Raw genomic sequence first — 71,151 nt, 5'->3', positions numbered from 1 at the left:
CTTCTGTCTTCCAGTCTTTTATGCACGATATTTTCCGTGAATATCTGGATAAATTTATTATCGTGTATTTGGATGATGTTTTGTTTTTTTTCTGATAACTTGGAGTCTCATGTTCAGCAGGTCAGGAAGGTGTTTCAGGTCCTGCGGGCCAATTCTTTGTTTGTAAAAGGTTCTAAATGTCTCTTTGGAGTCCAGAAGATTTCTTTTTTGGGGTATATTTTTTCCCCTTCTACTATTGAGATGGATCCCGTCAAGGTTCAGGCTATTTGTGACTGGACGCAGCCTACATCTCTTAAGAGTCTACAGAAGTTCTTGGGCTTTGCTAATTTTTATCGTCGCTTCATAACTAATTTTTCTAGTGTTGTTAAGCCTTTGACGGATTTGACTAAGAAGGGTGCTGATGTTGCTGATTGGTCTCCTGCGGCTGTGGAGGCCTTTCAGGAACTTAAGCGCCGGTTTTCTTCTGCTCCTGTGTTGCGTCAGCCAGATACGTCGCTTCCTTTTCAGGTTGAGGTTGATGCTTCCGAGATCGGAGCGGGGGCGGTTTTGTCACAGAGAAGCTCCGATGGCTCAGTGATGAAGCCATGTGCGTTCTTTTCTAGAAAATTTTCGCCCGCTGAACGGAATTATGATGTTGGTAATCGGGAGCTTTTGGCCATTAAGTGGGCATTTGAGGAGTGGCGTCATTGGCTTGAGGGTGCTAGACATCGTGTGGTGGTCTTGACTGATCACAAAAATCTGATGTACCTTGAGTCTGCCAAGCGTCTGAATCCTAGACAGGCTCGTTGGTCACTGTTTTTCTCCCGTTTCAATTTTGTGGTTTCATACCTGCCAGGTTCAAAGAATGTGAAGGCGGATGCTCTTTCTAGGAGTTTTGTGCCTGACTCCCCTGGAAATTCTGAGCCCACTGGTATCCTTAGGGATGGGGTGATTTTGTCGGCTGTCTCCCCAGACTTGCGACGTGCTTTGCAGGAGTTTCAGGCGGATAAACCTGATCGTTGTCCGCCGGAAAGACTGTTTGTTCCGGATAATTGGACCAGTAGAGTCATCTCCGAGGTCCATTCTTCTGTGTTGGCAGGTCATCCTGGAATATTTGGTACTAGAGACTTGGTGGCCAGGTCTTTTTGGTGGCCTTCCTTGTCGAGGGATGTGCGTTCTTTTGTGCAGTCTTGTGAGGTTTGTGCTCGGGCTAAGCCTTGCTGTTCTCGGGCCAGTGGATTGTTGTCACCTTTGCCTATCCCGAAGAGGCCTTGGACGCACATTTCCATGGACTTTATTTCGGATCTCCCCGTCTCTCAAAAAATGTCCGTCATCTGGGTTGTGTGTGACCGCTTTTCTAAGATGGTTCATCTGGTACCCTTGCCTAAGTTACCTTCCTCCTCTGAGTTGGTCCCTCTGTTTTTTTCAAAACGTGGTTCGTTTGCATGGGATTCCGGAGAACATCGTTTCTGACAGGGGATCCCAGTTTGTGTCTAGATTTTGGCGGACGTTCTGTGCTAAGATGGGCATTGATTTGTCCTTTTCGTCTGCATTCCATCCCCAGACGAATGGCCAGACGGAACGAACTAATCAGACTTTAGAAACTTATTTAAGGTGTTTTGTTTATTTATTTGAGATACGGTGGTGAAGACGAAACGACAGGTGATAATAAAGCAATTTAACGTTTCGGCCACCCAGTGGCCTTCATCACAAAAAATGATGTAACAGATAGAAAAAAATACAATGTATCAACACATGGTTATATACAGTGCTACAATAATATATACAAAATATACAATTTGATTTACAATTACAAGAAAGAATCCTACGTACAATCTTAGAAAACATGTCGGGGTCCATAGATAACAAGGGAATAGAAACAAACGGTTCACAAATAGTGATTAGGGCTGACTTGGGTACCACCTCCTCCCAGGACACTGACCAGACACAGAAGGACGGGCACATTCCCATGCCTGAACTGTATGAGCTGCTCGAATATCATTAAGGGCAGTGAAGTAGTACACCCCCACACTGAGAAATCTGTCATGATCCCAATGGCAGGGGATCACAAAAGGACAAGCGCAAAAACAAAACAAGCTCTAGGGTGATGGAACCTGAGCTGACCGCGATCCTGAACCTAAACACACAACTAGCAGTAGCCGGGGAACGTGCCTACGATAATTCCTAGATGTCTCGCGCCAGCCGAAGGATTAACTTCCCCTATTAGAAGAAACACAGACCTCACTTGCCTCCAGAGAAACACCCCACAGAAATAGCAGCCCCCCACATGTAATAACGGTGAAATGAGAGGAAAGCACATACGTAGTTATGAAAACAGAATCAGCAAAAATGAGGCCCGCTAAAGCTAGATAGCAGAGGATACAAAAGTGAACTGCGCGGTCAGCGAAAAACCCTTCAAAAAAACCATCCTGAAATTACTTGAACTCATGTGCCAACTCATGGAACATGAGGAGTAATTTCAGCCCACTAGAGCAACCAGCAGCAAAGAATCACATATCTGCAAGCTGGACTAAGACAAAAATTAAGCAAAACGTGGAACAGGAAAATCAAAACTTAGCTTGTCCTGAAGATTACAGACGCAGGTAGCAGAGGTAAAAAGACACACTGATAACCTTGATAGCCGGCGGGGAAATGACAAGAAAGCCCGGTTAAATAGGAAACTCCCATAACCTGATGGAACAGGTGGACACCAGAGACAGCAGAACACAAATCACCCAGTACCATCAGTAACCACCAGAGGGAGCCCAAAAACAGAACTCACAACAGTACCCCCCCCTTGAGGAGGGGTCACCGAACCCTCACGAGAACCACCAGGGCGACCAGGATGAGCCCTATGAAAAGCGCGGACCAAATCATCAGCATGAACATCAGAGGCAACCACCCAAGAATTATCCTCCTGACCATAACCCTTCCACTTGACCAAATATTGGAGTTTCCGTCTGGAAACACGAGAATCCAAGATCTTCTCCACAACATACTCCAATTCTCCCTCCACCAGCACCGGAGCAGGAGGCTCAAGCGAAGGAACAACAGGTACCTCATACCTCCGCAACAACGACCGATGGAACACATTATGAATAGCAAACGATGTCGGGAGATCCAAACGAAACGACACAGGGTTAAGAATTTCCAAGATCCTATAAGGACCGATGAACTGAGGCTTGAACTTAGGAGAAGAGACCTTCATAGGAACAAAACGAGAAGACAACCACACCAAGTCCCCAACACGAAGTCGAGGACCCACGCGGCGACGGCGATTAGCAAACTGCTGAGCCTTCTCCTGGGACAACTTCAAATTGTCCACCACATGACTCCAAATCCGATGCAACCCATCCACCACCATGTCCACTCCAGGATAATCAGAAGGCTCCACCTGACCAGAGGAAAAACGAGGATGAAACCCCGAATTACAAAAGAAAGGAGAAACCAAGGTAGCAGAACTAGCCCGATTATTAAGGGCAAACTCGGCAAGCGGCAAAAAGGTAACCCAGTCATCCTGATCAGCAGAAACAAAACACCTCAAATAAGTTTCCAAGGTCTGATTAGTTCGCTCCGTCTGGCCATTCGTCTGAGGATGGAATGCAGACGAAAAGGACAAATCAATGCCCATCTTAGCACAGAACGTCCGCCAAAATCTAGACACAAACTGGGATCCCCTGTCAGAAACGATGTTCTCCGGAATCCCATGCAAACGAACCACGTTCTGGAAAAACAGAGGGACCAACTCAGAGGAGGAAGGCAACTTAGGCAAGGGTACAAGATGAACCATTTTAGAAAAGCGGTCACACACAACCCAGATGACAGACATTTTTTGAGAGACAGGAAGATCCGAAATAAAGTCCATGGAAATGTGCGTCCAAGGCCTCTTCGGGATAGGCAAAGGTGACAACAATCCACTGGCTCGAGAACAGCAAGGCTTAGCCCGAGCACAAACCTCACAAGACTGCACAAAAGAACGCACATCCCTCGACAAGGAAGGCCACCAAAAAGACCTGGCCACCAAGTCTCTAGTACCAAATATTCCAGGATGACCTGCCAACGCAGAAGAATGGACCTCGGAGATGACTCTACTGGTCCAACTATCCGGAACAAACAGTCTCTCAGGCGGACAACGATCAGGTTTACCCGCCTGAAACTCCTGCAAAGCACGTCGCAAGTCTGGGAAGATGGCCGACAAAATCACCCCATCCCTAAGGATACCAGTGGGCTCAGAATTTCCAGGGGAGTCAGGCACAAAACTCCTAGAAAGAGCATCCGCCTTCACATTCTTTGAACCTGGCAGGTATGAAACCACAAAATTGAAACGAGAGAAAAACAGTGACCAACGAGCCTGTCTAGGATTCAGACGCCTGGCAGACTCAAGGTAAATCAGATTTTTGTGATCAGTCAAGACCACCACACGATGTCTAGCACCCTCCAGCCAATGACGCCACTCCTCAAATGCCCACTTCATGGCCAAAAGTTCCCGATTACCCACATCATAATTCCGCTCAGCGGGCGAAAATTTTCTAGAAAAGAACGCACATGGCTTCATCACCGAGCAATCGGAGCTTCTCTGTGACAAAACCGCCCCCGCTCCAATCTCGGAAGCATCAACCTCAACTTGGAAAGGAAGCGAAACATCAGGCTGACGCAACACAGGAGCAGAAGAAAACCGGCGTTTAAGTTCCTGAAAGGCCTCCACAGCCGCAGGAGACCAATCAGCAACATCAGCACCCTTCTTAGTCAAATCCGTCAAAGGCTTAACAACACTAGAAAAATTAGTTATAAAACGACGATAGAAATTAGCAAAGCCTAAGAACTTCTGCAGACTCTTAAGAGATGCAGGCTGCGTCCAGTCACAAATAGCCCGAACCTTGACGGGATCCATCTCAATAGTAGAAGGGGAAAAAATATACCCCAAGAAAGAAATCTTCTGGACTCCAAAGAGACACTTTGAGCCCTTTACAAACAAGGAATTAGCCCGCAGGACCTGAAACACCTTCCTGACCTGCTGAACATGAGACTCCCAGTCATCAGAAAAAAACAAAATATCATCCAAATACACAATCATAAATTTATCCAGATATTCACGGAAAATATCGTGCATAAAGGACTGGAAGACTGAAGGAGCATTAGAAAGTCCGAAAGGCATTACCAAATACTCAAAATGGCCCTCAGGCGTATTAAATGCGGTTTTCCACTCATCACCTTGCTTTATTCGTATAAGATTATACGCACCCCGAAGATCAATCTTAGTGAACCATTTAGCCCCCTTAATGCGAGCAAACAAATCAGTCAACAAAGGCAAAGGATACTGATATTTTACGGTAATCTTATTCAAAAGACGATAATCTATACAAGGCCTCAAGGATCCATCTTTTTTGGCCACGAAAAAAAAACCTGCTCCCAAAGGGGACGAAGATGGACGGATATGTCCCTTTTCCAAGGACTCCTTAACATAATCCCGCATAGCAGTATGCTCTGGCACTGACAGATTGAACAAACGACCTTTAGGAAATTTACTACCAGGAATTAAATCTATAGCACAATCGCAATCCCTGTGAGGAGGAAGCGAACTGAGCTTAGGCTCCTCAAAAACATCCCGATAATCAGACAAAAATACAGGAACCTCAGAAGGAGTAGATGAAGCGATAGAAATCGGAGGTGCATCATCATGAACCCCCTGACATCCCCAGCTTAACACAGACATTGTTTTCCAGTCAAGGACTGGATTATGAGTTTGTAACCATGGCAGACCAAGTACTAGAACATCATGTAAATTATACAATACCAGGAAGCGAATCACCTCCTGATGAACGGGAGTCATACGCATGGTCACTTGTGTCCAGTACTGAGGTTTATTCATAGCTAAAGGTGTAGAGTCAATTCCCTTCAAAGGAATAGGGACTTCCAGAGGCTCAAGACTAAACCCACATCGCTTGGCAAATGACCAATCCATAAGACTCAGGGCAGCGCCTGAATCTACATAGGCATCGACGGAAATGGATGATAATGAGCAAATCAGAGTCACAGACAGAATGAACTTAGACTGTAACGTACTAATGGCAACAGACTTATCAACCTTTTTTGTGCGTTTAGAGCATGCTGATATAACATGAGCTGAATCACCACAATAAAAGCACAACCCATTTTTCCGCCTATAGTTTTGCCGTTCACTTCTAGACTGAACTCTATCACATTGCATTGTCTCAAGTGCCTGTTCAGAAGACACCGCCAAATGGTGCACAGGTTTGCGCTCCCGTAAACGCCGATCAATCTGAATAGCCATAGTCATAGACTCATTCAGACCCGTAGGCGCAGGGAACCCCACCATAACATCTTTAATGGCCTCAGAAAGGCCATCTCTGAACTTTGCAGCCAGGGCGCACTCATTCCACTGAGTAAGCACTGACCATTTCCGAAATTTTTGACAATATATTTCTGCTTCATCTTGCCCCTGAGAGAGAGCTAATAAAGCTTTTTCAGCCTGAATCTCCTGGTTAGGTTCCTCATAGAGCAAACCCAATGCCAGAAAAAACGCATCCACATTAAGCAACGCAGGATCCCCTGGTGCCAATGCAAATGCCCAATTTTGAGGGTCACCCCGCAGGAAAGATATAATAATCTTAACCTGCTGAGCAGGGTCTCCAGAAGAGCGAGATTTCAAAGAAAGGAACAGCTTGCAATTGTTCCTAAAATTCAGAAAACTAGATCTATCTCCAGCAAAGAACTCTGGAATAGGAATTCTAGGTTCAGACATAGGAGCATGTACCACAAAATCTTGTATATTTTGAACCTTAGCAGCAAGATTATTCAAGCTGGAAGCTAAACTCTGGACGTCCATGATAAACAGCTAAGGTCAGAGCCATTCAAGGATTAAGAGGAGGAAAAAAAAAAAAATCAGCCAGGCTGCAATAAAGGCTAGGCAGCAACCTCAGAGGAGAGAAGAAAAAAAAAAAAAAAAACTTCCTCAGACTACTTTTCCTCCTACTTCAGCCCAAACATTTTGGCCGGCTATACTGTCATGATTCTAATGGCAGGGAATCACAAAAGGACAAGCACCAACGAGCTCTAGGGTGATGGAACCTGAGCTGACCGCGACCCTAAACCTGAACACACAAATAACAATAGCCGGGGAACGTGCCTACGTTGATCCTAGACGTCTCGCACCAGCCGAAGATCTAACTTCCCCTATTAGAAGAAACACAGACCTCTCTTGCCTCCAGAGAAATACCCCACAGAAATAGCAGCCCCCCACATATAATGACGGTGAAATGAGAGGAAGGCACATACACAGTATGAAAACAGATTCAGCAAAATGAGGCCCGCTAAAACTAGATAGCAGAGGATACAAAAGTAAACTGCGCGGTCAGCAAAAAACCCTTCAAAAAACCATCCTGTAATTACTTGAACTCATGTTCCAACTCATGGAACATGAGGAGCAATTACAGCCCACTAAAGCAACCAGCAGCAAAGAAACAATTATATGCAAGCTGGACAAGACAAAAGTAAAGCAAAACGTGGAACAAGAAAATCAAAACTTAGCTTGTCCTGAAGATTACTGAAGCCAGAAGCTGAGGTAACAAAACACTCTGATAACCTTGATAGCCGGCGGGGAAATGACAAGAAAGCCCGGTTAAATAGGAAACTCCCAAATCCTAATAGAACAGGTGGACACCAGAGACAGCAGAACACAAATCACCCAGTACCATCAGTAACCACCAGAGGGAGCCCAAAAACAGAACTCACAACATCCTTCCCTGACACAACCCACATGGATGCAGCAGTTATATGCCAGTCTTATGCTGCCATCCGAGCATCACTAGGACTATTAAGGTGGGCAGCTCACCCCAACCACTGCTGCTCACCCAGCTTGCTACCACCAGACCTCACACTCCAGTGTAGGGGGCCCGATACTATAGAGCCCCAGGAAAGTGTGTGGTGTCCCTGGAATCCTAGGGTAAGGGGTAACCATTCTCCCTGTGGAGAGTGACATGCCGGCTCTTGCATGCCAAGGTGAGGAGGCAATGTGCAGATTACATTTCCCAGAGGATCATGCATGGCTATAAGCCTCCTCGCCTTGGCATGCCAGAGCTGGCATGTCACTCTCCACAGGAAGACTTGTCCCCCGCAGCTGCTGACCCAGACAAATCAGCTCTCATCCTTTACACTGACGAGGGGCAACAGCCCGAAACACGTGTCTGCAACCTGAGCATGTGAGCTGCTTCTCTCCGAGGTCACATGCAGGGCAGTATTTGCCACTAGGCACGTCAGGGCATGTGCCTAGGGTACCAAGATGCGGGGGCGGCACCAGAGCAAGGTTTTTTTTTGTTTTAAGTATGTGGTGACATCACTTAGGGGCTGAAACCTCCCCTTTACTTACAATCTGAAAACTATTTTTTACACATATCTCACTGTAGGAACCTCGTATCCGGATTACACCAGGTTCCCGAGGTGCACCACGTCAGGACAATTCTTTTAATGTAAGCATGGCGTACTTACATGATCCACTTAAGGAGAAATCCGCACTTTGCGCTCGTTGCATTTAGCTGCTACGCTTAGTGATTGACAGATCTACCGATCTATTCATAATATGTACTCCTTATATTTCTAGCCCAAATCGGTGGCCCAATATATCACTATAATAGAACAAAGAATCCCTGCCGTGTGGAAGGGACTTATACCAGTTTTAGCTGATACTAGATGAGAGATTTGTCTGCTGCAGCTACAAGGACCATAAAAATTCTTGTGAGAGGGGGAAAGGAGGGGTTTAGGATTCACACACACACAAGCCGCAGGCAGAGAAAGAAGAGAGGGGTCGGAATGGCCCGCAGCGTGTGTTTTGAAAAGTTAGGTAGATACTCAAACATGACATATTCACATTATTGTGACACCCGGCTTATACTCGAGTCAATAAGCTTACCTAGTTTTCCGTGACAAAATTAGGTGCCTCGGCTTATACTCGGGTCGGCTTATACTCGAGTATATACAGTATGTAACATATACACATGTACTGTATGTGTGTGTGGCTAAATACATATATATAGCTTTGTTGCCATAAAAGGAGGAGGTCCAGACACATTTCTTGCACAGGGGCCCCAAGCTGCCAGTGTCCGCCCCTGCCCAGGGATCAATTGTACTCGCATCTTACAGAAGTGAGTACAATTGAGGCTCTGACTGCCAGGTCAGAGCGACGTGAGCAGCGTGATCAGATCATGTGATCATACTTCTGATGTCACTCACTCGCGCTGCAGAGGCGAACACTGGTGGTAAGTGCTCCAGTGCAGAAGACACCGAAGATTAAGTGCAGGGGGGACAATTGGAGTGGGGATGGGGGGATTTATTATCTGTGCGGAGAATTGGAGTGGGGATGGGGGGATTTATTATCTGTGCGGAGAATTGGAGTGGGGATGGGGGGATTTATTGTGTGTAGGGAGAATTGGAGTGGGATGGGGGGATTTATTGTGTGCGGAGAATTGGAGTGGGGATGGGGGGATTTATTGTGTGCGGAGAATTGGAGTGGGGATGGGGGGATTTATTGTGTGCGGAGAATTGGAGTGGGGATGGGGGGTTTTATTATCTGTGCGGAGAATTGGAGTGGGGATGGGGGGATTTATTGTGTGTAGGGAGAATTGGAGTGGGGATGGGGGGATTTATTGTGTGCGGAGAATTGGAGTGGGGATGGGGGGATTTATTGTGTGCGGAGAATTGGAGTGGGGATGGGGGGTTTTATTATCTGTGCGGAGAATTGGAGTGGAGATGGGGGGATTTATTGTGTGTAGGGAGAATTGGAGTGGGATGGGGGGATTTATTGTGTGCGGAGAATTGGAGTGGGGATTTATTGTGTGCGGAGAATTGGAGTGGGGATGGGGGGATTTATTATCTGTGCGGAGAATTGGAGTGAGGATAGGGGGATTTATTGTGTGTAGGGAGAATTGGAGTGGGGATGGGGGGTTTAATGTGTGGGGGAGATTTGAGGACATAAAATGAAGAGCAAAGGGGGAGATGGGGAAACAAAACAATATGCGGGATAGGGGCATGTATGAGGAAACAGTATTGGAGATGGGTACAGACAGTATGAGGAGCGAATGGGGGAATGTATGTGGACACAGTATGAGTAGTGATGTGAAAAATGTATGTGGACAGAGTACGGGGAGTGAGGGTGATGGGATGTGTGCAGACACAGTATGGGGAGTCAGGTGAGCAGGCAGTATAGAAAGTGAGGGGGTAAATATATGAGGAGACAGTATGGTGAACAGGAGGGATGTGAGAGGAGGCCATATGAGGAGGGAGGGGAATAGTGTGAGGAGACAATATGGGGGAGAAAAGTGAGTGGGCACAGAATAGAAACTGAGTAGTGGGGGCGTAGCATGGAGGGACAGTGTAAGGGCACAGCCAGGAGGGGACAGTATACCAAGGAGGGGGAGTGTGATGAGAGAGTACAGTATAAATACTGAGTCCTATAGGGGGGACACAGTGTGAAGAGGGGGCCGGTATGGAAAGGAGAGGTCAGTGTGAAGAGCATGTACCATAAGAGGGACAGTGTGGGGGTCATATTTTGTGCAGACAATATAGTGAGGGGCAGTTTTTTATTCCGGAGCATTATAATGACACTTGTATCTTTAAGAGCGTCTTGTGGAGATTTTCTGCAAAAGAGCGGAGAAGATGGAGGTCTGCAGCGACGGCTGTGGATGAGAAAACTGATCATGGGGTCTGGACAAGATGAAGAAAAGAAGAACGGCTCCAGAGTCAACGCCATCTATAAGGTACCTGGATATAAATGTTATTGGTGATACTGACTCATGTTTTTATTTATGTTCGGAGCATTAAAGGGGATGTCCAGGTTTGTGATGAGTCTGCAGTCATTCTTTGTGACTGCAGACTTCTGACTTCTCACACTGCACGCTGTCAGGATTCTCTCATGCTGGCGATTTACATACATGCGGTCACGTGCTGACTAGACATGTGTGGCCTCCGTCATTGAAAATGAACTGAGCGAGGCCGGGCACGTCTAGGCGGAATGTGGTCAGAAGTATCCAAATCACATGCTTGTGCTGACATCACCGTCCTCCGGCCAGGGAGAATCCTAGTAGTGTGCAGTGCATGCGTTGTGAGAATCCAGAAGCTGCGATGTCAGGATTCAGCTCTGCAGGTTCCAGTAGTCGTCACATGGACACGTCACTCACATGCGACTTTCAGACTTGTGGTCCTGTGACATCGAGCTTCTCTCAGTTTATTATTGAGAGCATCAGGGAGAGGAGCTCGCGGGCACATGACTGTGTGCAGATCGCGGATGTGTGCGGCCGGGACTGAGGGTGTAAGAGGACGGAGCCCCGGACACTGCCCGTCTACGCCGCACCCCCGGACACTGCCCGTCTACGCCGCACCCTGGAGCCTCATTAGCGGAGGAATATGGCCGCTAATACATTGTTTTCCTAAAGCTTATCGTGCAGTTTTAGGTCAGGGGTGGATGAGCTAGGAAGGTGCAGGGACGGCAGTGATGGCGGATGGCGGACTTGTGCTCAGACACAATCACCGCTAGCAGCGTTTTTTTCCATTGCCGCATTTACCGGATCGCGGCAGACCTGCAGGTGCCGTCCGCCCGTCCCATAGGGATGAATGAGGCCAAAGAGCTGCCGTAAGCGATGCGGGAAAACTGCTGCAAAAGGCCAAAGTCACCGGCGCTAGCGCCACCAATGGGGGAGGAGGCAGGAACTACACGGCCCGGGGGCCACGACTCGGGGGATCTCTGGGAACGCCCACTTGGCTGCACATACATGGACCCCTAATGTCTCAGCAATGGAAAGGCGAAAATACAGAGAAGCGGCCGTGCAGCCGCCCCGCCACAAAGACTAAGAGAACGGATGAAAGGGCAGCAACAAACACCGGACACGACACAAACGGAAAAGCCCCAGCCGCGTCAATCCCAACGGGGGCGAGCAAAATGGCGCCAAAGGGGTGAGGACGCTGTCCCGGCCGCGGCCACAAGGGGGCGCTGAGGGAGTTCACCCAGAGGAGGCGAGCACTCGGGCCGGACTGTGCCTCACACTCACCAGCAGGGGGAGAGCGCGCAACACGCGTCCCACAGGATTCGACTGCAGCCAATCGGAGGCCACAACTTTGATCACGTGAGCGTGAGAATGGATCAGTCAGCGAGTGACAGCGCGTGCGATGGGCGGGGCCACAGGACTGTGATTGACACATGCTGTGGCCAATAGTAGCCAGACTGACGGCTGTCGCAGGTTTCATACATTCCTCTGATTGGTGGCCATACTAAGAAGGGCGTGACCTGCGACTCGTGTCGCCATGGAAACGAGTGGCTGAGCCGCCTCTTTCCCGGCTGGTCGCCATCTTGTTGTTGATTTGAACAGCTCCGGAGCGGGTGAGAGGAGCCGGGTCTGCGAGAAAACACCCGCGGGCAGCCGCCCCCCGACCGGAGGCGGTGACAGGTGAGGGGAGTGCCGGGAGGCGCGGAGCGGCGGGATCCGGGGCTCATGAGGAGATCACGGGGGCGATACCACCACAGGGGGCGTCAGCAGCAGGCAGGGCGGGGTCATGGGAGGTGCCAGTGATGAGGAGGCGTGGAGTGGGCGGAGCTTTCATCTGTCCGCTGTGTGGGAGGGCGGAGCTCCAGATGTGTGGGCGGGGCTGCACTGTGTCTGCTGTGATTGGCCGCTCTTGTTCTCGGTATCCAGTGATGTGTGGAGCGACCTGAGTGAATGGAGCCACGTGTGTGATGACGTCACCATTGTGGGAGGAGTCATGCGGCCCTCAGAGAGCAGCTAATACACCCGCCACCACCGACCGATACACCCGCCACCACCGGAGGGGCCACCACCGACCGATACACCCGCCACCACCGGAGGGGCCACCACCGACCGATACACCCCGCCACCACCGGAGGGGCCACCACCGACCGATACACCCGCCACCACCGGAGGGGCCACCACCGACCGATACACCCGCCACCACCGACCGATACACCCGCCACCACCGACCGATACACCCGCCACCACCGACCGATACACCCGCCACCACCGGAGGGGCCACCACCGACCGATACACCCGCCACCACCGGAGGGGCCACCACCGACCGATACACCCCGCCACCACCGGAGGGGCCACCACCGACCGATACACCCGCCACCACCGGAGGGGCCACCACCGACCGATACACCCGCCACCACCGACCGATACACCCGCCACCACCGACCGATACACCCGCCACCACCGACCGATACACCCGCCACCACCGGAGGGGCCACCACCGACCGATACACCCGCCACCACCGGAGGGGCCACCATCGACCGATACACCCCGCCACCACCGGAGGGGCCACCACCGACCGATACACCCGCCACCACCGGAGGGGCCACCACCGACCGATACACCCGCCACCACCGGAGGGGCCACCACCGACCGATACACCCGCCACCACCGGAGGGGCCACCACGACCGATACACCCGCCACCACCGATACACCCCACCACCACCGGAGGGGCCACCACCGGAGGGGCCACCACCGACCGATACACCCGCCACCACCGGAGGGGCCACCACCGACCGATACACCCGCCACCACCGACCGATACACCCGCCACCACCGGAGGGGCCACCACCGACCGATACACCCGCCACCACCGACCGATACATACACCCCGCCGCCACCGGAGGGGCCACCATCGACCGATACACCCCGCCACCACCGGAGGGGCCACCACCGACCGATACACCCGCCACCACCGACCGATACACCCGCCACCACCGGAGGGGCCACCACCGACCGATACACCCGCCACCACCGACCGATACACCCGCCACCACCGACCGATACACCCGCCACCACCGGAGGGGCCACCACCGACCGATACACCCGCCACCACCGACCGATACACCCGCCACCATCGACCGATACACCCGCCACCACCGAAGGGGCCACCACCGACCGATACACCCGCCACCACCGACCGATACACCCGCCACCATCGACCGATACACCCGCCACCACCGGAGGGGCCACCACCGACCGATACACCCGCCACCACCGGAGGGGCCACCACCGACCGATACACCCCGCCACCACCGGAGGGGCCACCACCGACCGATACACCCGCCACCACCGGAGGGGCCACCACCGACCGATACACCCCGCCACCACCGGAGGGGCCACCACCGACCGATACACCCGCCACCACCGGAGGGGCCACCACCGACCGATACACCCGCCACCACCGACCGATACACCCGCCACCACCGACCGATACACCCGCCACCACCGACCGATACACCCGCCACCACCGACCGATACACCCGCCACCACCGACCGATACACCCGCCACCACCGGAGGGGCCACCACCGACCGATACACCCGCCACCACCGGAGGGGCCACCATCGACCGATACACCCCGCCACCACCGGAGGGGCCACCACCGACCGATACACCCGCCACCACCGGAGGGGCCACCACCGACCGATACACCCGCCACCACCGGAGGGGCCACCACCGACCGATACACCCCGCCACCACCGGAGGGGCCACCACCGACCGATACACCCGCCACCACCGGAGGGGCCACCACCGACCGATACACCCCGCCACCACCGGAGGGGCCACCACCGACCGATACACCCGCCACCACCGGAGGGGCCACCACCGACCGATACACCCGCCACCACCGACCGATACACCCGCCACCACCGACCGATACACCCGCCGCCACCGACCGATACACCCGCCACCACCGACCGATACACCCGCCACCACCGGAGGGGCCACCACCGACCGATACACCCGCCACCACCGGAGGGGCCACCATCGACCGATACACCCCGCCACCACCGGAGGGGCCACCACCGACCGATACACCCGCCACCACCGGAGGGGCCACCACCGACCGATACACCCGCCACCACCGGAGGGGCCACCACCGACCGATACACCCGCCACCACCGGAGGGGCCACCACCGACCGATACACCCGCCACCACCGATACACCCCACCACCACCGGAGGGGCCACCACCGGAGGGGCCACCACCGACCGATACACCCGCCACCACCGGAGGGGCCACCACCGACCGATACACCCGCCACCACCGACCGATACACCCGCCACCACCGGAGGGGCCACCACCGACCGATACACCCGCCACCACCGACCGATACATACACCCCGCCGCCACCGGAGGGGCCACCATCGACCGATACACCCCGCCACCACCGGAGGGGCCACCACCGACCGATACACCCGCCACCACCGACCGATACACCCACCACCACCGGAGGGGCCACCACCGACCGATACACCCGCCACCACCGACCGATACACCCGCCACCACCGGAGGGGCCACCACCGACCGATACACCCGCCACCACCGACCGATACACCCGCCACCACCGGAGGGGCCACCACCGACCGATACACCCGCCACCACCGACTGATACACCCCGCCACCACCGGAGGGGCCACCACCGACCGATACACCCGCCACCACCGACCGATACACCCCGCCACCACCGGAGGGGCCACCACCGACCGATACACCCGCCACCACTGACCGATACACCCGCCACCACCGGAGGGGCCACCACCGACCGATACACCCGCCGACCGATACACCCGCCACCACCGGAGGGGCCACCACCGACCGATACACCCGCCACCACCGACCGATACACTCGCCACCACCGACTGATACACCCGCCACCACCGGAGGGGCCACCACCGACCGATACACCCGCCACCACCGGAGGGGCCACTGCGGATACACCCGCTACCGATACACCACCCACCAACATCGGAGGGGGCGCCACTGATACATCCGCTACCATCTGAGGGTCCGCCACCAACCGATATACCCATCACCATCCAGAGGGGCTACTGCTGATACACCCCCCACCGACCAGAGGGGCCACCACCAATTGATACACCCCCACCAACCGGAGGGACCACCACCGATACACCCACCACCACCGGAGGGGCCGCCACCAACCGATACATCCGCCACCACTGGAGGGGCCGCCACCGAAGTTTTTACGTAACTGAAAAGTGTTAAAAGCATTTGAAATGTGACAAAATATTTGTGGAACGTGAGGGGCAACAATGGGGCGAACTCTGGGGTTCACCTTTTTCACCCAGGTCCAACAACCTGGGCAGATCTGGGTGTGAGGGGCCGCAGTGACTCCACTCCTGAAATCCAGGCCTAACTCCGGCAACGGGGTCTCATACTGAAGCAGGCGACTCGCACCCCCCTCATCAGCGCAAAACACCTTCAGGAGGTGGTGATCTGTACACCGTGTCCTCTGCTCTCGGGGGCTCGGCCGCTGCTCTCGGGGGCTCGGCCGCTGCTCTCGGGAGCTCGGCCGCTGCTCTCGGGGGCTCGGCCGCTGTTCTCGGGGGCTCACTGCTCTCGGGGGCTCGGCCGCTGCTCTCGGGGGCTCGCTGCACTCGGGGGCTCGCTGCACTCGGGGGCTCGGCCACTGCTCTCGGGGGCTCGCTCATCTCGGGGGCTCAGCCACTGCTCTCGGGGGCTCGCTCATCTCGGGGGCTCGGCCACTGCTCTCGGGGGCTCGCTCATCTCGGGGGCTCGGCCGCTGCTCTCGGGGGCTCGGCCGCTGCTCTCGGGGGCTCGGCCGCTGCTCTCGGGGGCTCGGCCGCTGCTCTCGGGGGCTCGGCCGCTGCTCTCGGGGGCTCGGCCGCTGCTCTCGGGGGCTCGGCCGCTGCTCTCGGGGGGCTCGGCCGCTGCTCTCGGGGGCTCGCTGCGTCCTGTGACTTTTCTCCAGACTCTTAGTTATTCAGAGACTTTCCTCCTCGAGTTCCTTTTTCCATCGTCACCCAGCGCTGTTAACCCCTTGGGATCATTACTTCTCGGCGCCAATAATTCCCATGATGCTCAGTGCAGCGCGGCGTCTGTTCCTGGAGAGAATCATCTGTTCCTGGGAAAGCTGAGTGGTATCGGGTCTGTCACTATGGAGGGGGGTGTGCTCAGGGGGTCCGGTCCTGCCATTGTGGGGGGGGGGGGGGACGTGCAGTTGGGGGGTCTGGCTCTGTCACTGGGGGGAGTGCAGTTGGGGGTGGTCTGGCTCTGTCACTGGGGGGAGTGCAGTTGGGGGTGGTCTGGCTCTGTCACTGGGGGGGACGTGCAGTTGGGGGGTCTGGCTCTGTCACTGGGGGGGGGACGTGCAGTTGGGGGGGTCTGGCTCTGTCACTGGGGGGGGGACGTGCAGTTGGGGGGTCTGGCTCTGTCACTGGGGGGACGTGCAGTTGGGGGGTCTGGCTCTGTCACTGTGGGAGGACGTGCAGTTGGGGGGTCCCGCTGTCCCTGTGGCCAGTTTTTGGGTCACCGCTGATTTCCGCAGACCCTGAGTGCCTCGGCGCTGCGCTCGGTGAGCTGAATATCAGGGTCCCTGCGTCACAGCCTCCCCCTCTGGGGCTCCGGGGCTCTGGTCACATGATCCGCTCATCGCTGAGGTCACCTGATCCCCTGGAGGTCTCGGTTTCGTTTGATCCGTCCCGCGGTCTCTGATATGTCCGCCCTCCGCCGCCGGCCACAGCCGCTCGCCCTCCGCCGCCCCAGGATGGATGGCCGCCGCTCGCCCTCCGCCGCCCCAGGATGGATGGCCGCCGCTCGCCCTCCGCCGCCCCAGGATGGATGGCCGCAGCTCGCCCTCCGCTGCCCCAGCATGGATGACCGCCGCTCGCCCTCCGCCGCCCCAGGATGGATGGCCGCCGCTCGCAGTCTTTTATCTGTTTTTCTTTTCTTCCTCAGATCTGAGGAGCGATTTCCCGGTGAAGGAGCCGCTGCCCTCCGGCCCCCCGTAACGCTGCCCGGCCCCTGCGCCACTCCCCATGCCCCGGCTGAGCATCGGGCGTCCAACGCAATGTGTGTTTGTCAAACCATGGAAGTGGGGAAGTTCGTCCAGAGCGCAGTGTGTGACAGGGGCCGGGGGGTCCTGCTGGAGCCGTTCATCCATCAGGTGGGGGGCCACAGCAGTATGATGCGCTACGACGACCACACCGTCTGCAAGCCCCTCATCTCCCGCGAGCAGCGATTCTATGAGTCCCTTCCCCCCGAGATGAAAGAGTTTACCCCGGAATATAAAGGTGAGACCTGAAGCCCCCCATTACACGGCAGAACGGACAAGATAATCGACAACTTCTCCCCCAATGTGCAGTCGTGTGTCGCGAGGAGGCTTGTGCTAATGAGTGATATGCTGTGGCTAGGGGCTGGGTGGTCCTGGGGGAGGGGGCTGGGTGGTCCTGGGGGAGGGGGCTGGGTGGTCCTGGGGGAGGAGCAGGGTGGTCCTGGGGGAGGGGGCTGGGTGGTCCAGGGGAGGGGCTGGGTGGTCCAGGGGGAGGGGCTGGGTGGTCCAGGGGGAGGGGCTAGGCGGTCCAGGGGAGGGGCTGGGCGGTCCAGGGGGAGGAGCAGGGCGGTCCAGAGGGAGGAGCTGGGCGGTCCAGGAGCTGGGTGGTCCAGGGGAGGGGCAGGGGAGGAGCGGGGCGGTCCGGGGGCTGGGCGGTCCAGGGGGAGGAGCAGGGCGGTCCAGGTGCTGGGTGGTCCGGGGAGGGCTATACAGTCCCACATGTGGGGAGGGGTCGTTGTGTGGCTGGTGGGCTTCGGGGTCCTCATTGTTGTGGTGCTCCTGACTGTCACTCTCTCTCCCGCCAGGTGTGGTGTCCGTCTGCTTTGAGGGTGACAGTGACGGGTACATAAACCTGGTGGCTTACCCGTATGTGGAGAGTGAGGCGGCCGATCAAGAAGAGTTTCCTGACCGGGACCATCCAAGACGCAAGCACTCCCGCCGCAGTCTGCACCGGACCAGCAGCACCGACCACAAGGATGAATGGCCGCCGCTTACCGGGGAGAACTCCGAGAGGTGACATCCGGCCCCAACCTTGGGCCCTCTACACGTTCGTGCACTGGGGGCCTGTCCGATTGTAAGCTGAGAAGACTGGGCAGGATGCCCACCAGACCGTACGTCAGCCTCACTGCAGGCAGTGCCCTCCCTCATGCTTTACACTGCAGCGCTGCTCGGTTAGGACACAGGTGTTGTCAGTGACTCTGGCTCTCAGGATAATGTAGGGCCATTAGTCCATATTGATGTCCTGGGGGGTCCCGGGAGGGGTACGTCGGGGGCTTGTTGGCTGTATGCAGATTTTCACCTCCTCCCTCTCCTGCAGCGTCCCGGAGATGAAGAGCCCGAAGCTGGAGGTCCTGGTGCAGTCGGACGCCCCCTTCCAGATGCTGGATGGGAACAGCGGGGCGAGCGCGGAGCGGATCAGCTACAACCCCTGGAGCCTGCGGTGCCACAAGCAGCAGCTGAGCCGCATGCGCTCCGAGTCCAAGGAGCGCAAGATGTACAGTATCCTTGTGCAGCCGGTAGGGAGGGCGTCCGCTGAGAGTCTTCCTCCTCTGTTGTCAGGCTTAACTCTGTCCCAGAATTCCTGCTGCTGGAGAACGTCGTCCACCATTTCAAGTTCCCGTGTGTCCTGGACCTGAAGATGGGAACGCGGCAGCACGGCGACGACGCGTCTGAGGAGAAGGCGGCGCGGCAGATGAAGAAGTGCGAGCAGAGCACGTCCGCCACGCTGGGTGTGAGGGTGTGCGGCATGCAGGTGCGGCTCCCAGGAAGGGTTCATATCTGGCCTGACCGTGGCGATGCACGGTCTTGCATTTCTGCTGTGGAGCGCCCTCCGCTGGTCGCGCTGCGGCCCCCTGTCTGGCGCCTTGTTACCCACAATCCCTCTCTCCTGCAGGTCTTCCAGATGAACACGGGGCATTACCTATGCCTGAACAAGTACTACGGCCGTGGCCTGAGCACCGAGGGCTTCCGCCAGGCCCTGTACCAGTACCTGCACAACGGCGTCCATCTCCGCACCGACCTGGTGGAGCCGATCCTGAGCAAACTGAAGCGTCTGATCTCCGTGCTGGAAATCCAGGCCTCGTACCGCTTCTACTCCAGCTCGCTGCTCATCATCTACGACGGGACCGGCCGCCCCCCGGCCCAGGAGACCTGCCCCAAAGTGGACGTCCGCATGATAGACTTCGCCCACAGCACGTACAAAGGCTTCCGCGATGACCTGACAGTGCACGACGGGCCGGACAATGGCTACGTGCTGGGTCTGCGCAGCCTGACCAGCGTCCTGGAGCTCATCCGAGACGACGGCCAGTAGCGGCGGCCGGAGATCCTCCTGGTACCCCCTGTCATGTCCACCCAATGGGGAAAGGCTGAGAAACGCACAATAGCCGCTCCGAGGGTCCTCGGCCGCACGTCGTCCTCGCATCATCATCCTGGGGTGAGCGTATGATAGACGCCGTGCCACAGACAGGGCTTTACAATGGCGAGAACCACCGGAGACGGACACCTCACCCCGTCCTCCCAGAGACGCTGCCGCAGACCGGAAGTGACCTCACGGCATAATGGCGACACTTCCTGTCGGCCGGACGGCTGCCCCACTCCCCATAAATGTATATATTTCTATATCCGTATATATCAGATCTATATATTAGAGCTCTATCACCCACGCGTGTCTGTGTGCAGTGACGTCGGCCACGCCGGAGCCTTGTCTGTGGGCGATGGAAGTGGCGGAGCATGCGAGCAGCGGCGCCTTCTTACCGGCTCCTCGGTGCTTTCGTTTGGTTTTAGTTATTTGTGTCTCAGCTTTATTTTAAGTTTTCTGCAATTGAAACTCAAAGGCGAGGCGTCTGTGGAAGTCTGCCGGCGGGGCGCCGTCTGTGGAAGTCTGCCGGCGGGGCGCCGTCTGTGGAAGTCTGCCGGCGGGGCGCCGTTTGTGGATGGAGGAAGATACTGCAGGTCCGGCGAATGTGCAACTGACACTGCAGTCACCGCACCGTTTGCAACATTGGCAAAGATGGGAATGGAGCAGCACATCCAGTGTCGCTTTCTTGTGCTCCCTGTACTCCAGTCACACCCAGAGCTGCTCCTGCACTTCTGCTTTTCTCTAGTGTTGGGACACTGGTTGTGGAATAGTCATAATGCAGTAAGTGCATTCTCTCAGAATGCATTGCACTAAAGATACGTCAGGCAGCACTGCCTGCAGCTCCGGAGGTGACTGGAGAACGGGGCAGCAATATAATTTATGTACACAGTGACTGCAGCTCTGGGGTATAATACAGGATGTCACGTACCCGCTTCTCAGCACATGACTTTGGGTTACGCCTGAAAGGGTTAATCTATCTCCCCACTCTCTGTCCAGCATTCAACCTCTGTCCTATGCTGTAATGGGAGCATAAATCACACACCGACCCAGGCCACACACCTGCTTATACACGCTGCCACCACTCTCCGAATACACGGGGGATGAGTCCAGGAAATATTACTACTACTGTCTGCCAATCACCAGGATCACACTCTCTAACGCTATGGATTCTTTAGAGCATACAAGGTTCAGACTTATTAAAGTTTTAAGCTTTAATAGAAAAGGTACAGTGCCTACAATTAAAGGATATAAAAATGGAAATAAAAAGTGACATACAAATATGCATAAACAGTGATAAAATAAAGGGATAAAACTTACAGAAATATCTAAACTTTGCAGTCCGGCACTCTGCTCCCTGAGGGGGGATGAATATGGAATGGCTCACACCAGCGTGGCTGCCCCGCAATCTGTGAGCAGCTTTCTATGTGTAAAGGCCTGATTTATAGTTAACCTGGAGGTCAGATTTCTAGAGCAGCCTCTCAGGTTAATATTCTAATCCTTGGTTTGTGACTGGATCCCGGCTATTTTACCAATGAAAACATTATTTTTCTTTGAACACTATTTGTGTGACCTCGCTCATAGTAAATCGTGTCCTGCTGCAATTGGCGTGTCTCTTTAAAAGAGTCAGAAGTTGTGAAATGTTTCCACTTGTGTGTGTTCAGGAGATTCCCCCCTGGGGTGACTGGAGACCAGGAGACTGCCTGCTCAGGATAACATTCAGTTATATGAAAAAGTTTGGGCACCCCTATTAATCTTAAGCTTAATGTTTTATAACAATTGTTTTTTTTTGCAACAGCTATTTCAGTTTCATATATCTAATAACTGTTGGACACAGTAATGTTTCTGCCTTGAAATGAGGTTTATTGCACTAACAGAAAATGTGCAATCTGCATTCAAACAAAATTTGACAGGTGCATAAGTATGGGCACCCTTATCATTTTCTTGTTACCTACTTTTTACTGACTTACTAAAGCACTTTTTTTTTTGGATTTCTAACCTCACTGAGCTTTGAACTTCATAGCCAGGTGTATGCAATCATGAGAAAAGCTACTTAAAGTGGCCACTTGCCAGTTGTTCTCCTGTTTGAATCTCCTCTGAAGAATGGCATCATGGGCTCCTCAAAACAACTGTCTAATGATCTGAAAACAAAAATTATTCAACATAGTTGTTCAGGGGAAGGATACAAAAAGCTGTCTCAGAGATGTAACCTGTCAATTTCCACTGTGAGGAACATAGTAAGGAAATGGAAATACACAGGTACAGTTCTTGTTAAGGCCAGAAGTGGCAGGCCAAGAAAAACATCAGAAAGGCAGAGAAGAAGAATGGTGAGATCAGTCAAGAACAATCCTCAGACCACCTCCAGAGAGCTGCAGCATCAACTTGCTGCAGATGGTGTCACTGTGCATCGGTCAACTATACAACGCACTTTGCACAAGGAGAAGCTGTATGGGAGAGTGATGCGAAAGAAGCCGTTTCTGCAAGCACGCCACAAACCGAGTCGGCTGAGGTATGCAAAAGCACATTTGGAGAAGCCAATTTCTTTTTGGAAGAAGGTCCTGTGGACTGATGAAACCAAGATTGAGTTGTTTGGTCATACAAAAAGGCATTATGCATTGCGGCCAAAAAACACAGCATTCCAAGAAAAACACTTGCTACCCACAGTAAAATTTGGTGGAGGTTCCATCATGCTTTGGGGCTGTGTGGCCAATGCCGGCACCGGGAATCTTGTTAAAGTTGAGGGACGCATGGATTCCTCTCAGTATCAGCAGATTCTTGACAATAATGTTCATGAATCAGTGACAAAGTTGAAGTCACGCAGGGGATGGATCTTTCAGCAAGACAATGATCCAAAACACCGCTCCAAATCTACTCAGGCATTCATGCAGAGGAACAATTACACTGTTCTGGAATGGCCATCCCAGTCCCCAGACCTGAATATCATTGAACATCTGTGGGATCATTTGAAGAGGGCTGTCCATGCTCGGCAACCATCAAACTTAACTGAACTGGAATTGTTTTGTAAAGAGGAATGGTCAAAAATACCTTCATCCAGGATCCAGGAACTCATTAAAAGCTACAGGAGGCGACTAGAGGCTGTTATTTTTGCAAAAGGAGGATCTACTAAATATTAATGTCACTTTTCTGGTGGGGTGCCCATACTTATGCACCTGTCACATTTTGTTTGAATGCGGATTGCACATTTTCTGTTAGTACAATAAACCTCATTTCAAGGCAGAAACATTACTGTGTCCAACAGTTATTAGATATATGAAACTGAAATAGCTGTTGCAAAAAAAAACAATTGTTATAAAACATTAAGATTACTAGGGGTGCCCAAACTTTTTCATATAATTGTATGCTGTGAACTTCTGTGAGAGCTGCAGGCAGATGCTAAATTACTGCTAGTGATACCTCCATACCTATTCATATTCCACCACACCTCCCTCCTTATGAACGTGCATGGGGGTTGACTTCCAGGTCAGCTCCCGAGCACGTATCTGGTTCTGCCCCATCTTGGCGAGAAAGGCCATCGGCATTGCCATGATCAACTCCCTTCTAATCATATTGCTGTAATATCAGACTCCATCTGTTGAGCCATCTCAGTGGGTTATGATCTGTGATCACGGTGAAGTTGCGCCCATAGAGGTATGGCTGCAGCTTCCTCAGAGCTCACACAATTGCTAAACATTCTTTTTCAATGGTGGCATAAGCCACTTCTCTGGGCAGGAGTTTCCTGCTTAGGTACAGAACTGGGTGTTCCTCTCCTTGTTTGTTCCTCTCCTTGTTGGGTCACCTGGCTGAGAACCACCTCGCCCATAGGTGCTGGCATCTGTCTGCACTACAAACCGGCGAGTGAAATCTGGGGCCTTGTTTAGTTAGGGATTCAAGGATTGCGATGAATAATAAATGCTCACGTGAAAATTGAATAAACAAAAATGAATTTAATAAAAGATAAGTCACTCAAATAACATAAAGTCATACATCACATTATTAACCAGGGATTCAAGCTTCAGGAGGCTAATTTGCATATTCCAGGTGCCTTCTGGGAGAAGCGAAGTCTCCCTAAGCTAGAAGATCGTTGGGTACAGCCGGGACCAGCTGCTTCGAAAGCATCACCAAACCAGGGATTCAAGCTTCAGGAGGCTAATTTGCATATTCCAGGTGCCTTCTGGGAGAAGCGAAGTCTCCCTAAGCTAGAAGATTGTTGGGTACAGCCGGGACCAGCTGCTTCGAAAGCATCACCAAACCAGGGATTCAAGCTTCAGGAGGCTAATTTGCATATTCCAGGTGCCTTCTGGGAGAAGCGAAGTCTCCCTAAGCTAGAAGATCGTTGGGTACAGCCGGGACCAGCTGCTTCGAAAGCATCACCAAACCAGGGATTCAAGCTTCAGGAGGCTAATTTGCATATTCCAGGTGCCTTCTGGGAGAAGCGAAGTCTCCCTAAGCTAGAAGATCGTTGGGTACAGCCGGGACCAGCTGCTTCGAAAGCATCACCAAACCAGGGATTCAAGCTTCAGGAGGCTAATTTGCATATTCCAGGTGCCTTCTGGGAGAAGCGAAGTCTCCCTAAGCTAGAAGATCGTTAGGTACAGCCGGGACCAGCTGCTTCGAAAGCATCACCAAACCAGGGATTCAAGCTTCAGGAGGCTAATTTGCATATTCCAGGTGCCTTCTGGGAGAAGCGAAGTCTCCCTAAGCTAGAAGATCGTTGGGTACAGCCGGGACCAGCTGCTTCGAAAGCATCACCAAACCAGGGATTCAAGCTTCAGGAGGCTAATTTGCATATTCCAGGTGCCTTCTGGGAGAAGCGAAGTCTCCCTAAGCTAGAAGATCGTTGGGTACAGCCGGGACCAGCTGCTTCGAAAGCATCACCAAACCAGGGATTCAAGCTTCAGGAGGCTAATTTGCATATTCCAGGTGCCTTCTGGGAGAAGCGAAGTCTCCCTAAGCTAGAAGATCGTTGGGTACAGCCGGGACCAGCTGCTTCGAAAGCATCACCAAACCAGGGATTCAAGCTTCAGGAGGCTAATTTGCATATTCCAGGTGCCTTCTGGGAGAAGCGAAGTCTCCCTAAGCTAGAAGATTGTTGGGTACAGCCGGGACCAGCTGCTTCGAAAGCATCACCAAACCAGGGATTCAAGCTTCAGGAGGCTAATTTGCATATTCCAGGTGCCTTCTGGGAGAAGCGAAGTCTCCCTAAGCTAGAAGATCGTTGGGTACAGCCGGGACCAGCTGCTTCGAAAGCATCACCAAACCAGGGATTCAAGCTTCAGGAGGCTAATTTGCATATTCCAGGTGCCTTCTGGGAGAAGCGAAGTCTCCCTAAGCTAGAAGATCGTTGGGTACAGCCGGGACCAGCTGCTTCGAAAGCATCACCAAACCAGGGATTCAAGCTTCAGGAGGCTAATTTGCATATTCCAGGTGCCTTCTGGGAGAAGCGAAGTCTCCCTAAGCTAGAAGATCGTTAGGTACAGCCGGGACCAGCTGCTTCGAAAGCATCACCAAACCAGGGATTCAAGCTTCAGGAGGCTAATTTGCATATTCCAGGTGCCTTCTGGGAGAAGCGAAGTCTCCCTAAGCTAGAAGATCGTTAGGTACAGCCGGGACCAGCTGCTTCGAAAGCATCACCAAACCAGGGATTCAAGCTTCAGGAGGCTAATTTGCATATTCCAGGTGCCTTCTGGGAGAAGCGAAGTCTCCCTAAGCTAGAAGATCGTTGGGTACAGCCGGGACCAGCTGCTTCGAAAGCATCACCAAACCAGGGATTCAAGCTTCAGGAGGCTAATTTGCATATTCCAGGTGCCTTCTGGGAGAAGCGAAGTCTCCCTAAGCTAGAAGATCGTTGGGTACAGCCGGGACCAGCTGCTTCGAAAGCATCACCAAACCAGGGATTCAAGCTTCAGGAGGCTAATTTGCATATTCCAGGTGCCTTCTGGGAGAAGCGAAGTCTCCCTAAGCTAGAAGATCGTTGGGTACAGCCGGGACCAGCTGCTTGGAAAGAATCACCAAACCAGGGATTCAAGCTTCAGGAGGCTAATTTGCATATTCCAGGTGCCTTCTGGGAGAAGCGAAGTCTCCCTAAGCTAGAAGATCGTTGGGTACAGCCGGGACCAGCTGCTTCGAAAGCATCACCAAACCAGGGATTCAAGCTTCAGGAGGCTAATTTGCATATTCCAGGTGCCTTCTGGGAGAAGCGAAGTCTCCCTAAGCTAGAAGATCGTTGGGTACAGCCGGGACCAGCTGCTTCGAAAGCATCACCAAACCAGGGATTCAAGCTTCAGGAGGCTAATTTGCATATTCCAGGTGCCTTCTGGGAGAAGCGAAGTCTCCCTAAGCTAGAAGATCGTTGGGTACAGCCGGGACCAGCTGCTTCGAAAGCATCACCAAACCAGGGATTCAAGCTTCAGGAGGCTAATTTGCATATTCCAGGTGCCTTCTGGGAGAAGCGAAGTCTCCCTAAGCTAGAAGATCGTTGGGTACAGCCGGGACCAGCTGCTTCGAAAGCATCACCAAACCAGGGATTCAAGCTTCAGGAGGCTAATTTGCATATTCCAGGTGCCTTCTGGGAGAAGCGAAGTCTCCCTAAGCTAGAAGATCGTTGGGTACAGCCGGGACCAGCTGCTTCGAAAGCATCACCGTAAGGCGCGCAAATTTTTGCCTGTAGGACATTATTGCAAGAGAGCTTGGCTGAGTAGATTACACAAGAAGGAAAACACACAGCAAGTCAGCAGGATCTAGGAGCAACATGGCAGATGTGACAACCTACATGGTGAGCTGCAGCATGTGCTACATGTTCACAGATCGACCAGAAGAAGAATCCAATTTCACCTGTCAGAAGTGTAGACTAGTGGCCCTTTTAGAAGAAAAGGTGCGGGGTCTGGAAGAAAGAATAGCAACTTTGAAACTCATCAAAGAGAATGAAGACTTTTTAGACAGAACAGAAGCATCTCTAGTGGTCACAGAAGGTGCAAAAAGTGTCAGAGAACCTCCAAAAGCAGATGAGTGGAAGCATGTGACCAAAAGAAGCAAGAAGACCATGGAGAAATCACCAACCACACAACTGAAGAACCGATATCAAATCTTTGTAGAGGATGAAGATGGCACACCTAAGAATGAAGCAATACCAGCAAGCAAAAAAGAAAAGGGCACACAGCAACAAGTGACAGCAAAAAGTACAGCCAAGAAGCAACGAAGAGTGGTGGTGGTGGGAGACTCACTACTGAGAGGCACCGAAGCAGCCATCTGCAGACCGGACATAACTGCAAGAGAAGTATGCTGCCTTCCAGGTGCGATGATCAAGGATGTGACCGATAGGATACCAAAGCTCTTCAGCTCCAAGGACGTCCACCCATTTCTTCTGATACATGTTGGCACCAATGACACGGCAAGGAAGGACCTACCGACAATCTGCAAGGACTTTGAAGAGTTGGGGAAGAAAGTAAAGGAACTGGATGCACAGGTAGTTTTTTCTTCTATCCTTCCAGTAGACGGGCATGGCACCAGGAGATGGAACAGGATCCTTGATGCAAACAACTGGCTAAGACGATGGTGCAGACAACAAGGATTTGGATTCCTGGACCACGGTGTGAATTACTGGTATGATGGACTCCTCGCCAGAGACGGACTACACCTCAACAAACCTGGGAAACACACATTCGCCAGAAGACTCGCTACACTCATCAGGAGGGCGTTAAACTAGAAGAAGAGGGGACGGAAAGAAAAACATTAGACTCGAACAAAGACGACCCAGGAAAACATACTCAGAAGGGAGGTAAGAACATTTCTAAAACAATCCACAGTGAGGAGATTGGAACAAAACAAAATCCTCTAAACTGCATGCTCGCAAACGCCAGAAGCCTGACAAACAAGATGGAAGAACTAGAAGCAGAAATATCTACAGGTAACTTTGACATAGTGGGAATAACCGAGACATGGTTAGATGAAAGCTATGACTGGGCAGTTAACTTACAGGGTTACAGTCTGTTTAGAAAGGATCGTAAAAATCGGAGAGGAGGAGGGGTTTGTCTCTATGTAAAGTCTTGTCTAAAGTCCACTTTAAGGGAGGATATTAGCGAAGGGAATGAGGATGTCGAGTCCATATGGGTTGAAATTCATGGAGGGAAAAATGGTAACAAAATTCTCATTGGGGTCTGTTACAAACCCCCAAATATAACAGAAAGCATGGAAAGTCTACTTCTAAAGCAGATAGATGAAGCTGCAACCCATAATGAGGTCCTGGTTATGGGGGACTTTAACTACCCGGATATTAACTGGGAAACAGAAACCTGTGAAACCCATAAAGGCAACAGGTTTCTGCTAATAACCAAGAAAAATTATCTTTCACAATTGGTGCAGAATCCAACCAGAGGAGCAGCACTTTTAGACCTAATACTATCTAATAGACCTGACAGAATAACAAATCTGCAGGTGGTCGGGCATTTAGGAAATAGCGACCACAATATTGTACAGTTTCACCTGTCTTTCACTAGGGGGACTTGTCAGGGAGTCACAAAAACATTGAACTTTAGGAAGGCAAAGTTTGACCAGCTTAGAGATGCCCTTAATCTGGTAGACTGGGACAATATCCTCAGAAATGAGAATACAGATAATAAATGGGAAATGTTTAAGAACATCCTAAATAGGCAGTGTAAGCGGTTTATACCTTGTGGGAATAAAAGGACTAGAAATAGGAAAAACCCAATGTGGCTAAACAAAGAAGTAAGACAGGCAATTAACAGTAAAAAGAAAGCATTTGCACTACTAAAGCAGGATGGCACCATTGAAGCTCTAAAAAACTATAGGGAGAAAAATACTTTATCTAAAAAACTAATTAAAGCTGCCAAAAAGGAAACAGAGAAGCACATTGCTAAGGAGAGAAAAACTAATCCCAAACTGTTCTTCAACTATATCAATAGTAATGGTACCGTCACACAGTGCAATTTAGATCGCTACGACGGCACGATTTGTGACGTTGCATCGTCGCTTAATTATCGTTTCAAACATCGTAGACTGCGGTCACACTACACGATGCACGACGCTGAAGCGATAAATTCATGACGTATTTGCTATGTAGAAGTCGTATGGGACAGTCGTACGGTCGTGTCACACACGACGATTCAGAGCAAATTTTGCATAATCTGTGCGTGACGTTGTTCACAAGGGGCGTGTTGTGCCACTAGTTAGTGTGGTGATAGGCCAAAGGTTCTGTGCACACAATTGGTTGGAAAATTTGTCACCTGAGCGCTATTGTTCCCAATGCCACTTCACTGCTTTCAAAATTTCCTTTCTTCACTTCGTACTTGGACACTTGGTGGACCTGGACATCGGAATTTTGTACCTCGCTGAATATACTACGCTTTGCACCGCTGCTTCGAGGTATGTAAACCGCTTTGGCGGGGTGGATGGAACGCTGTATGGACGGCATGAGTGCTTCGTTCCACCGCTGAAGCGAAGTGGATGGTACACTGTTGTGACTGGAGGGCTACAATGTGGCAGATGGTACGCTGTTGTGCTTGGTTGTGACTGGTGGGCTACAGCGTGGTAGATGGAACTCAGTTTGTTCGGCATGACCGCTTCGTTCCGCCGCTGAAACGATGCGGATGGTACGCTGTTGTGACTGCTTATGACCGGTTGTGTGTGTTGAGCTAGAGCGTGGCAGATGGTACAATGTATGGTCACCATGAGCGCTTTGTGTGGCTGCTGTAGGGAAGCGGGCGGTACACTGTTTTGGGTTATGGTGGCCTATGGCGCGGCAGATGGAAGAAGCGATGCGGATGGTACGGTGTTGTGACTGGTCGTGACTGGTGGGCTACAGCGTGGTAGATGGAACTCAGTTTGTTCGGCATGACCGCTTCGTTCCGCCGCTGAAACGATGCGGATGGTACGCTGTTGTGACTGCTTATGACCGGTTGTGTCTGTTGCGCTACAGCGTGGCAGATGGTACAATGTATGGTCACCATGAGCGCTTTGTGTGGCTGCTGTAGGGAAGCGGGCGGTACACTGTTTTGGGTTATGGTGGCCTATGGCGTGGCAGATGGAAGAAGCGATGGTAGGCATGAGCGCTTTGTGTGGCTGCTGTTAAGCGTTTGGCACACTGGCAAAAGTATTGTTAATAGGACTCTTTGTCAACCATGTAATTTTTTTTTATAATTACTTTTTAGATGTCAAATCGTGTGGAGTTCATCAGGGATTTCATCGAGATTTATCAGTCTTTTCCCTGCCTCTGGAAAATAAAATCTCCTGAGTATTGTAACAGGGAAAAGAGGAGGGAGGGTTACTTACAGCTCATTGAGCTTTACAATCGTCAGGCACCAGATGAGGCAGCTAACGAAGCAGTTATTAAAAAGAAAATCCAGGCGCTCCGCACGGTCTGGAGGAAGGAGCTGAACAAGGTTCTTCAGACTACAAGGTCCGGAGCTTCCACTGAAGAAGTTTATGTGCCAAAACTGTGGTATTTTGAGCATCTTAATTTTCTGAGGGACCAAGAGGTGCCACGGACTTCAACGTGTCTTCGATTGTTGGCACCTGTGGAACCAATAGTTTCGGAGAACCACGCCGAGCAGGAGTCACAAGGGCAACAAGTAAGTAGCTCTTTGGACGAAAGTTCACCAATGTGTCCTATAATTACATAATTTTTCTCTGCATTTTAGGTTTTATACTTCTGATTATCACATCAGTTTGAAGTTGTTACAAAAACATGTACACATAAGTAACCCTGTCGCAGTCAAGTATTATATGGGGAACTTAATATGTATGAAATGGAGATATATGTAAACCATACCATCTAAGCAATATAGAAAATAGTATCGCTTCAAGCTGCCGATGTACTCTTGTTGAGACTATTTAGACTATAAAATATTGGTCAGGTTCCCCTAGCAGTCAGAACAGTGTAGTTCAAAGTATTCAATAAAAGGGAGGGTTAAAGAATATTACTAAGCATCAAATATATTATAATCTTTTTGTTACCTACTACGAATATATAGTTTGGATGCGGTTATGGTGGTACTACTTTTTGTTGCCGGGTTCATAACTTGTTTTTTTTCCCCCCCCCCAGGATGACAGTGCGCAGGAGAGTACACTAGACTGTTCACAGGACTGCACAACAACAGATCTAGTGGAGGCTGCACCTGCCAGGACTCAATCGAGGCAAGGTCCAAGAAAACGGAAAGCCACCTCAGACGCCTCAAATGAACTATTGAGCCTTGCAAAGAAGGTGTTGACAAGAAATGTTAGCCCTGCGTTAGAGGGGTTTGGACACTATGTGGTTGACAAACTGGCCAAAATGGACGACAACCAAAGAATACTAGCAGAGCGTCTGATTCTGGAAGCAGTAAACAAGGGTACTGATGGCGATTTGGACAAGAACACTTGTTTGGTCTCTTCCCGGCCAATACAGCGGACAGAGCCATCAAATTTCAATGGTTGGTCACAGGGTCAGACATCGATGCGACACAATCCTCACGTTTCCCACTTCGGCCAGCCACCCCCTAATAACTCCTACACGCCAATACCTTTACATATGGCTTCGCCCATCAGGCACCAAAATTTTCAGCCGGAACAATCGTCGTATCATAATTTGTGATTTCCTAACTACTTTTACATTCCTTTTTTTTTATTGTCTTGTTAAAATAATGTTTCAAATAAAAGCTTTTATTATAAATTCTATCACTACTTTTTGATTGGTGTGTCTCAATCACAGCACTGTATGAGGGAACAAATTAACGTAACAAATTCATGTACAGTTAACTAAAAAAAAAAATCGAATGAAAGTTTAACAAAATCTTTTAATTGGAACAACAAAAAATGGATTATTGGCCCGCCTACAACTGCTGGCACATGTCCCGCAGCTTCTGCAGCTCCTCCATTGCCACATTGTGCTGCTCCTGAATATGTGCCATAGTGTGGAGTAACTTGTCTATGCCGGCTTCAAGATCCTCCTTGTTGACAGTGACGAGAGCTGTGGGTCAAAAAACATAACATTAATAACACAGTAGTCTCCCGATGTGTCTTTGCTTCTGTGAATGAAAAAAAATAAAAAAAAATAAGCAAAACTGACTTGGGGGGGAAGGGGGGGAGGGTGGGGGTTTGGGTTGGGGGTGAAAGAGTGGGCCTGCAACAAAATCAAAATAACTTAATTGTGGGAACCTACTAGGATGTTGAGGCACGGAGGGCACTTCGGGATCTGAGTCGCTGTTGAATGCCTCGTGCTGTCGGCGGCGGCGCTGTCTCTTTGCCTCTGTGAAGGAAAAAAAAAAAACAAGGTCTGTCAGCATATATGGCAACAGTGGCTGCCGGGGGAGGGGGGGGGTGTTAAGAGGGGACCTGCAACTTAATCCAAATCACATAATTGTGGGAACCTACTAGGATCTGGAGGAGTTGACCCGGAGGGCACAGAGCCAGGAGAGGCTGGGCGGGATGCCTCGTGGCGGCGGTGGTGCTGTGTCTTTGACTCTGTGAAGAAAAAAAAAAATAAAAATTTTTTAAAAAAGTTCGGTTAGCATATATGGCAACACTGGCTGCCGGGGGGGGGAAGGGGACCTGAAACAAAATCCAAATCACATAATTGTGGGAACCTACTAGGATCTGGAGGAGTTGACCCGGAGGGCTCCGGGACATTGGACCCTGAGGGCACAGAGCCAGAAGAGGCTGGGCGGGATGCCTCGTGGCGGCGGCGGTGCTGTGTCTTTGCCTCTGTGAAGGAAAAAAAAAAAAAAAAAAAAATTAAAAAAAAAAAAAGGTTGGTAAGCATATATGGCAACACTGGCTGCCGGGGGGGGGAAGGGGACCTGAAACAAAATCCAAATCACATTATTGTGGGAACCTACTAGGATCTGGAGGAGTTGACCCGGAGGGCTCCGGGACATTTGACCCTGAGGGCACAGAGCCAGAAGAGGCTGGGCGGGATGCCTCGTGGCGGCGGCGCTGTCTCTTTGCCTCTGTGAAGGAAAAAAAAAAGTTAGGTCAGCAGTTCGCTGTGCCACATAGTACTTGTCACCGTTCATACTGTCCCATAGCTGTGGCACTGCAACGTTGAAACTGTCCCATAGCTGTGGCACATAGTGGCTCTGCAACGTTCAAACTGTCCCATAGCAGTGGCACATAGTGGCTCTGCAACGTAGAAACTGTCCCATAGCTGTGGCACATAGTGGCTCTGCAACGTTCAAACTGTCCCATAGCAGTGGCACATAGTGGCTCTGCAACGTTCAAACTGTCCCATAGCAGTGGCACATAGTGGCTCTGCAACGTTCAAACTGTCCCATAGCAGTGGCACATAGTGGCTCTGCAACGTAGAAACTGTCCCATAGCTGTGGCACATAGTGGCTCTGCAACGTTCAAACTGTCCCATAGCAGTGGCACATAGTGGCTCTGCAACGTTGAAACTGTCCCATAGCTGTGGCACATAGTGGCTCTGCAACGTTCAAACTGTCCCATAGCAGTGGCACATAGTGGCTCTGCAACGTTCAAACTGTCCCATAGCAGTGGCACATAGTGGCTCTGCAACGTTGAAACTGTCCCATAGCTGTGGCACATAGTGGCTCTGCAACGTTCAAACTGTCCCATAGCTGTGGCACTGCAACGTTGAAACTGTCCCATAGCAGTGGCACATAGTGGCTCTGCAACGTTGAAACTGTCCCATAGCTGTGGCTCATAGTGGCTCTGCAACGTTGAAACTGTCCCATAGCTGTGGCACATAGTGGCTCTGCAACGTTCAAACTGTCCCATAGCTGTGGCACTGCAACGTTGAAACTGTCCCATAGCAGTGGCACATAGTGGCTCTGCAACGTTGAAACTGTCCCATAGCTGTGGCTCATAGTGGCTCTGCAACGTTCAAACTGTCCCATAGCTGTGGCACATAGTGGCTCTGCAACGTTCAAACTGTCCCATAGCTGTGGCACATAGTGGCTCTGCAACGTTCATACTGTCCCATAGCAGTGGGCACATAGTGGCTCTGCAACATTCAAACTGTCCCATAGCAGTGGCACATAGTGGCTCTGCAACATTCAAACTGTCCCATAGCAGTGGCACATAGTGGCTCTGCAACGTTCATACTGTCCCATAGCAGTGGGCACATAGTGGCTCTGCAACGTTCAAACTGTCCCATAGCTGTCCAACATACTTTTGGGTACCTGCGTACTGACCTCTGCTAATCTCCTGGCGAAGCTCCTGCAGGCGCTCTGGCCTTTTCGACTTGAGATCGCCCCATTTTTTAACAATCTGGGCCTTGGTCCGAGTTATCCCAAACCGCTTCCTGAGGCCCTCAGACACCACACGGACAACTTCCTCCTTGTGCTGGTTGCGGTGCAGCACCATCCCTGTGGTTTCATACTGCATCCTATCCATTGTTCCAATAAGGAACTTGAGCTCTGGGATGCCCATAGGTGGACCACGGCGACTGGCAGCCATTATCACGATGTCAGGGGACAAAAACAAGCTAGGGCAGGCACGCAGGAACGCTGTAACGTCATCACGCCGTCATAGACCACGAGCGTACTTAACGTGCCGCTCCGGCGTTATATAACGATACTTCGAACGGCATTTACTATGTGCGTTCCTTTCTTAACGCTCAGTCGTCACAAATGTGACGCTGTTCATAAACGGCAACGCTATTGCGATGCCAATGGCGCGGCAGGACGGCGGAGCGCAGCTCCTCCTCTGGGCGTTGCTCTTCAGGGTCATTCCATCTAAAATGGCGGCGAGAATGCGTTCTGCTCCTCTGGGGCAGCCAGAACTCCTTTTTTTTATTTCCCAGATGGATGCCATGGATTACGAGGGTCTGGAGAGCCGCCCTGCCCACCCACACATCCACAAGCGAGAAGTGCTTGGACAAATAACAAGAATGATGGAGAGGAGGTTTGGTGTCTGCCGCAGTCAGCTTCAGCTGCGTAAAAAATGGGCTGACCTCCGCTATAAAACGCCACAAATGTTTGCGGAGTTGCGTGCGGAGGCAAGGCGAGGCAAGTACTATTATGGGGGGATTGGGAGATGCACGCTGTCAGGAGGGGGGGGGTTTGGGAGGGAGTCTTGCGCTCATGGTCGCCAACGTGACCTCAAATGCATTAAAACACATGCCCCGTTTTTGTACAATTTAGTTATTCTCCAAGCAGAATATGCGTTGTCCGTGAGAAAACTTGTCGGGTTCCCTAATCTCAACCTCCATCTTGAAATTATTAAGATGTCCATAATTTTTACTTTCTCAATTTCCCATAAATATTAACGGAGGAGGTTGGCCTACTGATGAAATAATACGTTTTCCAAAGACAGGAAGACCATTGAACCCCAGAGCCCACAGACATGTCAGAGTATCGCACCCCTGTAAAGTGTGATCTCGATTTTATGTTTGAGTATATTGTAAGCTTTGCTCTGCAGCACTCAACATTTGTGTGTAAACATTGTGATTCTTTACTTTAGGTGTAGAGAGACAGCGGTGGCGGCAAGTCAGACCCACCATTGCCACCAGTACCCCATCTTCACAGTCCGGGACATCACGTAAGTTCACAATCATTTATTGCATTTTTTTTAACATCACACGGGACATAACAGGGTACCTGAAATATTTGAAGACATTACAGACGCAGTAATGACCCAGCGGCCTACCACACCTCCACCATCTGTTGCGACCATGCACCCTCGCACCCCTGTGAAGTGTGATATAAATTTTATGTTTCAGTATATTGTTAGCTTTGATCTGCAGCACTCTACATGTGTTTTTAAAGATTGCGTTTGTTAACTTTCTGTGTAGAGAGACAGCGGCGGCAACAGGTACCTGCCATTGCCAGCAGCACCACAGCATCCACCACCAGCGGGAGCCCACAGTCCGTGACGTCACGTAAGTTAACAATCATAGATTACAGGTTTTCAACTGCATACGGGACATAAGAGGGTAGCGGAAATATTTGAATACATTACAGACGCAGTAATGACCCAGCGGCCTACCACGCCACCACCAGAGAGCAGACGGCCTCGCACCCCTACACCACCCTCAACACCTCCCTTTCGACACTCCTCTTCCTCCCCCGGGTCCGCGGCATTCTCCCCAGAAGCTAACATACGTAAGTGACCAAAACAGCGAGCGCTTCCCAACGGCGTGTTCCATAGTTAACCAGATCTGTTATTATTTGCTTTTAGGTGCTGCAGCAGTAGCCAGATCGCTGGGATGGGACATTAGCAGCTCTGGTTCTGGCAATGAGGAACCGGCGTCCCTTCTCCGTAAGTATCAAGATAATGCGAGTGGTTTTCTGCTGGATGTCACCATAGACAACCAAAACTGTAAAATATATTAAAATTTACATCGCCCTGTGGTGCCAGACCAAATAGAAATTTACAACACAGAAAATTTGGTCCTGCCCCAGAGGTCGAGATGTATTTTCAGCGGATTCAACGTTGGTTCTTCAACCTCTTCTATCCACAGAACCGCCCACCGTAAGAGAGCTCCTGGCGAGACAATTGCGACTGGAGCGGACAGCAGCGCTCCTGCAGCAGACAGCAGCGCTCCTCCAGAGTCAAGTGGAGCAGCAGGGCGTGACGCTGCGACACCTCTTGGGCAGGAGATAATATTTTTTTTGGTGGGGGGGTTATGTTATATTTTGTTGTAAAATAATTTAAAACCAAGAAGTGTTACAAAAAAAACCAAAAATCTTCGCATTCTTTCTTTAATGTTTACCAAGCTATAAGGGTTAACAGCACCATTGTATAGGCATCACATTTAAAGTTATTTAGAGAGGTTTATATGACAGCAAAGCAAAAAAACAAATTTTTATGTTATACGGCGCGATCCTGCCACGGTACAGCTCCAGAACCATTAAAGTACTGACAGTATTTTTCGAGACAGTCCCTTGCATCGTCTGCCTGTCTGCCAGATCCAAGAGCTTGAAGAGCTGTAAAATTATCCGGTTGTGTACGCCATTCCCCGGGCACAATATCTCCGGTTCGTGCGTCCACTGCATCAATAAACGAAGGAGGAGAATAGGAGTTCGTATCATGACGTCTCAGGAAGTTATGCAGCACACAGCATGCCAAAACCACAATGTCTATAGACGGCAGCTTCAAGTTGATAGCTGTGTGGAACACTCTAAACCGATTTGCCATTATCCCAAAGGCATTTTCAACCACACGACGGGCCCTCGACAACCGGTAATTAAAGATTCTGCGCTCCGGTGTGAGTGTTCTCTGTGCAAATGGCTTCAGCAAATGTGGATGAAGAGGGAAAGCTTCATCAGCGATGAAGACAAAATTTAGGTTTGCTTTTGTGTCTTCATTTAGTGGCAACAGCAGTTCATTGTTCCTCAAGCTTTCCCCAAATGAAGTGTGTTCAAAAACACCACCGTCGGAGACTCGACCATTCATGCCAACATCCACATCGACAAACTCATAGTTCGCATTGACAAGGGCCATGAGGATCACACTGAAATATCCTTTGTAGTTGAAAAAAAAGGATCCAGAGTTGGCTGGTTGCGTGATGCGCACATGCTTTCCATCTAATGCACCACCGCAGTTTGGAAACTGCCACAGCTCATCAAAATCGGAACCAATCCTCTTCCAGTCATCCGCCGTCTTGGGAAACTGCAAGATGAGAAGGAAACATGTACAAATTAGGTCAAATATATTATGCACATACACTCTCATGTGGACATCCTACAGTGATTGAGGCGCAGTATGGATTAGTATAACAAAGTCAACAACACAGAGTATGCAGGCAGCCATTTTTTTACAGATGGCTTCGGTGACTCAGAGGGGGTGCTAAACAATATATCTAAATAATAGAATCAATAAAATTACGTTGGGAGCAGCAAATAAAAGAAGGGTGGCGCAGGGTTGGAGCAGCACATATCAGAATGGAGCCGCAAAATGGTAGCAGCACATGTCAGAATGGAGGCGCAGGATCACAGCAGCACATGTCAGAATGGGGGCGCAGGATGGGAGCAGCACATGATAGGATGTAGAACATATACCTATAGAAATGCTCGCCATCAGGGCGTAGAACGGGTTCAATAGCTAGTATAATATATCGACATAACACAGCAGCCAAAAAAATATAGTAGTACCTCCATATAATGCCTTAAGCTCTGCACAATGGCCTCGCATGTCTCCGGAATCACAACGCTCAGGAAAGGTCTGGAAACAGCTGCGGAAAACTGCAAATCCTGAAGAGACCTTCCTGTTGCCAGGAACCGCAGTGTCACCGCCAACCTTTCCTCCACGGGCACGGCTGCACGCATCGGCGTATCACACCTTTGTATGAGTGGCGTAACAGCAGACAGTATTATTTTGAAGGATTCCTCGGACATCCGAAGGTAGTTTCGGAAATCTTGAGGGTTATTGTCACGTAACTCTCTTATGAGACCCATGTGTGACAATGTGGATCTTTTCTGCAGCCAGCTCCGGGTCCACATGCGACGTTTTCGTTTAGGACGTCTCTCCTCTTGGAGACGTGCTGCCTGAAACACCAGGGCAGCAGCAACGACAGAACTCTCATCGGAAGTGAGCATAGTTCCTAAAAAGAAAACAAACGTACAATAAATACACGTGCTTACAAAACAATGTTCTGACCATTGATCTAATAACTATATATGTTACTACTGGTATTAAATGGGGCAGTCAACCATCTCGATCTGTAAAAGGATTAATTAATTGGGCCACGCTACAGCTGTGTACCTGAGGTTCTCAGGCCTACTCAAAGGAACAATCAACCACACTCCAACGTTTATCCCCGTTGAAGCGCAACATATGCTACGCTGTAGCGTTATACATACCTTTAGCGGTAAAAGTCTAGTAGTTAAAAGTCCAGGGAATCCAGCAAATTTAGTTCTGTTTACAGCACGTGCTAGAGAGAAATGAATAGCGCGCTCGAGAGCTCCGGTTTTATCCGCTGGGAACAATAGTCCTTTGTCGAATGAGCGCACAGTATTGTACCGCCCAATCAGCACACGGGAGGTGGAGAATTCAGCGCTCCTACGTAGCCAGCTCCTCCGCCCTTTACATCGTATACAATATCGTGCACACCTTTGTCACACCATGCGATCATGCCGCCACAGCGGGACACTAGATGACGAAAGAAAGTTTCAAACGATGTGCTACGACGTACGATTCACAGCGGGGTCCCTGATCGCAGGAGCGTGTCACACGCTGCGATATCGTACCTATATCGCTCGAACGTCACAAATCGTGCCGTCGTAGCGATCAAAATTGCACTGTGTGACGGTACCTTAAAAGAATAAAAACTGAAAATGTAGGCCCCTTAAAAAATAGTGAGGAAAGAATGGTTGTAGATGACGAGGAAAAAGCTAACATATTAAACACCTTCTTCTCCACGGTATTCACGGTGGAAAATGAAATGCTAGGTGAAATCCCAAGAAACAATGAAAACCCTATATTAAGGGTCACCAATCTAACCCAAGAAGAGGTGCGAAACCGGCTAAATAAGATTAAAATAGATAAATCTCCGGGTCCGGATGGCATACACCCACGAGTACTAAGAGAACTAAGTAATGTAATAGATAAACCATTATTTCTTATTTTTAGTGACTCTATAGCGACAGGGTCTGTTCCGCAGGACTGGCACATAGCAAATGTGGTGCCAATATTCAAAAAGGGCTCTAAAAGTGAACCTGGAAATTATAGGCCAGTAAGTCTAACCTCTATTGTTGGTAAAATATTTGAAGGGTTTCTGAGGGATGTTATTCTGGATTATCTCAATGAGAATAACTGTTTAACTCCATATCAGCATGGGTTTATGAGAAATCGCTCCTGTCAAACCAATCTAATCAGTTTTTATGAAGAGGTAAGCTATAGGCTGGACCACGGTGAGTCATTGGACGTGGTATATCTCGATTTTTCCAAAGCGTTTGATACCGTGCCGCACAAGAAGTTGGTACACAAAATGAGAATGCTTGGTCTGGGGGAAAATGTGTGTAAATGGGTTAGTAACTGGCTTAGTGATAGAAAGCAGAGGGTGGTTATAAATGGTATAGTCTCTAACTGGGTCGCTGTGACCAGTGGGGACCGCAGGGGTCAGTATTGGGACCTGTTCTCTTCAACATATTCATTAATGATCTGGTAGAAGGTTTACACAGTAAAATATCGATATTTGCAGATGATACAAAACTATGTAAAGCAGTTAATACAAGAGAAGATAGTATTCTGCTACAGATGGATCTGGATAAGTTGGAAACTTGGGCTGAAAGGTGGCAGATGAGGTTTAACAATGATAAATGTAAGGTTATACACATGGGAAGAAGGAATCAATATCACCATTACACACTGAACGGGAAACCACTGGGTAAATCTGACAGGGAGAAGGACTTGGGGATCCTAGTTAATGATAAACTTACCTGGAGCAGCCAGTGCCAGGCAGCAGCTGCCAAGGCAAACAGGATCATGGGGTGCATTAAAAGAGGTCTGGATACACATGATGAGAGCATTATACTGCCTCTGTACAAATCCCTAGTTAGACCGCACATGGAGTACTGTGTCCAGTTTTGGGCACCGGTGCTCAGGAAGGATATAATGGAACTAGAGAGAGTACAAAGGAGGGCAACAAAATTAATAAAGGGGATGGGAGAACTACAATACCCAGATAGATTAGCGAAATTAGGATTATTTAGTCTAGAAAAAAGACAACTGAGGGGCGATCTAATAACCATGTATAAGTATATAAGGGGACAATACAAATATCTCGCTGAGGATCTGTTTATACCAAGGAAGGTGACGGGCACAAGGGGGCATTCTTTGCGTCTGGAGGAGAGAAGGTTTTTCCACCAACATAGAAGAGGATTCTTTACTGTTAGGGCAGTGAGAATCTGGAATTGCTTGCCTGAGGAGGTGGTGATGGCGAACTCAGTCGAGGGGTTCAAGAGAGGCCTGGATGTCTTCCTGGAGCAGAACAATATTGTATCATACAATTATTAGGTTCTGTAGAAGGACGTAGATCTGGGGATTTATTATGATGGAATATAGGCTGAACTGGATGGACAAATGTCTTTTTTCGGCCTTACTAACTATGTTACTATGTTACTATTATGGTAGAACGCACCGAGCTCTGTATTTCCCATCTCTCTTCCACGTGTCTCCTCTTCACTAAAGTTTCTCTTTTCCATATTAAACTCCAATGTATCTCACTACAAACCTTTGCTGCACCATGGTATGTGTCCTGCACATAACAGCCGCCATCTGCATATAGAATTAGCAGGATAACATCTCTGGCCTTGGTTTAGACAATAAATGACCCATCATTTACATTCCTTTGTTAGATAAGTCAAGGTAATAAAAGCCACTTATTTGCCCTCCTTGGACGGATTTGTCCATCCGGATGAACAAGTTTCAATGACCTGCTATACTCCTTGAAAGTAATATATATATATATATATATATATACTAGATGGTGGCCCGATTCTAACGCATCAGGTATTCTAGAATATGCATGTCCATGTAGTATATTGCCCAGCCACGTACTATACAGCACAGAGCCACGTAGTATATTGCCCAGCCACGTATATTGCCCAGTCACGTAGTATATAGCAGAGCCACGTAGTATATTGCCCAGTCACGTAGTATATTGCCCAGCCACGTAGTATATAGCAGAGCCACGTAGTATATTGCCCAGCCACGTATATTGGCCAGTCACGTAGTATATTGCCCAGCCACGTAGTATATAGCAGAGCCACGTAGTATATTGCCCAGCCACATAGTATATTGGCCAGTCACGTAGTATATTGCCCAGCCACGTAGTATATAGCAGAGCCACGTAGTATATTGCCCAGCCACGTAGTATATAGCAGAGCCACGTAGTATATTGCCCAGTCACGTAGTATATAGCAGAGCCACCTAGTATATTGCCCAGTCACGTAGTATATTGCCCAGTCACATAGTATATTGCCCAGTCACGTAGTATATTGCCCAGCCACATAGTATATTGCCCAGCCACGTAGTATATTGCCCAGTCACGTAGTATATTGCCCAGCCACATAGTATATTGCCCAGTCATGTAGTATATTGCCCAGTCACGTAGTATATTGCCCAACCACGTAGTATATTGCCCAGTCACGTAGTATATTGCCCAGTCACGCAGTATATTGCCCAGCCACATAGTATATTGTCCAGTCACGTAGTATATTGCCCAACCACGTAGTATATTGCCCAGCCACATAGTATATTGCCCAGCTATGTAGTATATTGCCCAGTCACGTAGTATATTGCCCAACCACGTAGTATATTGCCCAGCCACATAGTATATTGCCCAGCCACGTAGTATATTGCCCAGTCACGTAGTATATTGCCCAACCACGTAGTATATTGCCCAGTCACGTAGTATATTGCCCAACCACGTAGTATATTGCCCAGTCACGTAGTATATTGCCCAGCCACGTAGTATATTGCCCAGCCATGTAGTATATTGCCCAGCCACGTAGTATATTGCCCAGTGACGTAGTATATTGCCCAGTAACGTAGTATATTGCCCAGTCACGTAGTATATTGCCCAGTCACGTAGTATATTGCCCAGCCACGTAGTATATTGCCCAGCCACGTAGTATATTGCCCAGTCACGTAGTATATTGCCCAGTCACGTAGTATATTGCCCAGTCACGTAGTATATTGCCCAGTCACGTAGTATATTGCCCAGTAACGCAGTATATTGCCCAGTCACGTAGTATATTACCCAGCCACGTAGTATATAGCAGAGCCACGTAGTATATTGCCCAGCCACGTAGTATATAGCAGAGCCACCTAGTATATTGCCCAGCCACATAGTATATTGCCCAGTCACGTAGTATATTGCCCAGCCACGTAGTATATAGCAGAGCCACGTAGTATATTGCCCAGTCACGTATATTGCCCAACCACGTAGTATATTGCCCAGTCACGTAGTATATTGCCCAACCACGTAGTATATTGCCCAGTCACGTAGTATATTGCCCAGCCACGTAGTATATAGCAGAGCCACGTAGTATATTGCCCAGTCACGTATATTGCCCAACCACGTAGTATATTGCCCAGTCACGTAGTATATTGCCCAACCACGTAGTATATTGCCCAGTCACGTAGTATATTGCCCAGCCACGTAGTATATAGCAGAGCCACGTAGTATATTGCCCAGCCACATAGTATATTGCCCAGCCACATAGTATATTGCCCAGTCACGTAGTATATTGCCCAGTCACGTAGTATATTGCCCAGTCACGTAGTATATTGCCCAGTAACGTAGTATATTGCCCAGTCACGTAGTATATTGCCCAGTCACGCAGTATATTGCCCAGTCACGTAGTATATTACCCAGCCACGTAGTATATAGCAGAGCCACGTAGTATATTGCCCAGCTACGTAGTATATTGCCCAGTGACATAGTATATTGCCCAGTCACGTAGTATATTGCCCAGTGACGTAGTATATTGCCCAGCCACGTAGTATATTGCCCAGTGACGTATATTGCCCAGCTATGTAGTATATTGCCCAGACACGTAGTATATTGCCCAACCACGTAGTATATTGCCCAGCCACGTAGTATATTGCCCAGTCCACGTAGTATATTGCCCAACCACGTAGTATATTGCCCAACCACGTAGTATATTGCCCAGCCACGTAGTATATTGCCCAGTCCACGTAGTATATTGCCCAGCCACGTAGTATATTGCCCAACCACGTAGTATATTGCCCAGCCATGTAGTATATTGCCCAGTCCACGTAGTATATTGCCCAGCCACATAGTGTATTGCCCAGCCACGTAGTATATTGCCCAGTCACGTAGTATATTGCCCAGTCACGTAGTGTATTGCCCAGCCACGTAGTATATTGCCCAGTCACGTAGTGTATTGCCCAGCCACGTAGTGTATTGCCCAGCCACGTAGTATATTGCCCAGTCACGTAGTATATTGCCCAGTCACGTAGTATATTGCCCAGCCACGTAGTATATTGCCCAGTCACGTAGTATATTGCTCAGTCACGTAGTATATTGCCCAGCCACTCAGTATATTGCCCAGTCACGTAGTATATTGCCCAGCCACGTAGTATATTGCCCAGCCACGTAGTATATTGCCCAGTCACGTAGTATATTGCCCAGCACAGAGCCATGTAGTATAGAGACTTAAAAAAAAATAAACATATACTCACCTATAGCTTGTTGAAGTCCTGCTATACTCACCCTCTGCCGCCTTTCTCGCTCCTCTCCATGCTCCCGGGATCACTCCATTGCAAGCGGCAGCTTCCGGTCCCAGGGCTGGTGTGAGCAGGACCTATGATGATGTCACGGCAGGTCCTTGTTGCACACCAGCCCTGGGACCGGAAGCTGCCGCTTGCAATGGAGCGGTCTGTTATGATCTGGTGGTTTAGGAGCAACATGGGACGAGCTCTGAAGGAAGTGGTACCTGTACTGACCGCAGTCCCTAAGCTCAACACAACACTAGAAGTAGCCGTGGAATGCTCCTAACTCTCCCTAGGCATCTCGTCACAGCCTGAGAATTAACTACCCCTAAAGATAGAAACAGGAAAACTATCTTGCCTCAGAGGAAATCCCCAAAGGATATATTAGCCCCCCACAAATAATGACTGTGAGTGGAGAGGGAAAAGACATACGTAGAATGAAACCAGGATGAGCACAGGAGGCCAGTCTAGCTAAATAGGACAGGATGGAATACTGTGCGGTCAGTATAAAACACTACAAAAATCCACGCAGAGTTTACAAAAATCTCCACACCTGACTAAAGGTGTGGAGGGTAAATCTGCTTCCCAGAGCTTCCAGCTTAACTGAATTAATCCATACTGACAAGCTGGACAAAACAGAATGCACAGAACGAATAAGTCCACAACATGTGGACAGAAAAGAGCAAAGAAAGGACTTAACTTTGCTGAACTGGTCAGGATATCAGGGAAATCCAAGAGAGATGTGAATCCAACCAGGAACCATTGACAAGTGGAACTGGCTGAAGGGAAGAGCCAGGCATAAATAGCCGAGCAGAAAGACAATCAGTGGAAGCAGCTGCTGACAGCTAACTCCAAGGAGCAGCCATTCCACATAAAACTACCGGAGGGAGCCCAAGAGCAGAACTCACAAAAGTGCCACTTACAACCACCGGAGGGAGCCCAAGAGCGGAATTCACAACAGCGGTCCCGGGAGCGTGGAGAGGAGCGAGAAAGGCGGCGGATGGTGAGTATAGCAGATTTTTTATTTTTTATTTTTAACATGACATATTTTTACTATTGATGCTGCATAGGCAGCATCAATAGTAAATAGTTGGGGACACACTGTTATGACCTGGTGGTTAGGAGCACCCGGAATGACCTGATAGTTAAACCTCATACAGGACGAGCTCTGGGATGTGGGAGCTCTGCTGACCGCAAGCCCTAATCCTATCACACACACTAGAAATAGCCGTGGAGCGCTCCTGACCAGACCTAGGCGCCTCGTCACAGCCTAAGAACTATCTAGCCCTAGAGATAGAAAATAAAGCCTACCTTGCCTCAGAGAAATTCCCCAAAGGAAAAGGCAGCCCCCCACATATATTGACTGTGAGTAAAGATGAAAGTCACAAACGCAGAAATGAAACAGGTTTCAGCAAAGGGAGGCCAGCCTTACTAAATAGACAGAGGATAGGAAAGGTAACTTTGCGATCAGCACAAAAACCTACAAAAGACCACGCAGAGTGTGCAAAAAGGACCTCCGCACCTACTCACGGTGCGGAGGGGCCACTCTGCATCCCAGAGCTTCCAGCTAGCAAGACAAAATCATGATAACCAGCTGGACAAGAAAACAGTGAACTAATAACGACTATCAGGAGAGATCCAGGAGCGAACTGAACCAATGCAAAAACATTGACAGCTGGCATGGATTAAAGATCTGAGAGGAGTAAAATAGAACAGCCAACCAAAGGATAAACCACGTCACCTGTGTAAGGAACCTCAGAAGCAGCAGCTTCACTCATAGCCACCAGAGGGAGCCCATAGACAGAACTCGCCGAAGTACCATTCACGACCACAGGAGGGAGTTCGACAACAGAATTCACAACAGTACCCCCCCTTGAGGAGGGGTCACCGAACCCTCACCAGAGCCCCCAGGCCGATCAGGATGAGCCAAATGAAAGGCACGAACAAGATCGGCAGCATGAACATCAGAGGCAAAAACCCAGGAATTATCTTCCTGACCATAACCCTTCCACTTGACCAGGTACTGGAGTTTCCGTCTCGAAACACGAGAATCCAAAATCTTCTCCACCACATACTCCAACTCCCCCTCGACCAACACCGGGGCAAGAGGATCAACGGAGGGAACCATAGGCGCCACGTATCTCCGCAACAACGACCTATGGAACACATTATGGATGGCAAAAGAAGCTGGAAGGTCCAAACGAAATGACACAGGATTAAGAACTTCAGAAATCTTATATGGCCCAATGAAACGAGACTTAAACTTAGGAGAGGAAACCTTCATAGGAACGTGACGAGATGACAACCAAACCAAATCCCCAACACGAAGTCGGGGACCAACACAACGCCGGCGGTTAGCGAAACGTTGAGCCTTCTCCTGGGACAATGTCAAATTGTCCACCACATGAGTCCAAATCTGCTGCAACCTGTCCACCACCGCATCCACACCAGGACAGTCCGAAGGCTCAACCTGCCCTGAAGAAAAACCAAGATGGAAACAAGAATTACAGAAAAAAGGAGAAACTAAAATAGCTGAGCTGGCCCGATTATTAAGGGCGAACTCAGCCAAAGGCAAGAAGGACACCCAATCATCCTGATCAGCTGAAACAAAGCATCTCAGATATGTCTCCAAAGTCTGATTAGTTCGTTCGGTTTGGCCATTAGTCTGAGGATGGAAAGCCGAAGAAAAAGACAAATCAATGCCCATCTTAGCGCAAAAGGACCGCCAAAACCTCGAAACAAACTGGGAACCTCTGTCCGAGACGATGTTCTCCGGAATGCCATGCAAACGAACCACATGCTGGAAAAACAATGGCACCAAATCAGAGGAGGAAGGCAATTTAGATAAGGGTACCAAATGGTCCATCTTAGAGAAGCGATCACAAACCACCCAAATAACCGACATCTTTTGAGAAACAGGGAGATCAGAAATAAAATCCATGGAAATATGCGTCCAGGGCCTCTTCGGGATCGGCAAGGGCAAAAGCAACCCACTGGCACGAGAACAGCAGGGCTTAGCCCGAGCACAAGTCCCACAGGACTGCACAAAAGAACGCACATCCCGCGACAGAGACGGCCACCAAAAGGATCTAGCCACCAAATCTCTGGTACCAAAGATTCCAGGATGACCAGCCAACACTGAACAATGAATCTCAGAGATAACTCTACTAGTCCATCTATCAGGGACAGTTTCTCCGCTGGGCAACGGTCAGGTCTATCAGCCTGAAACTTCTGCAGCACGCGCCGCAAATCAGGGGAGATGGCAGACAAAATTACCCCTTCTTTAAGAATACCCGCCGGCTCCGGAACACCCGGAGAGTCAGGCACAAAACTCCTCGACAGGGCATCCGCCTTCACATTCTTAGATCCCGGAAGGTATGAAACCATAAAATCAAAACGGGAGAAAAAGAGCGACCATCGAACCTGTCTAGGATTCAACCGTTTGGCAGACTCGAGATAAGTCAAATTCTTGTGATCCGTCAATACCACCACGCGATGTTTAGCTCCTTCAAGCCAATGTCGCCACTCCTCAAATGCCCACTTCATGGCCAACAACTCCCGATTGCCCACATCATAATTGCGCTCAGCAGGCGAGAATTTTCTAGAAAAGAAAGCACAGGGTTTCATCACCGAGCCATCAGAACTTCTTTGCGACAAAACAGCCCCTGCTCCAATTTCCGAAGCATCAACCTCAACCTGAAAAGGGAGTGAAACATCTGGCTGGCACAACACAGGGGCAGAAGCAAAACGACGCTTCAACTCCTGAAAAGCCTCTACAGCCGCAGAAGACCAATTGACCACATCAGCACCTTTCTTGGTCAAATCAGTCAACGGTTTAGCAATACTGGAAAAATTAGCGATGAAGCGACGATAAAAATTAGCAAAGCCCAGGAATTTCTGCAAGCTCTTCACAGATGTCGGCTGAGTCCAATTGTAAATGGCCTGAACTTTAACAGGGTCCATCTCGATAGTAGAAGGGGAAAAAATGAAACCCAAAAATGAAACCTTCTGAACTCCAAAGAGACACTTTGACCCCTTCACAAACAAGGAATTCACATGAAGGACCTGGAACACCATTCTGACCTACTTCACATGAGACTCCCAATCATCCGAAAAGACCAAAATGTCATCCAAATATACAATCATCAATCTATCCAGGTACTCTCGGAAGATGTCATGCATAAAGGACTGAAATACTGATGGAGCATTAGAAAGCCCGAATGGCATAACCAGGTACTCAAAATGGCCCTCGGGCGTATTAAATGCTGTTTTCCATTCATCACCCTGTTTAATTCGCACCAGATTGTACGCCCCTCGAAGATCTATCTTGGTGAACCAACTAGCCCCTTTAATACGAGCAAACAAATCAGACAGCAACGGCAAAGGATACTGAAATTTGACTGTGATCTTATTAAGAAGGCGGTAATCAATACAAGGTCTCAAAGAACCATCCTTCTTGGCCACAAAAAAGAACCCTGCTCCTAACGGTGATGGCGACGGGCGAATATGGCCTTTCTCCAAGGTTTCCTTTATATAACTCCGCATAGCGGTGTGCTCAGGCACAGATAAATTAAACAGACGGCCCTTAGGAAACTTACTACCAGGAATCAAATTAATAGCACAGTCGCAATCCCTATGAGGAAGTAGGGCACCAGATTTGGGCTCATCAAATACATCCCGGTAATCTGACAAAAACTCAGGGACTTCAGAAGGAGTAGAAGGCGAAATTGACAGCAATGGAACATCACCATGTACCCCCTGACAACCCCAGCTGGACACAGACATAGATTTCCAATCCAACACTGGATTATGGACCTGTAGCCATGGCAACCCCAACACGACCACATCATGCAGATTATGCAACACCAAAAAGCGAATATCCTCCTGATGTGCAGGAGCCATGCACATGGTCAATTGGGTCCAGTACTGAGGCTTATTCTTGGCCAAAGGCGTAGCATCAATTCCTCTCAATGGAATAGGATACTGCAAGGGCTCCAAGAAAAAACCAGAGCGCTTAGCATACTCCAAGTCCATCAAATTCAGGGCAGCGCCTGAATCCACAAATGCCATAACAGAGTAGGATGACAAAGAGCAAATCAGAGTAACGGACAAAAGAAATTTAGACTGTACCGTACCAATGGTGGCAGACCTAGCGAACCGCTTAGTGCGCTTAGGACAATCGGAGATAGCATGAGCGGAATCACCACAGTAAAAACACAGCCCATTCCGACGTCTGTGCTCTTGCCGTTCAGCTCTGGTCAAAGTCCTATCACATTGCATAGGCTCAGGCCTATGCTCAGAGAATACCGCCAGATGGTGCACAGCTTTGCGCTCACGCATGCGCCGATCGATCTGAATGGCCAAAGACATAGACTCATTCAGACCAGCAGGCGTGGGAAATCCCACCATGACATCCTTAAGGGCTTCAGAAAGACCCTTTCTGAAGATTGCTGCCAGGGCACATTCATTCCACTGAGTAAGCACAGACCACTTTCTAAACTTCTGACAGTACACCTCCGCTTCATCCTGACCCTGACACAAAGCCAGCAAGATTTTCTCTGCCTGATCCACTGAATTTGGTTCATCATAAAGCAATCCAAGCGCCAGAAAAAACGCATCAACATCACGCAATGCAGGATCTCCTGGCGCAAGGGAAAATGCCCAGTCTTGAGGGTCACCACGCAACAAAGAAATAATGATTTTTACCTGTTGAACGGGGTCACCAGAGGAGCGGGGTTTCAAAGCTAGAAACAGTTTACAATTATTTTTGAAATTCAAGAACCTAGATCTATCACCAAAAAACAAATTAGGAGTAGGAATTCTAGGCTCTAACCTAGGATTCTGAACCACAAAATCTTGAATGTTTTGTACCTGTCAGGATTCCCCTGACCGCTGGCCCCAATTGTCACGATTCGGGGTGACTTTAGGCCAACAGACGGCTATCACATGTGCAGGGGGGCTTATCTTAGTTATCCCTCCACTCCACGATGTGATGAGAAAACACACACAAGGCTATTGACCTCTTAGCTTACAGCAGGGGCTTATTCTAGGTATCCCACTGCTTTGCTATATACCACAAACTGCAGGGATTTATGTATATCCCGCTTACAGTTCCACTTAACACTTGCAGCTCTCTGGCGCCCCCCTTACTCTCAGGTCAGATTAGGTACTGCACCTAGGGTAATTAGTCGCCAGAAAGGCTGCCTGCTATGTACTGGCTATTGGGCACGCTGCAGCGACGTGATAAACTACTCCCACTCAGGCAGGAACAATAATTAGCAACGCCGCAGTCGCTTCAGCATAACCCAAAAGTCTGCACGGTATCACTGCCACCAGCTTCGATTAAACGGGTCCGAAGCTAACCCAACACAGTAGCGTAATTCTCTTCCAGAGACAGGGTGCTTTTAGAGCATGGAGAATGAACTAACATATATTATATCCCATAAAAAATTAGGCAGTGCTTTATCAAAAATATGTTATAAAGATGTTATAAATGAGACAATTGCAAATATGTACAAGGGTAATTATAACATAAAGGGAATAAATGAGAAAAAGCAACACTCACATGTTCAAAGCATGACAGGCAACCAGGCTAGGGCAGTTTTCCATACGTCCCAACTCATGGGATGTACTCAGCTCTTCCAGGAAAATAGGAAAAGAAAGAAGCTGGGGATGTGTGCAGACAGTTATAGCTTAAGCCTGTAACATCCCAGAAAGGGGTTGGATCACCTCGTCCCTCCTACCTCTTCAGTTTACTGATTTTACCCTAACCTATATCTAATTTCTATAATTCTGCTACAAAACATCTCATAGTCCTAACAAATCCATCATTCATCTCGGAATAACGTGAGCATTCTAATGAGATCAAATATGTCCTATCTGGGATACATATTTACAGAGAAAGCCCTACTTCTTTACCAGACGGAGTTAGAAGCCCGTGTTTCGGGGAATGGGTAGGTACACCGAGTGAGAATAAGAATATATATTTTCGTATGTCTAGCTTAAATCGTTTGCCTAATATCTAACAAAAACTAAACAAAGAATCTCTCATGGATCCTCGAAGTTTCTACTTCACTTATAGCTGAACAAGAGCTTACACAGGAAATGCCGGTCGTAAATACTTTTGGCTCTCCTAACCCCACACTCTCTGAGAAGGAAAGCCAGGAATTTGCAGTATCACTCCAAGATGGGGGGCTTACCCACGCAGGCTAGCAAGAGAACTACTTATGATATTTCATACCATATCGTGACAGTACCCTTGCAGTTAGATGATCCACAAAAGAGGACAGACCTTGAATGTCCATATCTACACCGCTGTCCTGAACCACCCAAAGGTCTAGGGGAAAAGGAAGACAAAACACAGTGCAAAGAAAAAAAATGGTCTCAGAAGTTCTCTTATCCCTCTATTGAGATGCATTAATACTTTGGCCAGCTGTACTGTTATGACCTGGTGGTTAGGAGCATCCGACCTGATAGTTAAACCTCATACAGGACGAGCTCTGGGATGTGGGAACTCTGCTGACCGCAATCCCTAATCCTATCACACACACTAGAAATAGCCGTGGAGCGCTCCTGACCAGACCTAGGCGTCTCGTCACAGCCTAAGAACTATCTAGCCCTAGAGATAGAAAATAAAGCCTACCTTGCCTCAGAGAAATTCCCCAAAGGAAGCTCCCCAGATATATTGACTGTGAGTAAAGATGAAAGTCACAAACGAAGAAATGAAACAGGTTTCAGCAAAGGGAGGCCAGACTTACTAAATAGACAGAGGATAGGAAAGGTAACTTTGCGATCAGCACAAAAACCTACAAAAGACCACGCAGAGTGTGCAAAAAAGACCTCCGCACCGACTTACGGTGCGGAGGGGCCACTCTGCATCCCAGAGCTTCCAGCTAGCAAGACAAAATCATGATAACCATCTGGACAAGAAAACAGTGAACAAATAATGACTATCAGGAACTTAGCATCTGCAGGAGAAGGCAGGTCACCAGAGAGATCCAGGAGCGATCTGAACCAATGCAAAAACATTGACAGCTGGCATGGAGTAACGATTTGAGAGGAGTTAAATAGAGCAGCCAACCAAAGGATAAATCACGTCACCTGTGTAAGGAACGTCAGAAGCAGCAGCTTCACTTACAGCCACCAGAGGGAGCCCATAGACAGAACTCGCCGAAGTACCATTCACGACCACAGGAGGGAGTTCGACAACAGAATTCACAACACACACAGGGTTAATAGCAGTGGTAACGAAGTGCGTTACACCACGGGCTGTTACCGCTGCCATTAACCCTGTGTGAGCGGTGACTGGTGGGGATTATGGAGCGGGCGCCGGGCAGTGAGTGCAGGGGAGGGACTAATCGGACTGTGCCCATCGCTGATAGGTTGCGGCAGCCATGACAGGCAGCTGCCAAGACCAATCAGCAAACGAATAACCGTGACAGAAGGACAGACAGATGGAAGTGACCCTTAGACAATTATATATATATATATATATATATATTATTGAAACTATATCAATATCTCTCAATAATTAGTATTAATTAATTGGAGTGTTTGAAACCATTAAAAAATAACTTACTACACATTCCACCACTGGTTTCAACCACTTCAATTAATCCTACCACGAAACTATTCATTTTAACATTGTTCCCTATATATTTTTTTTTTCTTTGCTACCAATAGAATACTACTTTATGGCACAGCGAATATAAGAAACGTGGTGTAGGACTGCCCCATTATCAGATTGCCGTGAAGTGGCGGGGTGGCTCAGAGAATTGATCAATTGTTTACTAAATGTCTCATTTTGAAAATACAGTTAGAAAATAATATGTGCATTTGCACTTTATGTATTGCGTTTTAACCTTAGGCAGCTCCCCTCTTTTGCTTTTACTGAAGGAAAGTATCCAAGTCCATATTATCCATCACGGGAGTTTTCCAGACGCGGCCTCCTTGGATTTATGTCATGGGAGGGGGTTATCTGAGGACTGATACCCCGCTCTAGTTGAGCCATCTGAAGCTGGAAAGCTCCGTCCTCCCGGCGTTCTGCAGCCTCTCTCTCAGCCCGGTCCCGGCGTTCTGCAGCCTCTCTCTCAGCCTGGTCACGGCGTTCTGCAGCGGCTCTCTCAGCCTGTCGGTCTGCAGCCTGTCGGTACTGTAGAATCAGCTGCATGCGCAGATTGGGATCACTTGTTCCCAGCCGTTGTGTTGTAAGTCCATTTGTAAAGCACAGTCCATAGTCTCAGCACTGGCACTTCCCTCAGGCATCTCCGATGCAAGAGCTGGCATTGCTGGGTCTCTCTGAGGTGGGCTCTCTCCTTGGCCAGATGTTCCAGCACTTTGCTCTATGTCCTGCTCGACCAGGGCGCGTATCAGCAGCTCCCTGGATCTGTCGGCTGTCTCTATTCCTCTCTGCTCACAGAGGCCGGTCAGAGCTTCTTTGCTCTGCTTCTTGTACTGGGCTGCCATATCGATGAGCAGCCTTCCAAATAAAAGATAGAAAAGAAAAACGGGGAGGGGAAACTGTTTGCAAGTATGTCTAAGTAAGCACTGAGCTGAACCTTGAAGAACTGGTGCACTCCTCGCAAGGATACCAATTCTTTAGTACAGGGAATAATTGCTTAAACCATGCTCTAATAGAAATAATTCTATCCCACCGCTCTGCCACCAATTGTCAGGGATCCCACCGCTGCCACCAATTGTCACTGATCCCTCTTCGTGCTGCCACTAATTCATCATGTAAAATATCCGGGATCCAGTCACAAACTAAAGATTAGAATATTAACCTGAGAGGCTGCTCTAGAAATCTGACCCCGGGTGTCTGGAGACCAGTAACGGCCGGTTCAGGATAACAGAGGTCATGACCTTTGTGAGAGCTGCAGCCGAGGACAGATGTGAATTTACTGCCGGTAATAAATATACATATTTCACTACAGGGGCGCAGGCTCCTCCTGTGTACACTCTATGGGGGGGGGGGGGTGCAGGTTCCTCCTGTGTACGCTCTATGGGGGGTGCAGGCTCCTCCTGTGTACACTCTATGGGGGGTGCAGGCTCCTCCTGTGTACACTCTATGGGGGGCGCAGGTTCCTCCTGTGTACGCTCTATGGGGGGGGGGGGTGCAGGTTCCTCCTGTGTACACTCTATGGGGGGTGCAGGCTCCTCCTGTGTACACTCTATGGGGGGTGCAGGCTCCTCCTGTGTACACTCTATGGGGGGTGCAGGCTCCTCCTGTGTACACTCTATGGGGGGCGCAGGCTCCTCCTGTGTACGCTCTATAGGGGGCGCAGGTTCCTCCTGTGTACGCTCTATGGGGGGGCGCAGGTTCCTCCTGTGTACGCTCTATGGGGGGTGCAGGCTCCTCCTGTGTACACTCTATGGGGGGCGCAGGTTCCTCCTGTGTACGCTCTATGGGGGGGGGGGGGTGCAGGTTCCTCCTGTGTACACTCTATGGGGGGTGCAGGCTCCTCCTGTGTACACTCTATGGGGGGTGCAGGCTCCTCCTGTGTACACTCTATGGGGGGTGCAGGCTCCTCCTGTGTACACTCTATGGGGGGCGCAGGCTCCTCCTGTGTACGCTCTATAGGGGGCGCAGGTTCCTCCTGTGTACGCTCTATGGGGGGGCGCAGGTTCCTCCTGTGTACACTCTATGGGGGGTGCAGGCTCCTCCTGTGTACACTCTATGGGGGGTGCAGGTTCCTCCTGTGTACGCTCTATGGGGGGGGGGGTGCAGGTTCCTCCTGTGTACGCTCTATGGGGGGTGCAGGCTCCTCCTGTGTACGCTCTATGGGGGGTGCAGGTTCCTCCTGTGTACACTCTATGGGGGGCGCAGGTTCCTCCTATGTACGCTCTATGGGGGGCGCAGGTTCCTCCTGTGTACACTCTATGGGGGGCGCAGGTTCCTCCTGTGTACGCTCTATGGGGGGCGCAGGTTCCTCCTGTGTACGCTCTATGGGGGGTGCAGGCTCCTCCTGTGTACACTCTATGGGGGGTGCAGGTTCCTCCTGTGTACACTCTATGGGGGGTGCAGGCTCCTCCTGTGTACACTCTGTGGGGGGTGCAGGCTCCTGCTGTGTACGCTCTATGGGGGGTGCAGGCTCCTCCTGTGTACACTTTATGGGGGGCTCAGGCTCCTCCTGTGTACGCTCTATGGGGGGTGCAGGCTCCTCCTGTGTACGCTCTATGGGGGGTGCAGGCTCCTCCTGTGTACGCTCTATGGGGGGCGCAGGCTCCTCCTGTGTACGCTCTATAGGGGGGAGCAGGCTCCTCCTGTGTACGCTCTATGGGGGGGAGCAGGCTCCTCCTGTGTACGCTCTATGGGGGGCGCAGGCTCCTCCTGTGTACGCTCTATGGGGGGCGCAGGCTCCTCCTGTGTACGCTCTATGGGGGGCGCAGGCTCCTCCTGTGTACGCTCTATGGGGGGTGCAGGTTACTCCTGTGTACTCTCTATGGGGGGTGCAGGTTCCTCCTGTGTACGCTCTATGGGGGGCGCAGGCTCCTCCTGTGTATGCTCTATGGGGGGGCAGGTTCCTCCTGTGTACGCTCTATGGGGGGCGCAGGCTCCTCCTGTGTACGCTCTATGGGGGGCGCAGGCTCCTCCTGTGTACGCTCTATGGGGGGCGCAGGCTCCTCCTGTGTACGCTCTATGGGGGGTGCAGGCTCCTCCTATGAACGCTCTATGGGGGGTGCAGGCTCCTCCTGTGTACGCTCTATGGGGGGTGCAGCCTCCTCCTGTGTACGCTCTATGGGGGGCGCAGGCTCCTCCTGTGTACGCTCTATGGGGGGGCGCAGGTTCCTCCTGTGTACGCTCTATGGGGGGTGCAGGCTCCTCCTGTGTACGCTCTATGGGGGGTGCAGGCTCCTCCTGTGTACGCTCTATGGGGGGCGCAGGTTCCTCCTGTGTACGCTCTATGGGGGGTGCAGGCTCCTCCTGTGTACGCTCTATGGGGGGTGCAGGCTCCTCCTGTGTACGCTCTATGGGGGGTGCAGGTTCCTCCTGTGTACGCTCTATGGGGGGCGCAGGCTCCTCCTGTGTACGCTCTATGGGGGGTGCAGGCTCCTCCTGTGTACGCTCTATGGGGGGCGCAGGTTCCTCCTGTGTACGCTCTATGGGGGGCGCAGGCTCCTCCTGTGTACGCTCTATGGGGGGTGTAGGTTCCTCCTGTGTACTCTCTATGGGGGGGCAGGTTCCTCCTGTGTACGCTCTATGGGGGGGCGCAGGTTCCTCCTGTGTACGCTCTATGGGGGGCGCAGGCTCCTCCTGTGTACGCTCTATGGGGGGTGCAGGTTCCTCCTGTGTACGCTCTATGGGGGGCGCAGGCTCCTCCTGTGTACGCTCTATGGGGGGCGCAGGCTCCTCCTGTGTACGCTCTATGGGGGGCGCAGGCTCCTCCTGTGTACGCTCTATGGGGGGCGCAGGCTCCTCCTGTGTACGCTCTATGGGGGGCGCAGGCTCCTCCTGTGTACGCTCTATGGGGGGCGCAGGCTCGTCCAGTGTACGCTCTATGGGGGGCGCAGGCTCCTCCTGTGTACGCTCTATGGGGGGCGCAGGCTCCTCCTGTGTACGCTCTATGGGGGGCGCAGGCTCCTCCTGTGTACGCTCTATGGGGGGCGCAGGTTCCTCCTGTGTACTCTCTATGGGGGGTGCAGGTTCCTCCTGTGTACGCTCTATGGGGGGCGCAGGTTCCTCCTGTGTACTCTCTATGGGGGGCGCAGGCTCCTCCTGTGTACGCTCTATGGGGGGTGCAGGTTCCTCCTGTGTACTCTCTATGGGGGGTGCAGGTTCCTCCTGTGTACGCTCTATGGGGGGCGCAGGTTTCTCCTGTGTACGCTCTATGGGGGGTGCAGGTTCCTCCTGTGTACGCTCTATGGGGGGCGCAGGCTCCTCCTGTGTACGCTCTATGGGGGGTGCAGGCTCCTCCTGTGTACGCTCCATGGGGGGCGCAGGCTCCTCCTGTGTACGCTCTATGGGGGGCGCAGGCTCCTCCTGTGTACGCTCTATGGGGGGCGCAGGCTCCTCCTGTGTACGCTCTATGGGGGGCGCAGGCTCCACATGTGTACGCTCTATGGGGGGTGCAGGCTCCTCCTGTGTACGCTCCATGGGGGGCGCAGGCTCCTCCTGTGTATGCTCTATGGGGGGTGCAGGCTCCTCCTGTGTACGCTCTATGGGGGGCGCAGGCTCCTCCTGTGTACGCTCTATGGGGGGGGCGCAGGTTCCTCCTGTGTACGCTCCATGGGGGGCGCAGGCTCCTCCTGTGTATGCTCTATGGGGGGCGCAGGCTCCTCCTGTGTACGCTCTATGGGGGGGCGCAGGCTCCTGTGTACGCTCTATGGGGGGCGCAGGCTCCTCCTGTGTACGCTCTATGGGGGGCGCAGGTTCCTCCTGTGTACGCTCTATGGGGGGTGCAGGCTCCTCCTGTGTATGCTCTATGGGGGGCGCAGGTTCCTCCTGTGTACGCTCTATGGGGGGGCGCAGGTTCCTCCTGTGTACGCTCTATGGGGGGCGCAGGTTCCTCCTGTGTACGCTCTATGGGGGGCGCAGGCTCCACATGTGTACGCTCTATGGGGGGTGCAGGCTCCTCCTGTGTACGCTCCATGGGGGGCGCAGGCTCCTCCTGTGTATGCTCTATGGGGGGCGCAGGCTCCTCCTGTGTACGCTCTATGGGGGGCGCAGGTTCCTCCTGTGTACGCTCTATGGGGGGGGCGCAGGTTCCTCCTGTGTACGCTCTATGGGGGGCGCAGGCTCCTCCTGTATACACTCTATGGGGGGTGCAGGTTCCTCCTGTGTACGCTCTATGGGGGGGCGCAGGCTCCTCCTGTGTACGCTCTATGGGGGGCGCAGGCTCCTCCTGTGTACACTCTATGGGGGGTGCAGGTTCCTCCTGTGTACGCTCTATGGGGGGGGGGCTCAGGTTCCTCCTGTGTACGCTCTATGGGGGGCGCAGGCTCCTCCTGTGTACGCTCTATGGGGGGGGCGCAGGCTCCTCCTGTGTACGCTCTATGGGGGGCTCAGGCTCCTCCTGTGTACGCTCTATGGGGGGCGCAGGTTCCTCCTGTGTTCGCTCTATGGGGGGTGCAGGCTCCTCCTGTGTACGCTCTATGGGGGGTGCAGGCTCCTCCTGTGTACGCTCTATGGGGGTGCAGGCTCCTCCTGTGTTCGCTCTATGGGGGGCGCAGGCTCCTCCTGTGTATGCTCTATGGGGGGCGCAGGTTCCTCCTGTGTACGCTCTATGGGGGGCGCAGGCTCCTCCTGTGTACGCTCTATGGGGGGCTCAGGCTCCTCCTGTGTACGCTCTATGGGGGGCGCAGGTTCCTCCTGTGTTCGCTCTATGGGGGGTGCAGGCTCCTCCTGTGTACGCTCTATGGGGGGTGCAGGCTCCTCCTGTGTATGCTCTATGGGGGGTGCAGGCTCCTCCTGTGTACGCTCTATGGGGGTGCAGGCTCCTCCTGTGTTCGCTCTATGGGGGGCGCAGGCTCCTCCTGTGTATGCTCTATGGGGGGCGCAGGCTCCTCCTGTGTACGCTCTATGGGGGGTGCAGGCTCCTCCTGTGTACGCTCTATGGGGGTGCAGGCTCCTCCTGTGTTCGCTCTATGGGGGGCGCAGGCTCCTCCTGTGTACGCTCTATGGGGGTGCAGGCTCCTCCTGTGTTCGCTCTATGGGGGGCGCAGGCTCCTCCTGTGTACGCTCTATGGGGGGTGCAGGCTCCTCCTGTGTACGCTCTATGGGGGTGCAGGCTCCTCCTGTGTTCGCTCTATGGGGGGCGCAGGCTCCTCCTGTGTATGCTCTATGGGGGGCGCAGGTTCCTCCTGTGTACGCTCTATGGGGGGCGCAGGCTCCTCCTGTGTACGCTCTATGGGGGGCTCAGGCTCCTCCTGTGTACGCTCTATGGGGGGCGCAGGTTCCTCCTGTGTACGCTCTATGGGGGGCTCAGGCTCCTCCTGTGTACGCTCTATGGGGGGCGCAGGCTCCTCCTGTGTATGCTCTATGGGGGGGCGCAGGCTCCTCCTGTGTACACTCTATGGGGGGCGCAGACTCCTCCTGTGTACGCTCTATGGGGGGCGCAGGTTCCTCCTGTGTACGCTCTATGGGGGGCGCAGGCTCCTCCTGTGTACGCTCTATGGGGGGCGCAGGTTCCTCCTGTGTACGCTCTATGGGGGGCGCAGGCTCCTCCTGTGTACGCTCTATGGGGGGCGCAGGCTCCTCCTGTGTACGCTCTATGGGGGCGCAGGTTCCTCCTGTGTACACTCTATGGGGGCGCAGGTTCCTCCTGTGTACGCTCTATGGGGGCGCAGGTTCCTCCTGTGTACGCTCTATGGGGGGCGCAGGCTCCTCCTGTGTACGCTCTATGGGGGCGCAGGCTCCTCCTGTGTACGCTCTATGGGGGGCGCAGGCTCCTCCTGTGTACGCTCTATGGGGGGCGCAGGCTCCTCCTGTGTACGCTCTATGGGGGGTGCAGGCTTCTCCTGTGTACGCTCTATGGGGGGTGCAGGTTCCTCCTGTGTACGCTCTATTGGGGGCGCAGGCTCCTCCTGTGTACGCTCTATGGGGGGCGCAGGTTCGTCCTTTGTACGCTCTATGGGGGCGCAGGCTCCTCCTGTGTACGCTCTATGGGGGGCGCAGGCTCCTCCTGTGTACGCTCTATGGGGGGCACAGGCTCCTCCTGTGTACGCTCTATGGGGGGCGCAGGCTCCTCCTGTGTATGCTCTATGGGGGGCGCAGGCTCCTCCTGTGTACGCTCTATGGGGGGCGCAGGCTCCTCCTGTGTACGCTCTATGGGGGGCGCAGGCTCCTCCTGTGTATGCTCTATGGGGGGCGCAGGCTCCTCCTGTGTACGCTCTATGGGGGGTGCAGGCTCCTCCTGTGTACACTCTATGGGGGGCGCAGGCTCCTCCTGTGTATGCTCTATGGGGGGCGCAGGCTCCTCCTGTGTATGCTCTATGGGGGGCGCAGGCTCCTCCTGTGTATGCTCTATGGGGGGCGCAGGCTCCTCCTGTGTACGCTCTATGGGGGGTGCAGGTTCCTCCTGTGTACGCTCTATGGGGGGTGCAGGCTCCTCCTGTGTACGCTCTATGGGGGGCGCAGGCTCCACATGTGTACGCTCTATGGGGGGTGCAGGCTCCTCCTGTGTACGCTCTATGGGGGGCGCAGGCTCCTCCTGTGTATGCTCTATGGGGGGCGCAGGCTCCTCCTGTGTACGCTCTATGGGGGGCGCAGGCTCCTCCTGTGTACGCTCTATGGGGGGCGCAGGCTCCTCCTGTGTATGCTCTATGGGGGGCGCAGGCTCCTCCTGTGTACGCTCTATGGGGGGTGCAGGCTCCTCCTGTGTATGCTCTATGGGGGGCGCAGGTTCCTCCTGTGTACGCTCTATGGGGGGGCGCAGGTTCCTCCTGTGTACGCTCTATGGGGGGCGCAGGCTCCTCCTGTGTACGCTCTATGGGGGGTGCAGGTTCCTCCTGTGTACGCTCTATGGGGGGGGGTGCAGGTTCCTCCTGTGTACGCTCTATGGGGGGGGGGCGCAGGCTCCTCCTGTGTACGCTCTATGGGGGACGCAGGCTCCTCTTGTGTACACTCTATGGGGGGTGCAGGTTCCTCCTGTGTACGCTCTATGGGGGGGGGGCTCAGGTTCCTCCTGTGTACGCTCTATGGGGGCGCAGGTTCCTCCTGTGTTCGCTCTATGGGGGGTGCAGGCTCGTCCTGTGTACGCTCTATGGGGGGCGCAGGCTCCTCCTGTGTATGCTCTATGGGGGCGCAGGCTCCTCCTGTGTACGCTCTATGGGGGGCGCAGGCTCCTCCTGTGTACGCTCTATGGGGGGCGCAGGCTCCTCCTGTGTACGCTCTATGGGGGGCGCAGGCTCCTCCTGTGTACGCTCTATGGGGGGTGCAGGTTCCTCCTGTGTACGCTCTATGGGGGGCGCAGGCTCCTCCTGTGTACGCTCTATGGGGGGGCAGGTTCCTCCTGTGTACGCTCTATGGGGGGCGCAGGCTCCTCCTGTGTACGCTCTATGGGGGGGGCGCAGGCTCCTCCTGTGTACGCTCTATGGGGGGCTCAGGCTCCTCCTGTGTACGCTCTATGGGGGCGCAGGTTCCTCCTGTGTTCGCTCTATGGGGGGTGCAGGCTCGTCCTGTGTACGCTCTATGGGGGGCGCAGGCTCCTCCTGTGTATGCTCTATGGGGGCGCAGGCTCCTCCTGTGTACGCTCTATGGGGGGCGCAGGCTCCTCCTGTGTACGCTCTTTGGGGGGCGCAGGCTCCTCCTGTGTACACTCTATGGGGGTGCAGGCTCCTCCTGTGTACGCTCTATGGGGGGTGCAGGCTCCTCCTGTGTACACTTTATGGGGGTGCAGGCTCCTCCTGTGTACGCTCTATGGGGGGCGCAGGCTCCTCCTGTGTACGCTCTATGGGAGGCGCAGGTTCCTCCTGTGTACGCTCTATGGGGGGCGCAGGTTCCTCCTGTGTACGCTCTATGGGGGGTGCAGATTCCTCCTGTGTACGCTCTATGGGGGGCGCATGTTCCTCCTGTGTACGCTCTATGGGGGGTGCAGGTTCCTCCTGTGTATGCTCTATGGGGGGGCGCACGCTCCTCCTGTGTATGCTCTATGGGGGGCGCAGGCTCCTCCTGTGTACGCTCTATGGGGGGCGCAGGCTCCTCCTGTGTACGCTCTATGGGGGGCGCACGCTCCTCCTGTGTATGCTCTATGGGGGGTGCAGGTTCCTCCTGTGTATGCTCTCTGGGGGGGCGCACGCTCCTCCTGTGTACGCTCTATGGGGGGCGCAGGCTCCTCCTGTGTACGCTCTATGGGGGTGCAGGCTCCTCCTGTGTACGCTCTATGGGGGGCGCAGGCTCCTCCTGTGTACGCTCTATGGGGGGGCGCAGGTTCCTCCTGTGTATGCTCTATGGGGGGGCGCAGGCTCCTGTGTACGCTCTATGGGGGGCGCAGGCTCCTCCTGTGTACGCTCTATGGGGGGCGCAGGTTCCTCCTGTGTACGCTCTATGGGGGGTGCAGGCTCCTCCTGTGTATGCTCTATGGGGGGCGCAGGTTCCTCCTGTGTACGCTCTATGGGGGGGCGCAGGTTCCTCCTGTGTACGCTCTATGGGGGGCGCAGGTTCCTCCTGTGTACGCTCTATGGGGGGCGCAGGCTCCACATGTGTACGCTCTATGGGGGGTGCAGGCTCCTCCTGTGTACGCTCCATGGGGGGCGCAGGCTCCTCCTGTGTATGCTCTATGGGGGGCGCAGGCTCCTCCTGTGTACGCTCTATGGGGGGCGCAGGTTCCTCCTGTGTACGCTCTATGGGGGGGCGCAGGTTCCTCCTGTGTACGCTCTATGGGGGGCGCAGGCTCCTCCTGTGTACACTCTATGGGGGGTGCAGGTTCCTCCTGTGTACGCTCTATGGGGGGGGGGGCGCAGGCTCCTCCTGTGTACGCTCTATGGGGGGCGCAGGCTCCTCCTGTGTACACTCTATGGGGGGTGCAGGTTCCTACTGTGTACGCTCTATGGGGGGGGGGCTCAGGTTCCTCCTGTGTACGCTCTATGGGGGGCGCAGGCTCCTCCTGTGTACGCTCTATGGGGGGGGCGCAGGCTCCTCCTGTGTACGCTCTATGGGGGGCTCAGGCTCCTCCTGTGTACGCTCTATGGGGGGCGCAGGTTCCTCCTGTGTTCGCTCTATGGGGGGTGCAGGCTCCTCCTGTGTACGCTCTATGGGGGGTGCAGGCTCCTCCTGTGTACGCTCTATGGGGGTGCAGGCTCCTCCTGTGTTCGCTCTATGGGGGGCGCAGGCTCCTCCTGTGTATGCTCTATGGGGGGGCGCAGGCTCCTCCTGTGTACACTCTATGGGGGGCGCAGGCTCCTCCTGTGTACGCTCTATGGGGGGCGCAGGCTCCTCCTGTGTACGCTCTATGGGGGGTGCAGGCTTCTCCTGTGTACGCTCTATGGGGGGTGCAGGTTCCTCCTGTGTACGCTCTATTGGGGGCGCAGGCTCCTCCTGTGTACGCTCTATGGGGGGTGCAGGTTCGTCCTTTGTACGCTCTATGGGGGCGCAGGCTCCTCCTGTGTACGCTCTATGGGGGGCGCAGGCTCCTCCTGTGTACGCTCTATGGGGGGCACAGGCTCCTCCTGTGTACGCTCTATGGGGGGCGCAGGCTCCTCCTGTGTATGCTCTATGGGGGGCGCAGGCTCCTCCTGTGTACGCTCTATGGGGGGCGCAGGCTCCTCCTGTGTACGCTCTATGGGGGGCGCAGGCTCCTCCTGTGTATGCTCTATGGGGGGCGCAGGCTCCTCCTGTGTACGCTCTATGGGGGGTGCAGGCTCCTCCTGTGTACGCTCTATGGGGGGCGCAGGCTCCTCCTGTGTATGCTCTATGGGGGGCGCAGGCTCCTCCTGTGTATGCTCTATGGGGGGCGCAGGCTCCTCCTGTGTATGCTCTATGGGGGGCGCAGGCTCCTCCTGTGTACGCTCTATGGGGGGTGCAGGTTCCTCCTGTGTACGCTCTATGGGGGGTGCAGGCTCCTCCTGTGTACGCTCTATGGGGGGCGCAGGCTCCACATGTGTACGCTCTATGGGGGGTGCAGGCTCCTCCTGTGTACGCTCTATGGGGGGCGCAGGCTCCTCCTGTGTATGCTCTATGGGGGGCGCAGGCTCCTCCTGTGTACGCTCTATGGGGGGCGCAGGCTCCTCCTGTGTACGCTCTATGGGGGGCGCAGGCTCCTCCTGTGTATGCTCTATGGGGGGCGCAGGCTCCTCCTGTGTACGCTCTATGGGGGGTGCAGGCTCCTCCTGTGTATGCTCTATGGGGGGCGCAGGTTCCTCCTGTGTACGCTCTATGGGGGGGCGCAGGTTCCTCCTGTGTACGCTCTATGGGGGGCGCAGGCTCCTCCTGTGTACACTCTATGGGGGGTGCAGGTTCCTCCTGTGTACGCTCTATGGGGGGGGGTGCAGGTTCCTCCTGTGTACGTTCTATGGGGGGGGGTCGCAGGCTCCTCCTGTGTACGCTCTATGGGGGACGCAGGCTCCTCTTGTGTACACTCTATGGGGGGTGCAGGTTCCTCCTGTGTACGCTCTATGGGGGGGGGGGCTCAGGTTCCTCCTGTGTACGCTCTATGGGGGGGGCGCAGGCTCCTCCTGTGTACGCTCTATGGGGGGCTCAGGCTCCTCCTGTGTACGCTCTATGGGGGCGCAGGTTCCTCCTGTGTTCGCTCTATGGGGGGTGCAGGCTCGTCCTGTGTACGCTCTATGGGGGGCGCAGGCTCCTCCTGTGTATGCTCTATGGGGGCGCAGGCTCCTCCTGTGTACGCTCTATGGGGGGCGCAGGCTCCTCCTGTGTACGCTCTATGGGGGGGCGCAGGCTCCTCCTGTGTACGCTCTATGGGGGGCGCAGGCTCCTCCTGTGTACGCTCTATGGGGGGTGCAGGTTCCTCCTGTGTACGCTCTATGGGGGGCGCAGGCTCCTCCTGTGTACGCTCTATGGGGGGGCAGGTTCCTCCTGTGTACGCTCTATGGGGGGCGCAGGCTCCTCCTGTGTACGCTCTATGGGGGGGGCGCAGGCTCCTCCTGTGTACGCTCTATGGGGGGCTCAGGCTCCTCCTGTGTACGCTCTATGGGGGCGCAGGTTCCTCCTGTGTTCGCTCTATGGGGGGTGCAGGCTCGTCCTGTGTACGCTCTATGGGGGGCGCAGGCTCCTCCTGTGTATGCTCTATGGGGGCGCAGGCTCCTCCTGTGTACGCTCTATGGGGGGCGCAGGCTCCTCCTGTGTACACTCTATGGGGGTGCAGGCTCCTCCTGTGTACGCTCTATGGGGGGTGCAGGCTCCTCCTGTGTACACTCTATGGGGGTGCAGGCTCCTCCTGTGTACGCTCTATGGGGGGCGCAGGCTCCTCCTGTGTACGCTCTATGGGAGGCGCAGGTTCCTCCTGTGTACGCTCTATGGGGGGCGCAGGTTCCTCCTGTGTACGCTCTATGGGGGGTGCAGATTCCTCCTGTGTACGCTCTATGGGGGGCGCATGTTCCTCCTGTGTACGCTCTATGGGGGGTGCAGGTTCCTCCTGTGTATGCTCTATGGGGGGGCGCACGCTCCTCCTGTGTATGCTCTATGGGGGGCGCAGGCTCCTCCTGTGTACGCTCTATGGGGGGCGCAGGCTCCTCCTGTGTACGCTCTATGGGGGGCGCACGCTCCTCCTGTGTATGCTCTATGGGGGGTGCAGGTTCCTCCTGTGTATGCTCTCTGGGGGGGCGCACGCTCCTCCTGTGTACGCTCTATGGGGGGCGCAGGCTCCTCCTGTGTACGCTCTATGGGGGTGCAGGCTCCTCCTGTGTACGCTCTATGGGGGGCGCAGGCTCCTCCTGTGTACGCTCTATGGGGGGGCGCAGGTTCCTCCTGTGTATGCTCTATGGGGGGGCGCAGGCTCCTGTGTACGCTCTATGGGGGGCGCAGGCTCCTCCTGTGTACGCTCTATGGGGGGCGCAGGTTCCTCCTGTGTACGCTCTATGGGGGGTGCAGGCTCCTCCTGTGTATGCTCTATGGGGGGCGCAGGTTCCTCCTGTGTACGCTCTATGGGGGAGCGCAGGTTCCTCCTGTGTACGCTCTATGGGGGGCGCAGGTTCCTCCTGTGTACGCTCTATGGGGGGCGCAGGCTCCACATGTGTACGCTCTATGGGGGGTGCAGGCTCCTCCTGTGTACGCTCCATGGGGGGCGCAGGCTCCTCCTGTGTATGCTCTATGGGGGGCGCAGGCTCCTCCTGTGTACGCTCTATGGGGGGCGCAGGTTCCTCCTGTGTACGCTCTATGGGGGGGCGCAGGTTCCTCCTGTGTACGCTCTATGGGGGGCGCAGGCTCCTCCTGTGTACACTCTATGGGGGGTGCAGGTTCCTCCTGTGTACGCTCTATGGGGGGGGCGCAGGCTCCTCCTGTGTACGCTCTATGGGGGGCGCAGGCTCCTCCTGTGTACACTCTATGGGGGGTGCAGGTTCCTCCTGTGTACGCTCTATGGGGGGGGGGCTCAGGTTCCTCCTGTGTACGCTCTATGGGGGGCGCAGGCTCCTCCTGTGTACGCTCTATGGGGGGGGCGCAGGCTCCTCCTGTGTACGCTCTATGGGGGGCTCAGGCTCCTCCTGTGTACGCTCTATGGGGGGCGCAGGTTCCTCCTGTGTTCGCTCTATGGGGGGTGCAGGCTCCTCCTGTGTACGCTCTATGGGGGGTGCAGGCTCCTCCTGTGTACGCTCTATGGGGGTGCAGGCTCCTCCTGTGTTCGCTCTATGGGGGGTGCAGGCTCCTCCTGTGTATGCTCTATGGGGGGGCGCAGGCTCCTCCTGTGTACACTCTATGGGGGGCGCAGGCTCCTCCTGTGTACGCTCTATGGGGGGCGCAGGCTCCTCCTGTGTACGCTCTATGGGGAGCGCAGGCTCCTCCTGTGTATGCTCTATGGGGGGGCGCAGGCTCCTCCTGTGTACACTCTATGGGGGGCGCAGGCTCCTCCTGTGTACGCTCTATGGGGGGTGTAGGTTCCTCCTGTGTACTCTCTATGGGGGGCGCAGGCTCCTCCTGTGTACGCTCTATGGGGGGCGCAGGCTCCTCCTGTGTACACTCTATGGGGGGTGCAGGTTCCTCCTGTGTACGCTCTATGGGGGGCGCAGGCTCCTCCTGTGTACGCTCTATGGGGGGCGCAGGCTCCTGTGTACACTCTATGGGGGGTGCAGGTTCCTCCTGTGTACACTCTATGGGGAGCGCAGGTTCCTCCTGTGTACGCTCTATGGGGGGCGCAGGCTCCTCCTGTGTACGCTCTATGGGGGCGCAGGTTCCTCCTGTGTACGCTCTATGGGGGGTGCAGGCTCCTCCTGTGTACGCTCTATGGGGGGCGCAGGCTCCTCCTGTGTACGCTCTATGGGGGGCGCAGGTTCCTCCTGTGTACGCTCTATGGGGGCGCAGGTTCCTCCTGTGTACGCTCTATGGGGGGCGCAGGCTCCTCCTGTGTACGCTCTATGGGGGGCGCAGGCTCCTCCTGTGTATGCTCTATGGGGGGGCGCAGGCTCCTCCTGTGTACGCTCTATGGGGGCGCAGGTTCCTCCTGTGTACGCTCTATGGGGAGCGCAGGTTCCTCCTGTGTACGCTCTATGGGGGGCGCAGGCTCCTCCTGTGTACGCTCTATGGGGGGCGCAGGCTCCTGTGTACACTCTATGGGGGGTGCAGGTTCCTCCTGTGTACACTCTATGGGGAGCGCAGGTTCCTCCTGTGTACGCTCTATGGGGGGCGCAGGCTCCTCCTGTGTACGCTCTATGGGGGGTGCAGGCTCCTCCTGTGTACGCTCTATGGGGGGCGCAGGCTCCTCCTGTGTACGCTCTATGGGGGGCGCAGGCTCCTCCTGTGTACGCTCTATGGGGGGCGCAGGTTCCTCCTGTGTACGCTCTATGGGGGTGCAGGTTCCTCCTGTGTACACTCTATGGGGAGCGCAGGTTCCTCCTGTGTACGCTCTATGGGGGGCGCAGGCTCCTCCTGTGTACGCTCTATGGGGGGTGCAGGCTCCTCCTGTGTACGCTCTATGGGGGGCGCAGGCTCCTCCTGTGTACGCTCTATGGGGGGCGCAGGCTCCTCCTGTGTACGCTCTATGGGGGGTGCAGGCTCCTCCTGTGTATGCTCTATGGGGGGGCGCAGGCTCCTCCTGTGTACGCTCTATGGGGGGTGCAGGCTCCTCCTGTGTACGCTCTATGGGGGGTGCAGGTTCCTCCTGTGTACGCTCTATGTGGGGTGCAGGCTCCTCCTGTGTACGCTCTATGGGGGGTGCAGGCTCCTCCTGTGTACGCTCTATGGGGGGTGCAGGCTCCTCCTGTGTACACTCTATGGGGGGGTGCAGGCTCCTCCTGTGTACGCTCTATGGGGGTACAGGCTCCTCCTGTGTATGCTCTATGGGGGGGCGCAGGCTCCTCCTGTGTACGCTCTATGGGGGGGCGCAGGCTCCTCCTGTGCACGCTCTATGGGGGGTGCAGCCTCCTCCTGTGTACGCTCTTTGGGGGGCGCAGGTTCCTCCTGTGTACGCTCTATGGGGGGCGCAGGCTCCTCCTGTGTATGCTCTATGGGGGGCGCAGGTTCCTCCTGTGTACGCTCTATGGGGGGCGCAGGTTCCTCCTGTGTACGCTCTATGGGGGTGCAGGCTCCTCCTGTGTACGCTCTATGGGGGGTGCAGGCTCCTCCTGTGTACGCTCTATGGGGGGTGTAAGTTCCTCCTGTGTACGCTCTATGGGGGGCGCAGGCTCCTCCTGTGTACGCTCTATGGGGGGCGCAGGCTCCTCCTGTGTTCACTTTATGGGGGTGCAGGCTCCTCCTGTGTACGCTCTATGGGGGGCGCAGGCTCCTCCTGTGTACGCTCTATGGGGGGCGCAGGCTCCTGTGTACGCTCTATGGGGGGTGCAGGCTCCTCCTGTGTACGCTCTATGGGGGGCTCAGGTTCCTCCTGTGTACGCTCTATGGGGGGTGCAGGCTCCTCCTGTGTACACTCTATGGGGGTGCAGGCTCCTCCTGTGTACGCTCTATGGGGGGCGCAGGCTCCTCCTGTGTACGCTCTATGGGGGGCGCAGGTTCCTCCTGTGTACCCTCTATGGGGGGCGCAGGTTCCTCCTGTGTACGCTCTATGGGGGGTGCAGGTTCCTCCTGTGTATGCTCTATGGGGGGGGCGCACGCTCCTCCTGTGTATGCTCTATGGGGGGCGCAGGCTCCTCCTGTGTACACTCTATGGGGGTGCAGGCTCCTCCTGTGTATGCTCTATGGGGGGTGCAGGCTCCTCCTGTGTATGCTCTATGGGGGGCGCAGGCTCCTCCTGTGTACACTCTATGGGGGTGCAGGCTCCTCCTGTGTATGCTCTATGGGGGGCGCAGGTTCCTCCTGTGTATGCTCTCTGGGGGGGGCGCACGCTCCTCCTGTGTATGCTCTATGGGGGGCGCAGGCTCCTCCTGTGTACGCTCTATGGGGGGCGCAGGCTCCTCCTGTGTACGCTCTATGGGGGGCGCAGGCTCCTCCTGTGTACGCTCTATGGGGGGCGCAGGCTCCTCCTGTGTACGCTCTATGGGGGGGCGCAGGCTCCTCCTGTGTACGCTCTATAGGGGGTGCAGGCTCCTCCTGTGTACGCTCTATGGGGGGTGCAGGCTCCTCCTGTGTACGCTCTATGGGGGGTGCAGGCTCCTCCTGTGTACACTCTATGGGGGGGGCGCAGGTTCCTCCTGTGTACGCTCTATGGGGGGCGCAGGCTCCTGTGTACGCTCTATGGGGGGCGCAGGCTCCTCCTGTGGATGCTCTATGGGGGGTGCAGGCTCCTCCTGTGTATGCTCTATGGGGGGCGCAGGTTCCTCCTGTGTACGCTCTATGGGGGGGCGCAGGTTCCTCCTGTGTACGCTCTATGGGGGGCGCAGGCTCCTCCTGTGTACGCTCTATGGGGTTGCAGGCTCCTGTGTACGCTCTATGGGGGGCGCAGGCTCCTGTGTACGCTCTGTGGGGGGCGCAGGCTCCTCCTGTGTATGCTCTATGGGGGGCGCAGGCTCCTCCTGTGTATGCTCTATGGGGGGCGCAGGTTCCTCCTGTGTACGCTCTATGGGGGGGCGCAGGTTCCTCCTGTGTACGCTCTATGGGGGGCGCAGGCTCCTCCTGTGTACGCTCTATGGGGGGCGCAGGCTCCTCCTGTGTATGCTCTATGGGGGGCGCAGGTTCCTCCTGTGTACGCTCTATGGGGGGCGCAGGCTCCTCCTGTGTACGCTCTATGGGGGGCGCAGGCTCCTCCTGTGTATGCTCTATGGGGGGCGCAGGCTCCTCCTGTGTATGCTCTATGGGGGGCGTAGGTTCCTCCTGTGTACACTCTATGGGGGGCGCAGGCTCCTCCTGTGTACGCTCTATGGGGGGCGCAGGCTCCTCCTGTGTACACTCTATGGGGGGCGCAGGTTCCTCCTGTGTACGTTCTATGGGGGGGTGCAGGTACCTCCTGTGTATGCTCTATGGGGGGGGCTCAGGTTCCTCCTGTGTACGCTCTATGGGGGGCGCAGGCTCCTCCTGTGTACGCTCTATGGGGGGCACAGGCTCCTCCTGTGTACGTTCTATGGGGGGGTGCAGGTTCCTCCTGTGTATGCTCTATGGGGGGGGCTCAGGTTCCTCCTGTGTACGCTCTATGGGGGGCGCAGGCTCCTCCTGTGTACGCTCTATGGGGGGGGCGCAGGCTCCTCCTGTGTACGCTCTATGGGGGGCTCAGGCTCCTCCTGTGTACGCTCTATGGGGGCGCAGGTTCCTCCTGTGTTCGCTCTATGGGGGGGGCAGGCTCCTCCTGTGTACGCTCTATGGGGGGTGCAGGCTCCTCCTGTGTACGCTCTATGGGGGTGCAGGCTCCTCCTGTGTTCGCTCTATGGGGGGCGCAGGCTCCTCCTGTGTACACTCTATGGGGGGCGCAGGCTCCTCCTGTGTATGCTCTATGGGGGGGCGCAGGCTCCTCCTGTGTACGCTCTATGGGGGGTGCAGGCTCCTCCTGTGTTCGCTCTATGGGGGGGCGCAGGCTCCTCCTGTGTACACTCTATGGGGGGCGCAGGCTCCTCCTGTGTACACTCTATGGGGGGCGCAGGCTCCTCCTGTGTATGCTCTATGGGGGGGCGCAGGCTCCTCCTGTGTACGCTCTATGGGGGGTGCAGGCTCCTCCTGTGTACGCTCTATGGGGGGTGCAGGTTCCTCCTGTGTACGCTCTATGGGGGGTGCAGGCTCCTTCTGTGTACGCTCTATGGGGGTACAGGCTCCTCCTGTGTATGCTCTATGGGGGGGCGCAGGCTCCTCCTGTGTACGCTCTATGGGGGCGCAGGCTCCTCCTGTGTACG

The 71,151-nt window shown here is 53.1% G+C and overlaps 2 protein-coding genes and 1 long non-coding RNA gene across 7 annotated transcripts; all 3 read left to right on the top strand.

The window, feature by feature from the left end:
- Positions 1–11,246: 11,246 nt before the first annotated feature.
- Positions 11,247–20,508, top strand: IP6K1 (inositol hexakisphosphate kinase 1). 5 transcript variants are annotated; one of them, XM_069735987.1, is made up of 6 exons: positions 11,247–12,431; positions 17,753–18,087; positions 18,653–18,860; positions 19,165–19,346; positions 19,424–19,599; positions 19,741–20,508. In XM_069735987.1, exons 2-6 carry the CDS (start codon positions 17,865–17,867, stop codon positions 20,155–20,157), a joined length of 1,206 nt encoding a protein of 401 aa, XP_069592088.1. In that variant the 5' UTR covers positions 11,247–12,431; positions 17,753–17,864; the 3' UTR covers positions 20,158–20,508. The 5 variants fall into 5 exon arrangements, with proteins under 5 accessions (XP_069592088.1, XP_069592092.1, XP_069592090.1 ...); XM_069735988.1 differs by having other exon boundaries at positions 12,299–12,431; positions 18,653–18,921; XM_069735990.1 differs by having other exon boundaries at positions 12,299–12,431; positions 18,653–18,958.
- Positions 20,509–28,999: 8,491 nt separating this feature from the next.
- On the top strand, positions 29,000–31,867 carry LOC138647174 (uncharacterized). The gene is made up of 3 exons (XM_069735986.1): positions 29,000–29,580; positions 30,366–30,785; positions 31,259–31,867. The coding sequence occupies exons 2-3, from the start codon at positions 30,366–30,368 to the stop codon at positions 31,784–31,786; spliced, it is 948 nt and encodes a 315-aa protein (XP_069592087.1). The 5' UTR covers positions 29,000–29,580; the 3' UTR covers positions 31,787–31,867.
- A 3,774-nt stretch (positions 31,868–35,641) lies between these two features.
- Positions 35,642–36,250, top strand: LOC138647172 (uncharacterized). Its single transcript, XR_011314911.1, has 3 exons — positions 35,642–35,691; positions 35,945–36,031; positions 36,114–36,250. It is a non-coding gene; the product is annotated as an uncharacterized lncRNA (long non-coding RNA).
- Positions 36,251–71,151: the final 34,901 nt, after the last annotated feature.

This window comes from Ranitomeya imitator, chromosome 8 (assembly GCF_032444005.1).
Source record: "Ranitomeya imitator isolate aRanImi1 chromosome 8, aRanImi1.pri, whole genome shotgun sequence".
Classification (NCBI taxonomy): domain Eukaryota; kingdom Metazoa; phylum Chordata; class Amphibia; order Anura; family Dendrobatidae; genus Ranitomeya; species Ranitomeya imitator.
Note: the sequence above shows the minus strand (reverse complement) of the source record. Positions and strands in the feature narration are given on the sequence as shown.

Excerpts from the sequence above, each read along its gene's own strand:
- IP6K1 (XM_069735987.1), top strand. The coding sequence starts at position 17,865 with ATGTGTGTTTGTCAAACCATGGAAGTGGGGAAGTTCGTCCAGAGCGCA. Across the intron at positions 18,088-18,652 it reads GTTTACCCCGGAATATAAAG|GTGTGGTGTCCGTCTGCTTT; the intron begins GTGAGACCTGAA and ends CTCTCCCGCCAG. Across the intron at positions 18,861-19,164 it reads ACCGGGGAGAACTCCGAGAG|CGTCCCGGAGATGAAGAGCC; the intron begins GTGACATCCGGC and ends CCTCTCCTGCAG.
- LOC138647174 (XM_069735986.1), top strand. The coding sequence starts at position 30,366 with ATGTCAAATCGTGTGGAGTTCATCAGGGATTTCATCGAGATTTATCAG. Across the intron at positions 30,786-31,258 it reads AGGAGTCACAAGGGCAACAA|GATGACAGTGCGCAGGAGAG; the intron begins GTAAGTAGCTCT and ends CCCCCCCCCCAG.